This window comes from Malus sylvestris, chromosome 2, assembly GCF_916048215.2.
Source record: "Malus sylvestris chromosome 2, drMalSylv7.2, whole genome shotgun sequence".
Classification (NCBI taxonomy): domain Eukaryota; kingdom Viridiplantae; phylum Streptophyta; class Magnoliopsida; order Rosales; family Rosaceae; genus Malus; species Malus sylvestris.
The window spans coordinates 6,473,751-6,534,698 of NC_062261.1; the positions used below are offsets into that span (position 1 = coordinate 6,473,751).

The following is a 60,948-nucleotide window of genomic DNA, read 5'->3' on the forward strand; positions in this document are numbered from 1 at the left end:
TGCACTCAAGTAATTTGGTTTTTGATTATTCGTATAATTCTTATCATTATTGCTTCCGCACTGTGCACATGGCTACGTCACTCTCACATGACGGCCAGCATGCCTTGATCTCAGTCGGGGCGTGTCACCTTAGTACTACAGTTTAGTAGTATTTCTCTTAGTAGAAGATCTCTCACTTATAAGTGAGAGTTCTTAAGTTCAACTCTTATGGATGGTAAATTCAATACTAAATGATTATGACATATTCATTGTGGCTTATTCCAAACTCTCCACCTTCTTAGTTAAATACATCGTAGTATTAAAAAAATTTTGATGTAAGAATTATTTACTATTACCAATGAAACCACATCATTTTAACTTGTAACAAATTTTGTGGTACTAAAGGGGTTTGGCTACAATGTTACGTCCCATTTAGTGAACAATATTTATACAAGATCTAAAATTTGTAAAGATTCATTAAATCTTTATATGTAAAATCTAACTTTTCATTTTCCAAATCACTTAATAACATATCATGAAAGAAAATTGATAATGCATTTCTAGAAGTTGATACAAATGTGTCTATCAATGTGGAGCCAAGCCAACTATCATTACATGACTGTCGTTTAATTTCCATCATCTGGGACATTTACCATATCAAAAACTTGAAGAGGTATTTTAAGTAAAGATGAGATATAATATCATGGGCCCTAGAAAAAAGTATATATGAGGACATTATCTTTTTGCATTTCGACGTTTCTTTGGACGACAAAAGTGAATCGGGATATCTGCAATGAGTTTGGAAGTTCGGTGGTAATTATTGGATCCAGAAAGCAAAATGGCTGAAAGCTTTGTGAAAATATTTTTGAAATTAATTTTTAGTAAAAATATAGTAAATATTAGAAAAATAGTTAAAGTGTTTCTTATAATAAGCACATATCTGGTATTTTTTGCATGTAATATTTTAAATGCTTTTAAAACTCAAAAACACTTCCTCTAAAATCATTTTCAATCGCGTAATGTTATTCATACCATGTTTTTATACCACATTTATATACTACCTTAGGTGGCATCTGATGTGAACTGTCACATCATTTGAAAAATTTGTAAAACCTAAGGAAATGAAAGAGAAAGAGTTCTCGTATACCACAATAATCATTTAATTAACTAATTTTTCTTAATTATTAGTTTATTAAATAATAAATTAAATTTAAAAATCTGATTAATTCAAATGATGTGCTTGTCTACATCAAATACCACCTAAGGTGATATAAAAATATGGTACAAAAACATAGTATGAATAGCATTACTCTTTTCAATCATGTTAATTTCTCAGCAAGTGGTAGAATAGTCAGGCCTCGTTTGGCAGCTCGTACTGTACTGACTATTTCAGTCGGATAGGATAAATAGTCACCGGATAGTACTGACTAAATTAGTCGGGCGTTTGGTGTAATATCGGACTAAAGACCGACTATTTAATACTGTGTTTAGTATTATACCGGATAAATTGTATTGTTATTATTTTTATGAAAAACAATTTCCATCAGTACTGAACCCATCACAGCTGACAAGCGAAAGAGCTTTGAACCCACCAGAACAAACACCCAACATCTCCAGGCTCTCATCCTCTTCAGCCGGAGCTCCTCCAGCAACGGGTACTCGGCTGTTCTTCCACCATGCCCTTGCACACCAGCGACACCGAGCTCCGGTCCTTTCTCGACTCCACCATGCCCAGAACCCGCTCCAGAACCTCTGTTACCGGAGCCTATTTCACTTGGGTTTCTTCTGCCAAAGCATTATGAAATCTTTCCTTCAACCCTTTAACAAAGCATTATGACAACAAATGGTTAACAAAAACTATGCTAATGTAAATTTCCCAAATTACTTTGACAAAAAATCCCCAAATTACAAATCGCAGAACAAAAGTTCTACAACCAAAAAATTCCCAGGACCGGCGACATGCGAACTTGTGCGGGTACCACGACGAGGAACTGAAGAGGAGGGCAAAGGCAGTGGAGTGAAAGAGGAACAGGAAGATACAACATCTTGATTTTCTTTCTAACCAAGTCGACTTGAGATTCTTTGAGAGAGACCCTGTTGAGAATTAGTTCTTTTTTCAGCCATGGCTTTGGAAGTGGGTCTGAGGAGAGAGAGAAGACGAAGGAGAAGAAAATAAGGAAGAAAAATCCGGGATTGGCGATGGCAACGGCAGCAACCTAGTAGAACGATCTGAGAGAGTGAGCGATGGAGCAAGACTGGATGGAACCGACTAATTATACGAAGGTTTTTGGAAGGATAAATAAACGGGCATACACCAGATAAATGTGTGGGCCCATTATAAGTAATACGGGTACTATTTAGTACAGAATTGCACCAAACACCAGGAACCGTATTAACTATCCTATCCGATCTCTTATACGGGCTACCAAACGAGACCTCAGTGTCCTAATTCATTGTTTATGCCATATTATTTTCTCAGCAAGTGGTAGAAATAGTGTAAGTAACATGGGGGGAATTAATAGGTGTTGTTGTTCAAGGCCATGGAAAACAATGCATGGCTTTGGATTTGGTAAAATACCAACTACAGAATTTATTACTCCAATTTACCTACTACTCCTTTGACAATGGACATCAAGGGATTTCTCATTTCCTTACTACTTGGGGGATGTCCACTGATAAGTCAAAATTATGTTATATATTGTACCCTATTCTTAATATAATTTAGTAATTATTTTGGTAGAATTTTGATATTTTACTTTATATTTTTAATGTAAAACATTTGATTTCCTCTGGAGCAAAATGTGACCAAACGGATGAATTTTGGAGTGATTCAAATTGGAGGACATTCGTGTGTCTTTTAGCTTGTTAGTGCCAAAATTTGGGATTTTTCTACTAAACGGTTATTTTCTGACAATTAAATAAAGAGCAGTAGGCGTTGCTGGAAAGTGACGTTTCTGGGCTTAAATGCAAGTTTTGGAGCCTAATATGACCTTAGATGGGTTCGTGGTCTTTTGGAGAAGTGTTCATAATAGTTCAATATGATCTTAGATGGGTTCGTGGTCTTTTGGAGCTGATTTGGGTCCAAAATGTGGCTGTGTAGATTTCTAGGCGAATTTACCAAGTCAATTTATGATTATGTTTCCTATTTTATTTCAATTTATTTGGTTTCCTAGTCTTATTCTAAGACCTTTTACTAGGAGGATTTTATTTAGAGTAATATAAATAAGCCTTTTTGGCCAGCCTTAGGGTTTTAACGTACGCAAGATTGAGAAAAGAATTTGGCTAAAGTTTAGAGATTTTCAGACTTTATTTTACAAGGTGTTTTCATTCTTTTTATAGTTTAATACAATTCTTTTTATTTTAATTATGAATATGCACAACTAATCCTTTTTACTAGGGTGAGGCCAAGATCCTTAGTGAGAATATGTAGTCTCCTTTTAATTTTCTTATGAATTTATGCATGCAAGTTTGGATTGTTAATCATCAGTTTAAACTATCTATTTGTCTTAATGATTCGCGACCATTAGGATATTTAGAAAAGTAATTTGATGCAATTTTGGTGGAGGGTTGTCCCTAAAATTGACTAAGGCTTCTTGTGGTTAACATGTGTAGCTACTAAGGATAAACAACACGTCTTAAGAGTTATATGGTTTTTCAAAAGGTTTTCACAAAACTTAATGAGTCTTACATGTTCACATTCGATCTGGACGTCACAGACGGATTGCACGTTAAATATATGTTCTATGTTGGAGGTTCCAAGTAGTATATATTTTAGGAAAACCTAACCTTCAAAATATGCATGTGTAATTCGTAAGAAATTAGAAGAACTACATAGAATTGTTAGAGCACTTCCACCGGGGTGCGATAGGCCAGCACACAGCAAAAAAAATGGCCCGACACCTAGGGAAGTCTCTCCAGCCCAGCAAATTACCTGGCACCCAACCTAAGCTGGTATCCAGGCCAGCCCAAAATTGACAAACATTGGGACCAGCCCATCTGACGCCAGCGTGGCGTTAAAGGGTAAAGAGACACGAAAGGAAGGAATCACAGAGGGAGAAAGAGGGATAAAGGCTCGTCGCTGCATCGATCTTTCGTACAGCGGGAAGCTCATGATGCAGAGCGACTTGGACATGCTTTCTGCAAGACTCGATATTCACGCAAGAAACCTATCGGAGGTTTACAACGTCAACATTTTGACACAGCGGTTCACAATCGTCGTTTCAAGGCCCAGCAACAGAGCTTGCGGAGACGACATGAGGTTGTCTGCAAAGATTATTTCTGTTATTTGTGGGTTTCGTTCATACAAGGTTGTTCTGATCGGAGCCAAGATTATCACGCCGTTAATTCAAGTTTTGGAGTGTGGGAGTGAAGTTGGGAAAGAAGAAGCTGCAAAGAGCTTACAGAGATTAAAGTCATAAATTAAAAATAAAATTATTATTTTTATTATTTTATAATAAATAATAATAATAATATTTTAATAAAATTGACTAGGTTATTTTTTGTTAAGGATGGAGATGCTTTGGCCTATTATTGTTCATTAGGGTCTATCACTGTTCACTGAGTGGATAAATGGGTTAGGTGCTGACGCATTTTTTTTAGGGGTGGAATTACTCTTAGGTGGACGGCGGAACCCTAGTGCTTTTCCAAATTTATTTCTCAAAACTTTTTCTCTTTGATTTGTTTTCTTCTTAATTGGTTATTAGTTGTTTTTCCTAAATTACTTTTATTAAATTTCGTTTTTATTATTTTTAAATTCAAATTCAACCTTTTTCAATTTTTGTTTTTAAATAATTAACTAGGATTAGTTGTTTTTCATAAATTGTTTTAAATAATGCATGCGGAAACCGACCTTACTTAAGCCATTTATACTACAACAACCTTGTTCTCTTGCAAGTATTTTGTGTGATTTTAACCTCTTTGCGCAGGTACCTAAAAGCCTTATCATCCACCTTTAGGAATTTATATTCAAGAAATCAAAGTCACGTCCCATTCAAACCTAAATTCAACTAGGAGCTTGAATCTCACGCTACAGAAACAAAAATTACTATAAAATTTTAAGTTTTTTTTTCATTATATTAGAACATGTGACTCAAATATTGAGGCCAAACGATCCATGTGCACATCACTCGTAAAACTTGTGTGGGACTTAATTTGTTACTAAATTTTATTGAGTGACACTCCACCACCATTCAAAACTTGTCATGTGTTAAACCAAATTACTACATAAACTAAATTAAAAAAAATGTAAAAGATTTATTATCTCAAGCTCACCTCCTCCCTCTCTCTCTCTCCATCCTTCCTGTCCCCGCCAACCCAACTCCTTCATTTAGTACATTGTTCAATGATGCCCAGAAATACATATTTCTTGATTCATCAAACCTTTCTTGTTTTCCTCTAATCATCAAACTCTTTTTTACAAAGTGAGAATTGTTAAGAAAGAAATGGGAGAGTTTTATTTGGCCGGGGTTTGAATGTCACTGCTCTCTGTAAATTTTCAAAGCCTTCCTTTACCCAGAAACCCTATTATGATCAGACCAGTAAAAGTCATTCTAAATAATGAAGGGAAAACATTAATGAATGGGGGGAGACCAAGCAAGGTCAGTTGTAGAGGGGATAAGAAGAAAAATTCACTAATGCAACTGATCTTTCATTGAGGGATTCTGATGAACTGAGAGGGGGTGGATAGTAAGTGTGCCGATGGAGATGAAACCCCCGGGGGGGGGGAGTGTTGTTTGTCTATTTTTATTTGCTTTTTATTATTATAATTTTTATCTTCTAGTTATTTTTACTAATCTTTTTAGTTTTATATACCTAAATATTTTAAAATTTTAAAATAGAAATTATATTAATGTTTAACAAATGGTAAGTTTTGAGTGGACGATAGTGCCACTGAGGAAAGTCCAATGACATGCTGAGTTCCACACAAGTTTTTCTCCATTAGAACCTCTAATTAACATCCTTAAACCTATAGGAATTTATTCAAGAAAGCAAAGTTACTTTCTATTTCCAAAGCTAATCTCAATCTTATCCATAATTGGCAGTAGCCAACTTGTAGGAGAGCATTGCCCACTCGATGTGCTAGAAAAAGCAGTAGTTACCATAAAAAGTGCTTAAAACAAATACAATGGAAGGCTTCAATCATGAACAAAAACAGAATACTTTTTAGAAATTATAATGAGATTCCAAACTCTGCCAGTTTTTAGAAGATCATAACTTGCTTATGAATCATTTGTATAGCATGTAAAACAAGTTGTAGAAATTAGAAAGCATTTTAGCTATATATATAAGTTAGGATCCAATGACACCCATTTTTGACATACATTTTAATACATGTTTTTGTATGGCCCATTTCATAATGTAACAATCTGAACAAATATTTATTTTAGAATCGTATTCATCCATTTTCTTTATTACAAATAAATGTCTTAATGCTTTTGATGATTCATAAATGATGTACTAAAATATAAATATTTTGGATCTTGCAATACATTACGAAGTGGACCCTACAAAATGAGCATTAGAATGTATATGCTTTCAAATTTTATACAATTGCATTACTTTGTGCAAACTATGTATATGTATATGGCTGAACACAATGGCGAAGCCACGTGAGGGCGAGGAGTGGCAGCCGCCACTCCCCTCCCGGAAAACCCAGTCACTCCAGCTCCATGTCTGTTCTTCTACCTCCAGTGAACTGGTTCTACTGCAGATTGGGTTTCTTTTAAAAAAAAATCCAGGCCAAAACGATATCGTTTTAATCCTGGTAAAAAAAAATTAAAAAAATTACACCAAAACGGCATCGTTTCATATGTTTGAAAGAAAAAAAAAATATATATATATATATATAGTGGGGGTGTGGTGGGGGGGGGGACCGCATGTCCCCCATTCATCCTTTCTTCCTTTACTCTCTCTCTCAGCACCCTCAAAACCAATCAGAGACCAGAGAGCAGCAAAGCTACCTCCCAAAATCCCAGCAGATAGCAGCAACGGAACGGAACAGAGGAATTTGAAATTCCTGTTTGGGTTTGGCTGGCTGATTCCCAGCTGTTTCCTCTATCAGTCTCTCTCACTCCAACAGCCACTGAGCCGCTGGCTTCCAAGCCATCCTTCAAACTTCAAAGGTAAATTTATAATCCCTACCTAACCCTAAATAATTATTTAATACGAATTTTATTTAATTGGTATAGAAATAGAATCATATTCGTATGGTAATGCATTAAGTTGGTTATTGGTTGTTGATTATTGATATGAAATTAATTTTTAGGGTGAAAATTAAAATTTGAATTCGTGATTATTGATTAATTAATTGAATTATTACATAATGTGTACAATTATTCATATGATTAGTTGAATTGAATTTTTATTTATTGAATAATTTGTATGCTAATTGGTATTGATTAATTGAATTGTTGGTTGAATTAGTTCTTATGCATATTAGTATAGTTAATTGAATTGTGAAAACACCATTGCGTAACAAAATGGGAGATCAATAGTTGAGTGATAGCATGATTGTTTACATTGAGAGAGATGTATTTGCTTTTATTGATAATAAGTCTATTATGCGACGTTTTCATGACATGAAATCTCGCCGGCAACAATTGTAATTTGTTTGTATCGATTAATTATGGAAGACATTACTATATAAAAAGATGTTGCCATTTTTCTTTAACCTTGCACTCTTTTAAGTTCGCCTCTCCTCCCGAGAAATCCTGGCTTTGTCACTGGCTAAACATACTAGATGATTAAACAAACAAACAAAAAGAAACAATGAAGTGATGGATCTAGAAGGTTTGATCATATATATTTGACCAACTAAAAGAAAGAAGGTATTGAAAAACACATGCACTGACCATTTCACTGTCTCTACATGCATGGAAGCCAATAATTCATCTTGTGTGACCCATGTATCATATATGAACGATCGAAAATATATAGTGAATCGAATCTCTCTATCACAAATTTAATCAGAGGACCCTGTAATGTTTATATGTACGGTGCATAATTAAAAGAAAAGGAAACTGCCTGCAATATATTGATGTATGATGGAGACATGGACGATTCGAATCGATCGATGCCGGGAGACCTCATGAGAGTGATGAGTCTTATTCAAACATTTTCCAGTGGCTTCCAAGATGTTAACACTCTTGGAAACCTCTCACATACGCAATATTACATACTTTTTTATAGACAGAGCGAGAGAAGAGAAGAGGGAGGGGGGGTGGGCGCTGTCCCTAACAAACTTTCAAGGGTTTTTTGGAACTCGAATATTAGGGCTTTTTGGAATTTGAATGGTGTGGTGGGCGCTGTCCCTAACAAACTTTCAAGGATTTTTGGGAACTCGAATATTAGGGCTTTTTGGAATTTGAATGTTAGTTTGAGAGTAAGGAAACAAATAAGGCAGACTCAAAGTCGACAACAACTAAATATTACAAGGAAAATTTTATTTGAACTCATTTAACCTCTTTCTACGCTCAAGTTACTTTTTTCACCCATATTGTTTTTTTATTAAAGAATTAATATCTCTTTAAACTCAAATTTATTACTTAAACTACCCTCTCAAACCCAATTCAAAATGTAAAGTTATTTTTATACCCATTCCTTTTATAAAATAGCATCTTTAATTGAATGTTTTTTTCTTAAAAGAGGCATCCTTTGCCCCTGTATAATTGCATATGACTAGCATTTCCATGGATGTTTTTTTTTCTTTATGCTACCAAACCCATCCATAGACTTAGGATCCAAGAGATCCTTCCATAGATTTGAATTTGCTAGAGAATGCAATGCAAGCTCCAATTCAGTCCATCACTTTACCGGAAACATTTGACCTTGATGCTTTGGATTTGGATGGAGACATGTCACCTGCTAGTTATAGTGGTCAAGGTTTATGAGGTTGGGCAATCTTTATTTGCACCAAGAATCAAGTTATATGTCTTTGCACTACTAATCAAAAGTCCTTACAATGGTGTTTTGGGGCGCAGATAGACAGCAGAGAAAAGGAAATACAATATAATATAATAAGTACAAAATTTAATCCAAAGAAGAAGCAAACAAACAAAATATTCATAAATCGAGTCATACCTTAGTTGGAGAATTCAAAACTTCAAAATCACTATCTATCAATAGAAAAGTTTGTTTTTCTTTATCAGAACTATTAGGGCTTTAGCAAGAATGGACGTAGGATAAACAAAAGGTGATGCTAGGGTTTAATTATAGTGTTTGGGTTTATTGAGAAATTTGAGTTTTATTATTAATTTCATTTTGTACTTCATAGTAATTATGCAATAGGGTAAAATAGACAATTAACATTTAAAATTTAAGTTGGGTGTAGGTTACATGGGTTTAAATAAAATTTCCCATAGTCAATAATATGAGCATACAAAATTCTTTACAGTATTTTTTGATCGGCTAATGAAAAAAAAAACATTAGTTTGAGAGTAATTAAGAAGCACTTTTCTACATATATGACTCGTTTGGATGTGCTTTTAAAATGACTGAAAGCGTTTTTAGAAAAAAAAAATCTTTTTTGGTTCCAAAAGCACCTGAAGTGCTTTCTGCAAGAAGCACCAATTATGTGCTTCCTCCATGAAGCACTTTAAGTGCTTTTTCAGGATTTACTTGCATTTTTATTAATGAGTGGTTCTAAAAACATTTTCACCAAAACCGCTTTCAATCATTTTAAAAACACATCCAAACGAGCTCATACACTTTGTACTTTACAGAAGTATTATCCTACTTATTTTTTTCTTCTTCCAAATATGTGTGTGTGTGTGTTTTTTTTTACCAAACGATATTATCTACTCTAAGTGAGAATGGATGAGCTTGACCTCACAATGGATTAGCAATAATGTGGTTCAAATTCACCTTTGGCGAGAATCGTACCTTAGATCTCTTCCTTACAAGTGAAGAGGAATATCATTGGACCGTAGTACTAAGTGGCCCAAATGTGTGTTAATACTTAATCCTACATATTTAATTAAATTAGAGAACTATTATTGACACTTAAAAATCTAATTATGCACTCTTATTTTTCTTTCTAAATGTAAAAAAATTTGGAATACACAATTAAATTTTTAGAGAGTTAATAGCAATTCTCATTTAATTACTGATTTATAAGTTGTGGAAGATTCTTCTGTCCTGGCCTCATTATCACAAAATCTACGCAAACAACCATATGTAAATAATCCACCTAACTCTGCTAATAAATACAAAATAATAATGCGAGAATTATTATTGACGCTTTAAAGATCTTGTTTTGCATTTTTTACAAGTATATTTTTCTTTTTAAATATAAAACATTTGGAGAGTATAATGAGAATTTTAAAATACTAATAACAATGTCTAATTTTGTTGATAAGAATAATTAATAATTTTGTCAGTGTTCAGTGATGAAAGAATGTGCATCAAATAAAAATTTAAACTATGAAAAAAAAGTTAGTAAATAAGAGTCCACATGTTTTCTGCAATATTTGATTTTTATGGTATATCCAAAGATTTCAAACACTAAATCTAATCTGATTATGCCGATCATTTTATTTAAGGAAAACTAATGAAAATGACTTGAAAATTTTGAGTTTTAACCAAAAAGACAAAAAGGTGTTGTAAGTAAATAGTAACAAGGGTGACTTTTTAGAGTAAAAATGTCATTTTCATTAAAAATGAACAGTACTTAGAATTTTCATTAAAAGTGAACAGTACCGAGAGTGTTTCATTAAAACTCCCTTTTATTTACTCTCACCACTAGACTAAGGTCTGGTTTGGTATTGTTGTGCTTTGAATAAAAACTGTTTCTGCTGTGCTGTGAGAATAAGCAGCTGTGAAATAAAGTGGCTAAGTGTTCGGTAAACTTTTTTGTAAAAGTGCTTTTGGAAAGAAAGAAAAAGCAATATAATAGTGTTTGGTAAACTTTTATGTAAAACAGTTGTGACTGTGTGAAATGATAAAAAAATGTATAATACTATATGTGCCATTAATTTAATTTTCTTAACAAATAAAGGTGAATAACTAAATATACTTTATTTTTAAAAGAAAAATATTTATAAACCTTATTTTAAATATTAATTAGTATGAGAAAGTTATCCCTTTGTTTGTAGTTATTTCAACATTTAAAAATTTAATGAGTTATGAAAATGTATTTGTTGATATGCCCAAAGTTATCCCTTTCTCAAACTCTTCTCTCTTAGAACAGTTCCAGCGTGGTGAAGGCCCCCTAGGGCTATCCATTATGCTATCCACTCAGTGAACATTAATTGTCTTTAATGAACAGTAATTGTCATTTGCATCTTCACCCCTACATTAAATAGCCCTGTCAATTGGCTATAAAATAATAGTATTTATTTATTTATAAAATAATACAAAATAATTTTATTTGTTATTATCTCTCTCACTAACTCTCCCTTCTCTCTCTCCCCTAACCTCTGTAACTCTCCCATCTCTGTTTTGCACAGAAACCCCGAAGGCACACTACTATCACATCTCGCCAAATCCGGCCAGTTTCTGAGCTGCCATCTCTCTCTTCCACTCTCTCTACTTCCCTCACCTCTCTCTCGATCAACAGCACATGGACAAAAAACACAGACGACGCCCCGCTACTGTTTTCTGTCGAAACCTGAGCCACCCAAACATCCACATTTCTTCCTCTCGCCCCTCCTCGAGTCCTAGAATCGCAGACAATGGACTCAAACAGAGATTGACATGCCATGAAATTCGGTGCAAACTCGAGGGAAAACTCCGGTGAAATTCTACCGTTCACGGCCAAGGTAAGTCTCGGGGATACCTTTTTTCTCTTCCTTCTGGTGACCTGATGTGATTCCTGAGTCTGCATGCATGATTTGGTAGAGTTTTGGTGCAAATGCAACTAGGGAAACATTTCCCCAGTTTTTCTGCGAGGGGACTCGTGATCTTCTAGGCAGATTTTAGGCATCATTATCCAAAAAGGCGTTTGACATCAGATCCATCCTAACCTCTCAGACCAGCACGAATTCACGACCCTGGCGCTCGGGCTCCCTCACCAGCCAACGCTGGCCTTGCTCCATCGGGCGATCCGACCCTGTTCCACCCACGGTCCCTCTAGTAATTCATCCCGCTGGAGTTGCTCTCATGAACCCAAAATCAAGCAGCTTTGGCGGTCAAGAAAAAGGAAGTGCAGGCTTTAGGTTATAGCGTTGGCTTCTTCAACGAGCTTCAATCCCACTCCGCCATCCTTCCCCTTCAACCTCTTTTTACCCGACAAAAACCTGACCTACAATCCCTCAAGTTCCAATCCATAAACCTTTCTGCCCCATCATATTAGATACCAAAAGACGCCTTTCTAAAACCCAAATCCAAATTCAAACGAACTCCAAATCTTTCGAACAAGAAGTTGTGGGTTCATGCATCGGATGATAGAGACAGATCCATCGGGTCGCGTAGGAGAGAGAGAGAAATCAATTTGAAGCAAAGAATGGGTTGGGTTCAAGGGACGATGGAAATTGACGAAGCTGTTTTTGGTTTAGTGATTAGAAAATGTAGCAGAGCCGTTTCAATTTGAAGCATGCTTCCAGACGATGGAGATGAATGCTTCAAAAATGGTTTCTCAAAAAGATTGAATCTTTTTCTTATTTGTGTACTTGGAGGATCTGGAAGGAGAATAGGGATGAATGTTGGTGCAGTGGTGTTGGTTAGTGTTGAGCGGGAGTGGACGGGATAGCTACAGTCCTACTCTGATGCAAGGGGATGAACGAGTGAGAGAGATTCCAGTTTGAGTAGTAAGGACAAGGCCTGTCATTTTGTAAAAATGATGAGGGTGTTATTGGACTTTAGAAAGTTTCATTAAAGATGCACTGTAGCTCTACGTGCTTTGAAAAAAAAGCAAGTTTTCTGATGATTTCAGCTACTAATCACCACAGCTTCCAAAATAATCCGTTTTTTTTTTTTTAGTTTACCAAACACCTTCGACATAAAAACTTAAAAAATAAGCAGCTTTTTTTAAGCACCTCAATGTTAAACCAGGGCAAACTCTAGTGACTTATATAATATTTGCTTTCAGTTGTGCAATACCAATCAATACATACCTTATTATGATGTTCCCAAATTCAAAATAGAAATGAAGATCTGAAAACCAATACATTTGTTATTATGATGTTCCCAATACCAACCAATACATATCTTATCATGATGTTACCAATACATATCTTATTATCAGGTTTTAGGTCAACTCGTTAACGAGTTGATCATTATTAGATCACCTGTTAAGAATCAATTAATGAATCAGGTTATTATCAAGTCACCCGTTAAGAATCTGTTAAGATAACGGGCATGACAAGTAAACAACACAAACACAACCCGTTTACCAGTATAGACATTATGCATGACAATTGTTTGCACCCAATAACCCTACACGACTCGTTAACAAGTCGGGCATTATCCGGTCACATGTAAGGACTCGTTAAGATAATGGGTTTGAAACGATCAAATCCAACAAGATAATGAATATACCATAAAAAAGACACAAATACGTCCTGTTTATCAGATCTATCAACTCTACATAGTAGATGAGAAGACCTGGTCTGTAATTTGAGCGGTTGGACATTTTAGTATGAGGATTGAAAAAATAGACATCAAATTTAAGCTACTTTAGTCACCGTTGTCATTTATCCATTTAACTCTCACATGTGCAATTCATTTTTTTAGTAAGTGGGATTAATTCTCCCTTTGGAGCTGTGGTAAATGAGAAGATCTGCTCTTAATCTGAACAGTTGGACCTTTTAACAAGACGTATGAAAGAACGGACGTTAAATCATGGCATGATGTAGAAAAAACGTTAAACCAATATAATAATACTTATAAACATAAGTATAATCATGGCATGATGTAGAAAACACATTAAACAAAGCATTAGTGGAAACTATAAATATATACAACACTTTAAACCAAAACTCACTCATTGGTACGTAGTACTGGTTTGGTATTGAAGTGAATTTATAAAAAGTGGGTATCAAAAAAAGCTGAGCTCAAAAAGATGTTTGGTAAACACTTAAAAACAGCTTATTTTCACAGTTTTGGGTGGAAAAAAAAACTGAAAACATAACAATGAGCTTATTCTCACAGCATAGCATAAACAATTTTTTTTTAAAGCACAGCAATACAAAACCAACCCTTAGCCCTGGTTTGGTACTGAGGTGATTTTAAAAAAGTGAGAATAAAAAAAAGTTGGGAGAGTTTTTTGTGTTTGGTAAACACCCCAAACCAACTTTTTTTCAAAGTTTAGGATGAAAAAAAAAGCCAAAAACCAGCTTATTTGAAAAACACGGGTGAATAGTAAATTCATTAATGAATTTTTCAATTTGCCAACATTGCCATCATTTCTCCTGCATGCCTCACACTTTCACTCTTGCAAGTCCCTCCACTCCAGGCAACCTCATAGGTTCTCATCTACTGCACCAACTCCTACAAGTGCCTCTGCTCCTTTATCAACAAAGTCGCCAAGAAGCTCGAGACCATGAAGACCGACTCATCCTCCGCTGCCAAAATTACCAAAAAGTCCAAGAACAAGAAGATCAATTGCGTCAAGAGCAGCCTCAAGGAATCTAGCCACGATTTGTTACTCTTCAAGTTCAAGTCTAGCGCCCTTATCGCCCTCGTCCTCTTCGTTGTCTTCAGACTGCTCAACTCGCTGTTCGAGGGGAAGGCAGTAGCGAAATTACCCTTCAAGCCCATTTAGGTTGGTGATAAAGATGAGCCACAGAGGGCTGCAAGGGGAGGATGCGACAGACTGTTCAATGGCGTTTTTGTACTTTATGTGCTCGATCAGTACTTAGACCAATTTGCAGAAGTTCTTGGGCTTTTCTCCGCCGAGAAGCACTAGTTCCGGGTTGTTCCCCATACCGGACCCGAAAACTAATTGACGGGTTCACTACTCAGGACTCCACTCACTGCCTATTGGGTTTGTTCTAAATTTTAGTTATTTTCTTTTTAAATTATTGTTTGGTTGTGATTTGTTATTGTTGTTCTTTAATTAGTGTTCTAATTCTCTAATGACAATTAAGATTTGCTTTTATAATCATCGTTGGGTCTTCAAAAAGGGACAAATTTTACTCTTTGTTATCAATTTTATAAATAAAGTATATTTAGTAATTCATCTTTATTGGTTAAGAAAGTTAAATTAATGGCACATCTAGTATTATACACTTTTTGGTCATTTCACACAGTCATAACTATTTTACATAAAAGTTTACCAAACACTATAATATTGCTTTTTTTTTTTTCCAAAAACACTTTTACAAAAAAATTTACCAAACACTCTGCTATTTTATTTCAAAGCTACTTATTCTCACAATATAGTAAAAATAGTTTTTTTTTTTTTTTCAAAGCATAACAACACCAAATCAGCCCAAGTCTTTATATGGATGACTTCATCCCACCTAATTTGAGCGGGGTTGTGTGATGACAGATTGAAATGACAGATGAAAATTTTGGGAGACGTGTGGTAAGGACCAAAAATCAAGGAACCATTCCTGTATGTACTTATCAACTTCCCTTCGACCGGCATTGGAGTTTTCATGGAACTTATCAACGATTTTACCCCACAAATCCTTTCTATTTTGATTGGTGCCGATGACACCATCTTCACTAACAGAAATTCATGCCAAACATAAAGCAATATCTTCATCAAATGTCCAATTACGACCTCTAACATGCTCTTTTGACATCTTGAAAATTTTGGAAATGAGAATAAATGGTAGAAAGAAAAATTGGAATAATTGTAGGAGAAAAGTGAGTTTTGTGTGGATATTTGAACAAATACATAGGTATTTATCGTGTTTTTGGTTGAATTTTAAGTTAAATAATTTTTTTAAATCATTTTAGCCATTGGATTTAAATTTGGACAGTTAGATCTTTTTTTTTACCGTTAGATTTGATTATATTCGATCTAAGCCGTTATATTCAATAAATATATAAATATAAATAAAAAATTTGAACGTGGACCGTTGGATTAACCAACGGTCCAATTAAATTGGCCTTTGGATGAACACAAGTAGCCGTTAGGCTACAGCAATGCTGACAACCCACTTTCCCAACCCACGTAGGTGGGCCTTCAGCAGGAAACAAAAGGGCGCGTGAGGCGCATGGGGCAAGTTGGGTTTTGGGGTGTGGGCTTCACAGCCCCTGTTTCAATCTCATTTGGTGGAGCCCAGTTTGCTTTGTGACCTAAAATGGGGCTGGTATTTGGCCTCAGAATAAGTTTTAGGTCATGGGTTGGAGTGGGTTTTTTGGGGGGGGGGGTGGGGGAAAGGGAATTTTAGGTTATAAGCCATGGTTGGAGTTGGTCTTAGACCATCTCCAACCCTGACCTAAAACCTAAAAATATTTAGCCCAGAAAATTTAGCTTTTAGCCCAAAAACATTTTTTCTACTTCAACCCTTTTGGCCTAAAATATGAGCCCCAGATTATCAAAAAATGAATTAAGGCTAATTTTTTTTAAATTAACTTTAAAAAAAAATTATGTAGACTATCCTAAATTAATTTTATGAACATTTTAACCTAAAAATATTTAAATTCCGATAAATTTTGAAAAATCACTAAATCAATACATGAAAATCATGATAAACCACATAAACTTAAAAAAAAAAAAAAAAAGACAATTAATAAACCACATAAACTTTAAAAAAAAAAAACAATTAATAAACCACATAAACTTAATACAATCGAAAACTCATAAACTACATAAACCTAATAATGATATCCATCATCTTGACTTGGTGGTGGACTTGGGTGATAGTCTTGAGATGAATCATCATCTTGAAATATACTTCTTGTGGCATTCCTTCGTAAAATTTCTTTTTGCTTACCACGTAAGTATCTCTTCCTCTCTGGAGTGTATTTGTCGAGGTCCTCCATAATCAAATTAGTTTCGTACCTTTCTTGCTCCATATCCCCTTCTTGCTTCATAGCCAAAAACATTTGGGCCGATTCTTCTTGCTGACGACACTGATTTTCGTTCATTCTTGCCATTTCGCTAACAAATTGTGCACGTATCGGATCTTGGGACTTCCCTTTTCTCTTTGCTTCCTTTTGCTTATCTCTACCTGTGGGCATTGGCAAAGAAGAAGTTGGGCTCATTTGGTCGATACCTTCATTGTCGGCAAAATTCACACGTTCATTGACATCATTTGGGGGTGGGGCTTCATTATGAAATAATCTTCCACATTGTTGATTTGCATCGGTTCTCCACCTCGGACAATCCTTGAGGATGTTCCAAGCATGATGCAACTTAAAAGCTTGATTTTTTGGTGTAGTTCTTGTCTCGTAAATTGTCATTGCTTTGTCACCCTATGCAACAAATATATAAAAATAATTAGTTGCAAAATACTATTATGTACATGACAAGTAAAATATCAACAAAGAAACTCACAATTTCTGAGGCGCCCCTTCCACTAGGCATGTCAACCATGGCTCTCTCTAAGCTTCCCTTCCACAAAGTGCACGCTTTGTTGATAATCTTCCACCGATCATAAACACCACCAACTTCCCTTCGACCGGCGTTGAAGTTTTCATGGAACTTATCAACGATTTTACCCCACAAATCCTTTCTATTTTGATTGGTGCCGACGGCACCATCTTCACTAACAGAAATCCATGTCAAACATAAAGCAATATCTTCATCAAAGGTCCAATTACGACCTCTAACATGCTCTTTTGCCATCTTGAAAATTTTGGAAATGAGAAGAAATGGTAGAAAGAAAAATTGGAAGAATTGTAGGAGAAAAGTGAGTTTTGTGTGGATGTTTGAACAAATACATAGGTATTTATAGAGTTTTTAGTGAATTTTAAGTTAAATAATTTTTTTTAAATTATTTTAGCCGTTGGATTTAAATTTGGACCGTTAGATCTTTTTTTTTACCGTTAGATTTGATTATATTCGATCTAAGTCGTTGGATTCAATAAATATATAAATATAAAACTAAAAAAATTAAAATTTGAACGTGGACCGTTGGATTAACCAACGGCCCATTTAAATATGGTCGTTCGATCGAAAAAAGTAGCCGTTAGGCTACTGATGCCTTCTGACAGCAGGGGACACCCCACGTGGGGTGGGGTCCCGTGGGAATCCGGCTCACGCGTTGATGCGCGTTGGGCGATTGGCTCAAGTATCTGGGCTTCACAGCCCGTGTTTCACTCGCAACAGGTAGGGCCTATAATGACTTTTGGCCTAAAAACGGGCCGGTATTTGGCATTCTTTTGAGTTTTAAGTTTTAGGTTTTGTTTAGCACATGGGTTGGAGTGGGTTTTGGGGGGGGAGGAATGGAAATTTTAGGTTTTAAGTCAGGGTTGGAGATGGTCCTATGAAGGCATATGATGGTTAAATTCATAAAATTAATGGAAATTGGATCTAAGGGATCATTCGGGGATTTAAAACGATGAATGGTCGTAGTGCGTCATAATCTTACGAAAAATAATAGAATAATAATAAAGGCAAACTGGTCCACCAGTTGACTTTGTGACCAGAGGAAGCCCTGCTAATATTCTATATATTGTGAAATTCTCATCGTCTGCTCGTGCATACAAATTTATTGGTTCATCCTTTTGCTCTCAATTTTATTTGTTTATATCTTGTTCTTTTTACACCTCACCTTCAATTATGGTTTTTTTTTTTTTAGGTATCGATCAACACATTTCAATTTAGATGTTCACTTAAACATTTGGGTCATTTCGAGTATCCATCTAGATTATCCGAGTTAAATGTGTCATGAGTTAAACAAAAATAATAAATCAAAATGTGTAGATTATAAATTCAAATATTTAATTATAAGAGACATTGAATAAAATACACATTAAATATTCAAACAAAAACAATACATAAATTTGAATTAACGTACACATTAAATGATGAAATTAAATCAATATGATCACATATTCAAATCAAAATGCTACCAAAAGATGTAGGAAGTAAACAGTTAAGCGGATTATACATGTGCTATAAGTTTTTATTTGTAATTATGATAAAAAAAAAAGTTTTTATTTATAATTTATATTTCGCACTTAACTCAACATAAATATCATTCAGCCTGGCACGTGACACAATAGTTTTCCTTCAAGTTCTTTTCCATCCTATGTGGTGTTCTAAGAGTGACGTTCTTCAGATCGAGGAAATGGTTAGCATTTTCCATTGAATTAAAGTGAGATGGGCCTCGCTAAATCTAAGACCACAAGTAACGTGTAATAAAAAAAATGTCTTTATAATATAAACATAGTATAGGGTGATGAAAATGTGCAAATATATATATATATATATAAGAAAAACTAATAAAAATAGTTTAAAAACTTTGAGTTTTAACGGGACAAAATAAAGGGTCAAGTGAAGAGTACAAGGATTGACTTTTTAGTATAAAAATGTGATTTTTTGTTAAAATGAACAATACCATAAGCTTTTCGTTAAAGTTACCATATATATATATAAGTATCCGACTCCAAGGCCACAAGAGACCAAATCAACTAAGCATAAGTCTTGGCGAAAAACCAGAGGCTGGAGAGGGAAACAAGTTTCAGAGTGAAAATATATAGTTTTCTGGTGTGACCAAGCACCTAAACAATAATGGGGAGAAGCCCTTGTTGTGCAAAGGAGGGCATGAACAGAGGTGCTTGGACTGCCCATGAAGACAAAGTTCTCACTGAATACATCAAGCTCCATGGAGAAGGCAGATGGAGAAACCTTCCCAAAAATGCAGGTAACAGTTAAATCAAAATGCTAACTTAGAATCAATAGTAGCTTACCCTTTTTTCCGGTTACATTGAAGGGCTTCGAACTTGAACCTAGACTACTCTTACCAACTTTCACCGCTGGGCTAACCACAATGGCTTAATAGCAGCTTACTTTAGAGCAAGCCCATTGCTGGTTTTCTAAATTGTGCATGAAAATCATATAAATGTCTAATTAATTAGTACTTAATTATATAAGCAGGTTTAAACAGATGTGGGAAGAGCTGCAGGCTTAGGTGGTTGAATTATCTGAGGCCAGACATTAAGAGAGGTAACATATCTCCAGATGAAGAAGAGCTTATCATTAGGCTTCACAAGCTTTTGGGGAACCGGTAATTTTCTTTTGATTTTTTTTTATTTATGAAATTCTAGTAATTGGGTTCTTTATTTTGATTGATTTTTTTTTTTTTTTAATTTCAGATGGTCTCTAATAGCTGGTAGGCTTCCAGGGCGAACAGACAATGAAATAAAGAACTACTGGAACACAAATTTAGGTAAAAAAGTTCATGACCACCAACAACAAGGATCTGCTTCAGATCTCAAGCACCACAAAAATGGTGAACCAAATTCCAAGAAAGCAAAAATGATGGACATGGCAACACCATCATCCCATGTTGTCCGTACCAAAGCTGCTAAGTGTACCAAAGTTTTTATCAACCCACACCCACACAAAGTCCCACTTGGTCATAATCATCAACATTACACTGAGGAAACAAATGCAGGGGGACTAATGTTTGATGACAAGCCAGCAGCTATGGATGATGACCACATTAATAGGACACGGTCATTTTCTTCATTCTCTAATATCAATGCTGATCAAGAGAATTCAACCTCGGATTTTTTGGTGGATTTTGACATGGATGAGATTAGCTTAGCCAATCTTCTGAACTCGGATTTTCCGGAGATTAACCACGACGACTTGAATCATATTAGCAGTGACAATGTTATGTCACGTTGTGTAGATGAAACTGCTCAATTTTTTTCAGAAGGAATGCTGCAACATTGGAAGAATGGTGATAGCGACAATGGTGATGATCGAGTTCAAGTTCAGCCAAATTTTATTCTCAATTTCCATTCCTTCAATTCTTTTCTGGGTTCTGATCATCAAGGGGAAGAATGCCTTGGAGTTGGAAAGAGTAGTTGAATAATTTTTCCTAGTTATTGTATATTGTAATATTTTTTATGGTGTCATCTTGTCTCCATGCTGGTCATGTTGGATATTTACCATAATTATCAGTGGCAGTCCTACTTTTCCTTGATTTATATGATCAGAGAAATCGCTTTTGAGATGTGTTATTTTTCGATGGAATATGGCCTCATGTGTGGTGTGTTTCATATGTTGTCCTGCAGTGGAGCGAGAACCTTTTGATTTCTAAGTTGAACTTTAGGTATATGCTATGAAAAAGAGAAAGAAATGCACTGCTTCCCCTGGAGAAAATAGCAAGCTTGCTTAAAGTACATACAAATAAATTGACACAAATCTGGATTTTTATGATTTTTTATTTTGTTTCCGTCAATTATCACAGATTCTTCAGTGTAAGTTTTTTAATGAAAAAAATTTGAAGGAAAACAATTTAAAAAAATAAACAAAGAGTGGAATTTCATACAGAGTTCGTCCTTTCTTGTAAGTTTAATACTCTCAAAAGTAGGGGACCCAGCCCCTTATGATTGATAAGAGTCATCCACGTTAACATTTATTTATGTGGACCAACTTTGTGTAATTATGGAAGAGAAATACTATGGATATTCTTTTAAAAGTGAGATTTTCTATTAACTTTCTGCTCCCTCATTTGTTTTGCATAAAGTTTTTATAATATTGACATGATAACTAACGATCAATTGTGAGACGACAGAGAGTTCATAAAAAATCTCACTTTCAAAAGTCGCCTTGGTATTTCCCATTATAGACATGATAATGCCCAGATCGATGAAACTCATGTTCAAGAAGTCAATTAATTGAAAAGATTAAAAAGTAGGATGAATTGTCAATTTATCCTTAAATTATTACCTAAGTGAAAATTAAGTCCTTAAATTATTTTTTCGAAATAATCAGTCATCAAACTAATAAAATCTGCCAATTACATCCATAATATTAAATTCAAAGCTATACTATTTAATTTTTCGTCAATTTAAGTCGCGTGACTAGCATGTGATACACTTTAGAGAGTAGATTGGTAGATTTTCATAGTTTAAGGACTTGTTTTTTTTCAAAGAAATAGTGTACAGAGTTAACTTTAAAGGGTAAATTAGACATTTGATTCGCAACTTATATGCAACATTGAGAGCATGTAGGCAAGAAAATGGCGGCAAGAGTCTCTAAAATATGTTATGTGATTACACTGACAAACAATTAGATAAAATAATTTTGAGTATAATATTAAGGATGAAATTAGCAATTTTTAATGAATTCTATGACTTATTTTATCAAAAAAATAATTTAGAGACCTAATTTCACTGAGATGATGATTTAGAGACTAAATCGACAGTTCACCCTAAAAAGTATGTGTGTGGCACAACATTCTTCATATCTTAAGTTTCAATTAATTTGACTTTTTCACTCCAATTAGCTTACGGGCATGCCCTATAAAAATCTATTAAGTTCTTGATTTCAAATTTTCAAGAGAAACGAGATTGTATTAGTCAAAAGAATTGGCAATAGCAATCTTAGAGGAACTAATTAAAAAGTGTATTTTCAAGCCTTTACAATCATAGAGGAGCTAAAAAGTGCTTCTTGTGCTTCCATTTAATTGAACCCAATTGTGAATATGGTTTTTTTGTTCTATATTAGTCATGTACAGTTAACCTAACCACGAGCTGGTAATCTAGTGGTAAAGAACGGATTGCGAGGCTTCCTTCAAATTAAAAATTGGAGGTCTCAGGTTCAAAACCTGCTGCTGGTGTGGAAGCTAAACTTGTGGCCAGGAGAAGGTTGAAATATTTTTGTAAGTCTTTTCAGCCCCTCAGAAGTAATGGATAAACGTGGCTTGCCACCCGTTGTTCCCTTTTTAGAAGTTTAAAAAGTCATGTACCATTAGAAATAAAGAGAGAAAGTTGAAATGTCTCTGTAAGTCTTCCCAACCTCCCAGAATAGATGGATAACTGTGGCTTGCCATCCATTATTCCCTTTTTTAAAAGTTTAAAAAGTCATGTACCGTTAGAAATAAAGAGAGAAGTGTATATGTTCATGAAAAAAAAATGAAAAAAAAAAAAGAGAAGAGAGGTGTAACAACAAATGACTGGTAAGTTTTTCTCTTCAGTTACCTACGTCTTGCATCAGTGTGCAAGGTTTAAAAATAGGTATACCATCCCTGTGAGCTATTTCTCTAATAGAGGAAAAAACTTTCTTTGTCGCAAAATATAAATTATTACATATCTATTTATTATCACGTGACTTGTTAGAGCATTTTTAAAAAAAATGTCAAATTTTAAACATTAAAATGATAATTGATAGCCTATGTGGCAATTTGACATTTTGTACAATATTTTGCTCCACCCAATATGTTAAATAATAATGTCATTTAATAAATTTTTTATCTTTTTGTGAAGCTCAATGATTAAGGCAATCAATCAAATATTTCAAAAACATAACAACATTTATTATATATTATATTAATCTATTAAAAAATCATTTAATGAATTTGACATCTGCTGTCAAATTTGACAGCAAAAGGTTTTGACTTCAAATGATTCAGCGCCACGTAAGAAATTGAAGGTTAAGTTGAAGAGAGTTTGCTATTATTTTTTACTGTTGTATGTCTACATGATAATTTTAACATTTTCTTTGAAGATGCTCTTTCGTTATAACTAACTAACATATCGTACCAAATGATTGAACATAACATTTCTCAAATCTAGCTTCTGTCTCTCTCTCTCAATAGTAAACACGTGTCTCGGTCAAATGATCTGCTATCAAGCGAGGCTGCTGGCCACAAATGATCGTTCAAATGGTCCCAATCCAACGAAGCCTCCCCACACTACTCCATCTGTAGCAGTAGTAGGCGAAGGTCCAACGTGTCAGCCCTTAAGGTGCTGCAAAGTGCTCATTGCCTTTAGGGTGGATTGGGGGGCCTATCGTGCCTCTACGTTGGGAATGTGCACAGAAGGGGTGATGTGACAATAATAAAGTGCTTATGATATATTAACCCAACGAGGGCATGCAAGCAGTGGTAGCCAGAAGGTTACGAAGGTCTAAACTATAAGCTTCATTTATTTGGGGTCGAAAGGCAATTTACTTCATTAGGCCAACATCTAACACTCTTTGTCAATGAAACAAAATGGGTTATTATACAAAATAGTGTTAATCTGAATAGCCCTTAAGATTTGCATGATCAATAAAAATGGTCTCTGATATTGAAAATCAATAGAAATTGTTCTGAGATTGTCCATCATCCATGATTTTGGTCATTCCGTTAAAAACTCTTTGAGCAATTTTCAAAGCTTTGTAGCTCAATCGTTTATTAACCAAAATCAACCCATAATATATTAAAATGAAGATAGGAAATATCTATTTGGAAGCTCAATGATTGCCGGAGATGGCCGGAAAATAGCCTGAAATGTGACTAATTCGCGGGAAAACTGGAAAACTTGTTGGAAACTGGGTAAACTTTAAACGTTCATAAGTTCTTCAATACTCAACGAAATCAAGTGATTCAAAAACGAAAATCATACTTCTTGACGCGACAAAGAGAATGTTACCTTTTTTGAAGGCTAACTCACAGTGGTTTGGTCGGAAAAAGGCTCGAAAGTGGCTAACCATTTTCGAGCAGTTTTCCAGCCAAACCATGATGCGTTAGCGTAAAAAAGATGTCATTCTCTTCGTCTCGTCGAGAAGTATGATTTTTGTTTTTGAATCACTCGATTTCGTTGAGTATTGAAGAAGTTATGAATGTTTAAAGTTTACCCAATTTCTGGCGAGTTTTCCAGTTGTCCCGCATACCAGTCACCTTTCAGGCTATTTTCTAGCCATCTCCAACAATCATTGGGCTTCCAAATAGGTATAATCTTGTTCTACACTTCTTATCTTCATTTTGATATATTATGGGTTGAATTTGGTTAAGAATCGATTGAGTTACGAAGTTTTGAAAATTGCCCAAAGAGTTTTTAACTGAATGATCAAAATCATGGATGGTGAACAATATCAGGGACCATTTCTATTGATTTTCAATCTCATGGACCATTTCTATTGATTTTCAATCTCAAGAACCATTTCTATTAATTATGCAAATCTCAGGAACTATTTGTATAATAAGCCAAACAAAATCAATAAAACTGTTTGGGAGGTAGATGATATAAGCACTTTAGCTAGCGTACCACATCCATCCACTGGCGAAGGCAAATTAGGACTAGAGTAGTCCTAGGCCTACCCTCACTTGTAAAAATAATTACACCTTACTTTGCAACCCTTCTCAACACGTGAAACAAATCCAATCATTGTCTATTTTTAATCTAACAAATTCCATCCCAAAATTAAGTATAATATTTTGAATCGTCATTTATCACAAATCAATAACATTCAAATTAAACTCATCATTCACTTTTAATTAACAAAAATTGTTTTTCACTTATGCACTGTCAGAGCTATTTCCCTATTTCCCTATTCTTCTTGAATTTCATATATTTAACCATTTCAAATTCCAAATTTATTGAATAAAGAACAATAAGGTTTGTAAAACTCTATTATCCTCTATAAAACATTTGTTTCTATTCTATCCTACCTCTTACTTTGAGTTTTAGGGTTTGCAAATTTTTAGTAATTCTCTCTATTGAGTTTAATAATTCTTTCAATAGTATAGATGACATCATGCGCAATGGTCTCAAAATATGAAATTTATATTATCTATGGATATGTTAATTTTGACTATTTAATTATTTGGATATATATTATGATGTTTTGCATTTGTAATTTTATAATCACTCATTTTTTCTTCTTCTGTACTTGTGTGAGGCCCCTCCTCACAAGAAATCCTAACTCCGCCACTGCATCCATCCATGCACTAACAAGTTGGAGCACAAGAAAAGTCTAAATTTCATTATTGTTATATGATTGATGTACCATTAACCATTATTGTGTATTGTCATATTAGTATCATCTAATGGTAGAAGATAGAAAATCAAATGTGGATCATGTGACAATAATAAATACTAGTAGAATTTAAACACGACGTATACTTTATAATATTTATTCAATTGAAATTATCTTTAAGATCTCTCCAGGATTAGTCTGGACAAAAAATTATTCTTAAACCCAAATTACAAACATCATACTTATGAAAAGTGATGGAAGTTATTGAGAGAGAGAGAGAGAGAGAGAGAGAGAGAGAGAGAAATGCGAGAATGAGTACTGTGAACTGGTTTGAAGCAAGCTGGTGATTAAATTAGCATGCATATTATTTTTATTTCATATAATACATTAAAGTTCAAAATTGCTGAATGAGATAAAAATATAATAATTGACAAATTAGCAGAATTCGAGACCACAATTACGGGAGAAATGCTAGTCCTAACATATCTTGCTGTCCCCTCGATCACACAGATTTGGTGTTCTATGGCATTAGGTAGTAGGTACGTGTTTTCTCTCCATGAGAGAGAGAGAGAGACTTCCAAGTTCCATCCATAGAGAAATTTTTAGTTGTGACGGAAACACGGATGATACATCACGTGTTTTTATATAAATGATGAAAAATTTTAATTTTTAAGTTATTAATCTTTTAACACATATAACTCATCATTTATATAAAAATAAGTAATGTATTATCTCGTGTGATGATCACACTAAAAAATCTCTCTCATCGATGAATCATTTCTTGATCTTTCACACCTAAATTATATGGCATTAAAGTCGCCAGCCATGAGCCATGCTTCTTTCGTGGTTTACTTCTTTATCTCATACAGCTCTTTTATTTTTATTTTTCATCACCAGAGACTTTTAGCACAAAGATTTCGACAGATACTAATATAATATTTTAAGTATAAAGGACGAAATTTTCTCCATTATTTCCAGGACATTGCTTTTGGACTTCACTATAGTCTGTGAGATTTATATAGCACATAATTTTGGTTTCTAAAATTTAAAATCAATAGAAGTGGTTTCTGAGATTGTCCACCATCTATTATTTTGGTCATTCCATTAAAAAACTCCATTATGTTGAGGGTATAACACATAACTTTGATCCATGAGATTTGCAAAACACATAATTTTGATCCATGAGTTTTGCATAACACATAACTTTGGTTTCAGAGATTGTCCACCATCCATCATTTTGGTCATTCTGTTAAAAAACTTAGTGATCACTTAATGGAGTTTTTTTAATGGAATGACCAAAATTATGGATGGTGGACAATCTCAGGAACCACTTCTATTGATTGTAAATCTCAATGACTAAAATTATGTGTTATGCAAATCTCAGAAACCATTTTGGCTAAAAAGCCTTGATTATATTCAACACGATGTACGTTAAGTTTTTTGCTAATCTCAACCACTTAATCTAAAAACAATATCGGATATGATCGTTAGTTTAATTTTATACAACTTCCTTATATTTTAAGCTTCAGTGTGCTACCTACTCCACTAAGTTCCATGCTAATTAACATTTCTGTCTAATATTCTTTGTAGCATGCACAATGTTTGTATGTTCTCTTCTATAGTTTTCTGTTGCCAGTTTATGTGTTTGAAAGTTTGTGGATTGAATTAATTCTCAAAGAACAATATTTTGGACAATGTTTGTATGTTCCCTTCTTTTAATATATATATAATTTATATTTGAGAATCTTACTGAATCCGATCTGATGTAAAGTTGTCAGCTCGTGTTATTTTCTTCAATTGAAGCAATTTGATCTTCATGATGACAAGCAACAAAAACTTAACTAATATATTTTTTTGGTCTTACTGATTAATATATAGTAGCGAGATATAGCACTGTATGCAGGGTAAATTTTAATATATCACATCACATAGGCACCTCAATCTTTTTTGTTCATGTTGTTTGTTTGTCAATTTGTAGCGTAAGCTTGTACAAAGGATAATACATTACTCATTTTTTTAAAAGGAGGAAACTCCTCTTTTCCCATTAAACATTCAATATTCAATTGATTTGGAGATCATTTTGCCATCTTTACGATGATGAGCTGTCAATTTATTTGATTTATATGGATGACTAAACAATTTTTAAACCAAATGAATATTTCTAGAAATGATTTGTAAATGATACTAAAGAGAATGGATTGTTCTGATTACCCTTATTGTACGGTTAAATAATGTCACAGTCACAGTAGTAGGGAATAAGGATTTCCTCCTCCAAGAAAATAAGGAAAGCATTGTCCTTGTACAAATATATCATTCCTCATTTACCCACTTTCATACGGTAAGTGAACTGCTCAAGTCTATGCTCCAAGTCCAAACGCACCAAGCCAAAAAAATGACCTATATATGGAGGAGCTATGGTTTTTACTGAAAATTAATAGACAGTGAAGAAAGTACTGATCGACATCCATTTTCTTTTACCAATTCTGGAGGAATATTATTGATTGATTATGCGTGTTCAGATCTCTCACCATTCTCAAACATTCCCTTCAGTTGATTTATATATCTGTCTGTGGAGGAGACTTTTCAAGCACGCCAGAAACCCTAGAATGCTATTTCTAGCCAGTATCAAGTTTTAATGGATCAGCGAAAGGGAAATAACGATAACCAAGCGGAACAAAATATGAAACCAGGGTAAATATTCCATGACTTTTCAACAGCTTTAAGACAAAAAGAAAGGATGTGGCGAAATAGGAATATATAGGGTATAGGAGGGGAGGGCTACCTTACAATAATTTGACTAGAAGGCATAATCTTACTTACTTAGTGCAAGTATTAAGACTTTTCGGTTTCGATTAAATTTTGGTATACCTACTGCCAACTAATGGCATGTTCGAGAGTGATTATAGGATGCTTTTGACAATGTTTGAATGAAAAAAATTAAATGCGGTCATGACCAAAGTGCTTGCGAGCTGAACTGCTTCATACAAAAGCACTCCCTAACACTCCCAAAAAACTATTGAAGTCAGATTGGGTATTCAACTCAATCAATTTGCACAAATTACACCCGTAATTTCATTTCACTTTAAACCCCAATAAGTCACTTTATAAATTTTTCCAGCTAGAATACATTTTTGTTAGTGATGGATTGACTTGGTGGTTAGGGCTTTCTTTTTCAACCTATTGCGTTCTAGGTTTGATCTCTCCCTCCTCTCTAAATACAAGTGATCGAAAGTGTTAATGTTTTTGCATGTGATCCAATATCCTAGTGAATAGGGTGTTGGATTTTCACTGATGTATCTCAAGTTTGAAACTCCATCTTCTCCTAAATTAAATTGTAATATTTTCGAACCCTCCACACTTAATAATAATAGAATATAAAAAATGGAATGGTACAACCGTTATTAAGAAAAGAAGAGTTTGGACAATGATATTAGTAGTGTCAAAAACGCTTTAATGGGGCAAGGCCTGGGTCCAGATTTTGTTATGCATTTTACAAGCCCTGATAAATTAAAGCCCAATTAATTTTTTCACTTGTTATTGTTTTGGACATCCAAACAAGGGGCCGGGCAATTAGGTTTGGTGTTTCTTGGATTGGTTCAAGAAGTCTAAACAGTTCAGGTTTATCTTTTCCACCAAGAACAAGTAATCCCAGTCCGTGTTGTTTGAGTTTAAAACTGATTAGATCTCTATATAAAGGCCTTTCATGGGGCATTCTACCTTCTAAATTGAAATGCAGTACAGTTTTCCGGTGGCTTCAATCCTAAACTTTCAGAAATCTGAAGTTGTTATCTTCATCAGCAACATCTATTTCTCAGGCGAACTCGAAACCAACATTAAGCTAGAAGCTCGACGAGGAGAGAAAAAAAACTACCCCTCTACTTCTTTCATGATCGGTTGCTCGAAGCAATATCAGGTTCTTGTTATTGTTGGGGAACCTGGATGTGGAAAAACTACAGAAATCCCTCAATACCTACATGAGGCCGGGTACACAATGGATGGAAAGAAAAAGATTGGAATCTCACTGCCACGTGGAATCGCTCATGTCATGCCAGATGTTGCCGCCAAAGTTGCTGAGGAGATGGGAGTCCAGCTTGGACATGAGGTAGGCTATTCCAACCCTAATAATTTGGGTCATACTAATGTTTTGATCAAATTAAATACATGACGGATGGGATTTTAGTGCGTCAAATATTTGAGAGGGAAGCAAATTTGGAGAGCTACAGTGTGGCGATGGTGGATGAGGCACAAGAGAGAACGCTCTCAACTGATATTTACTTAGAATACTTAGAAATATTACTCGACTAAAATCGTCTGCTTTTAAGCTATTAATCAAGTGTCATAGATGCTCAAAAAAATTGTGACTTTTTCGATTCTAACCCGATTTTCCAAATTCCCCGACGAAGGGGGCGTAATAAGATAGAATACATGCATACCCTGGAAGATGGCTATGAATTGGTGGATTTAGTAGTTACACAAACCCTGGTACTTCATGTGATGGAAGCACCTGGTGACATATTGGTATTTTTGCCTGGTCAACAAGAAATCGAAACCTTTGACCATTCGTTGAAGCAAATAATTATTGCTCATGGTCATACCCAGTTGATTACATGCCCCATTAGTGCAGAAGTTTTGGAGCCAACACCTCAAGGGGTTAGGAAGGTTGTACTTGCAACAAGCCCGGCTGAAATTTCATGGCTAATGTTGAACAGTATTCAGTATTTCATTGACTCTGGTCTTTGCAAGATGAAGTCTTATGATCTGATGGCCGGGAAGGAGTTGGATCGAATGAGTCCCGTCTCGAAGGCGGAGGCAACGCAGAGGGCAGAGCTAGGGCTAGCGGGATCTACGTGCTACAGGTTGTACACTAATAATTTTTACGAGGGTTTACAAGAGAACACCACACCAGAAGTACTAAGGAGAAACCTTGTAAATGTTGTTCTTGTGCTTAATTAAGAGACTAGGGTTTGGTGATGTATTTAGATATGGGTTTGTGGATCCTCCAGCTCCTGAAGCATTGGCACAAGCTCTGCAGCAGTTGATTAGGAGGGGAGTTTTAGATAATGATCTGGGTGAGTTGACTCAAGTTGGTAACCAGATGGCAGACACAGTTTCATTATCCATGTGATGGAAAATAGAAAAACATGTTGATTCATAAATATTAATAGTTATGAAGCTTTGCTTTTCAATTTTCAATTTTATTCTTGTAGAATCTATCTTTAATTTACTTAGCCCAACTACTTATATGCACATGATTGTAGAATCCATCTTTAATTTGCTTAGCCTAACTACTTATATGCACATATAGGGTGTGGTAAATGTCTAACACGTGGACAACACAAATCGGGTGTGGCCGTTCGGCTTCAAACATTTGACAATGCTCTGATATCATGAAGAAAGTTGAGATTCCACCATAAAACCAAGTGACAGTATGGGGAATACCCCAATTACTTTTTAACACATGCAAAGTTCCTTCTTTCCCAAATGTAGGATTAATACTCTCAACCACTTAACTAAAGAGTTTGTGTTATATAAATTTGTAGGCTAAATTGCACAACTCAATGTTGCTCTTGTGGTGAAAAACTTGATAGTAATATGTTTTTGGTTGTGTTTCTTAGCTGTCTCAGTCCAAATCGAACATTCCATCCAAAATCCTTCCAAGTCACACAAATACATGCATCGCTTTGCAAATTTGATTCAAGTGTAAAGCATGTTTCAATCAACCAATTCCTTAAAAAACCTTTTCACCATTGTATATGACGCATACATGACAAAGTTAAACATTTTAGATAAAAAGTTCGAATTAAACTGAGATTGATAATAGACTTATCAAATATATATTATTAAGAATTTTTTCACCACATAAGTAGCATTGATGTAACACACCACATATATAGATGATTTGTCCAAATTGGCGTAATAATTTCTTATTTCTTATTTATTTTATGGGTCGAAGGCTTGATCCTCACGAAAAGGCACATTTGATCCTCCCAACCAGAGCTTGGTCTTCAAGCAAACTACAACAGTTGGGCCTCAAGTAAACACAGAACATTCCAAGAGGTACAAAATAAAAAGTCATATCTGATATCTCAGAAAGCATGAACAAAAGTTGACTAATCAGATGGTGTATTGTCCACGTATCAAGAATAACTAGATAAATGACTTAATTTAAAGTAATGAAACATCATTAGTCAACAAAAATGTCGAATTAACATTGTAAAGCAACATTAGATTTGACAGATTATTTCCTTTTTTACAAGATAGAACATCATTAATCAACAAAAATGTCTAATTAACATTATCAAAGAACATCAGATTTGACAGATTATTTCCTTTGTTACAAGATAAGCATTTGACTGGGAGCTCCAAAATCTCTATTATATATTGCTCAAGTTTGAGTTTGTGAATCATCATACATCAAACATTCAAACAATCTCAGTTTTATTTAGTATGGAAGAATATGTACTGCTATTATGTTCTCTTGCATTTGTTCTGCTGCTCTATGGTGCTGCTAGGGTTTCCTACTCCATTTTTTGGAAACCCAAGTGGCTTGAGAGGCAGCTGAAGCGACAAGGGATTAGAGGCACCCCTTACAGGCCACTCATTCGAGACATGAAGGAGTTTGTTAGGCTGATCAAGGAAGCATGGTCCAAGCCTATGAGCTTAACTCACCAGATTGCCTCACGTGTCGACCCGTTCACCTCAACTATCATGCAGAAATATGGTAACACACCTTGTGAATTATGTTACTTTTCATAATGCCAATAAGAGTTATTTATATTTTCTAGGTCAATATTGTGCCTATGAACTTTAATTTGGTTTTGGTTTCCTTGATGTTCTAACTTTTAAAACGTGTCAAGTTACTCCTAAAATCAAAATATGTCAATTTTACATTAAATTGAAGGTTATTTTTATCCATTCACTTGAAAATTTTGACATGTTTTAAAAGATTATGGGATACTTAAAATCAAATTAAAAGTCGAGAAGGCAAGTCAGAAGAAGGTTATAAGTTAATTGGGCATTTCAAAATTTCTCCCCTTCTTGAATACAGGCAAAATATCAATGTATTGGGTTGGGACAACACCAAGATTGATCATCATGGACACAGAGCTGATGAAAGAAATTTTGTTGAACAAGCAAGGCCATTTCGGTAAGCCGCCATTGAATCCATTGATTCTCATCCTGACGAGAGGACTTGCAAGTCTAGAGGGTGAGAAATGGACCAAACACAGAAGAATTATCAATCCTGCTTCCACTTAGAACGACTCAAGGTTTGTATTTCCAGAAAATTTTGTTCTGCTTTTAGAGACTCCTTTTTTTTTTTTTTTTTTTTCTTTTCAGAATGATTCATTCCTTCTTTTTTTACATGTAGGAAATGAAATCGGTTTTCGCAGTCAGTTGTGACGAAATGATAGAGCAGTGGAAAAGGGTGGTTCCCCTTGGAGGAGGAGGAGGTTTTGAAATGGATATCTGGCCTGAGATCCAAAAGCTTAGTGCAGAAGTTATTTCTCGAGCAGCGTTTGGAAGCACGTACAAAGAAGGGAAGAAGGTTTTCGAGCTTCAGAAAGAGCTTCTAGTGCTGACATTTGAAGCAATGACTACTTTATACGTTCCTGGTTTCAGGTGCATTTCCAATTTCCATTGTCTAAAACCCTAGCTTTCATGCTTTCATATTTGTTAGCGATAAAAATTAACATTTTGACTGTTTGAGTACTGATTTGTTCCAACAAAAAAGAACCAAAGGAGAAAGAAATTGGCCAAAGACATCACGTCAATGCTACGAAAGATAATTGAGAAGAAAATGAATGCGATGAGGGCTGGGGAATCAAGGGTTGATGACTTGCTAGGAGTGCTGTTGCAGTCTAATAACCAGAAGGATTCATCAGAAAATCCAAGCAACGTGAAAACCAATGAGACGTTGACAATCGAAGAGGTGATAGAGGAGTGCAAGCAGTTTTATCTTGCCGGCCAAGAAACCACCTCAAGCTGGATAACATGGACCCTGATTGGACTGGCAAGAGAAGGCAAGGCACGAAGTCCTTCGAGTTTGTGGGAAAAAGGAACCCGATTTTGAAGCTATAAGCCACCTCAAAATTGTGAGCATTTCTCTCTGCATGACCACTCTTTACAATCACAAAAATCTTTGCAGCTTCTTCTAAACACTTTGTAATTCTTTTGCAGGTAACCATGATACTTAATGAAGTTTTAAGGCTGTACCCGCCAGCGATTGCAGGGTACCAACACACGTACAAAGAAACGAAAATAGGAGATATCATTGTTCCGGCAGGAGTTGACATTACTCTCCCAACCCTACTGATTCACCATGATCCCAGCCTGTGGGGTGATGATGCAGGGGAATTCAAACCAGAGAGATTCTCAGAAGGAGTGTCCAAGGCAACGAAGGACCACCAGCAAGCGTTCTTTCCATTCGGATGGGGCCCGAGGACCTGCATCGGCCAGAACTTTGCAATAATGGAAGCAAAGGTTGCTCTAGCTATGCTTCTGCAACACTTCTCGTTCGAGCTCTCGTCTTCCTATACTCATGCTCCATATACGGTTACCATTCTTCAACCACAACATGGAGCTCTAATCACATTGCACCAAATCTAGGGAGGGTTATCTAAATTTCGGTTTCAATAATGTGATTTGAAATGACAAACCGTGTGGCCTTTACATTTAAACAGTGTTCTTCATAGTGAAGAAGTCAAGATGTAGGGTTTACTTATTAAGTTCAGTGTCTTCTTAGAGTCCCAATAAACATATCACCACCACCATTAGGACTGTTTGTCCCAGTAATTATGTATTAAGAAAATGCATTCAGATTATGAGAATCGACCCACGAGAGAGTGAGAAGCCGATATGATCTTTGACTGCCGTGTCTTGGATTCAGATGGCCGACAAGAGCCCGATTTACAAGAGCAGTAGATTTAAGAATCCTATCTGTCTAATGTCTAATGGAGAAGCGAATGTGTAATGTTATTTGCAAACAGAGAACGTAGAAACTTCGCAAGCACACAAAGAATATGGATTTATTTCAATACCATCAGAACAGAGAGGGTTAGTTGCAATACGTTCGCTTGGAACACTCCGCTCTTCTGCATATTATCAAGGTATTTAGTCTTACCTATTGGAACTTGTCATCTATTTTCTCGGATAATGTCGAATGAAGAAAGTGCCGCAATTTTTCACTCTCACAAACCAAAACTGTATTCGTAAATGGGCAAAAAAAGCTAGAATAAACCATCTACACTTTCCAAAATGGAGTCAATATCTGGGGTTGCAATGGCTCGCTTGTTCAGCTCGCCGATAGTACCAAATCCCTTCTCGTTCTCATTAGTAACCACAAGATCCTGGGCAAAACCACACTTCATTCCTGAGGAGACCTGCAGAAAATTGACAAGATTTTATACAAGAACGTAGTTAACTGGAGTTTGCTAACACATACAGAAATCTACGATCTCCTTTAAAGGCATTTTCAGCACGAACAGTTAAGGCGAAAGTGAGGAAGACAAGAGAAGATATTCGATTTAGCATCTTCATTACGAAATGTACTCACATCGAAAAGGGTATCTCCTAGCTTCAGCTTGATAGCACCGCTTCTGTACACCAGCATCTTACCCATGTGGCCAGGTGGTAAATCAGACAAAGCACAAAACTTCTGCATGTTGTGTGCGCTTCCTGGTGGCCGTGTTGTTGCCTCAGGGCCATCTGCTGTAGCTGATCGTTTCATCGTAGGCAGATACTGTGGTAACTGAAGAAAGAACATACTTGTTGCTTTATTTTCCTCCTGCCAACAAACTATCAAATGTAAATAATAGGATACAAGCATGCACTGTTTGAGATTTAACTTTCGAAATACCAACCAATAGATCAAGATCATTTGCCGGTTTTGTTGAGTTTTCATCATAAGTTGACTCCTCTGAACCGTCTCCAAATTCTTCCTGATTACGAATTTCTGCAAGTGGTATAGGTAGAACATTTGGTGCATTATTCAAACACAGGTTGAGATTAACCTTGACAGCAGATGAAACAGATATGATCAGATGGAAAACGAAACCTGTTGGATGTGGATCCTATAACGAAAAAGCAATGCCTAGACAACTATATAACAGCTACAACGTGTCGTGTTGTTGAAAATTTGACAGTCCTATTGCTTCTCTCATGCGACATAATATTTCTTTTCTAAGATGCATTCCACAACTTACCAGGATCACCGGAATATGGCGGTCTGAGAGGAAGAGTTACAGGGTAATAACTGTACTGATTCTGCAACAACATCCACATTTACACACACATATAAAATTCAGAAAAATAGGGATAGTGAAGAAATCAATAACTATGCATATCTGAGTCATAATGTAAACTACCCATGGCGAACCGTATTCTTTCTCCACTTTCATGCCCGAGGCAGCAGCTGCAAAAACACGATCGAGGGTGAGGTACTAGAAGGAAGCATCTCATTAGCAGATAAACGAAAAGACTACATCGAAGGATACCATACCATCAGTGGCTGAAGTACTCCCACCTTTCTGAGCACCATACACTTTAACGGATGTGGATGCAGCACCACCAAATGCAATTTGTGCAGGCGCCACTGCAAATTTAAATAACAAATGAAAAACTATTCTAATCCCCAAAAAATTGTAGGGCAGTATTATCTTCTTGAGAAAATGAAACTTCCCTCTACTTAAGCAAAACTCAACGAAACTCCAAAAACATCGAAAGGATACGAATTTTGTAGCATTATCGCAATTGGACTACCACAATGATATCTGGCCTATTTAAATCCGAATTCAAGAGTCACAACGCAGAGTTGGAAGAGCCTTACATTTCTTTTCATCTTTCGGCCTTGCGTGTATTGATCTTTCCTACAATATCAGATGACCCAATACGAAAATAAACAAAAAATAACTGAGATATTGGAATAAAAACTGAAATTAAGTACATTTGCTCAACACAGTTACATACACTGAATCGTTTCAGCAGTTCCCTAGCCTTTTCAGCATCAGACTCCTCCGTCACATGGTCCGCTTCGCTGAAGAACAAGAGATTAAGAACAACACAAGTTAAAAATCAAATTAAACCATCAAAGGGCATATTGGCATTGCCATCGAGTTTGAACTTTTAACCATAAGTGAAACATACATTTTGATTTCAGGTTTTGGAACCCGGCGCGGGGCAGCTTTCGGTATGAATCTCCTCTGCAGCGAGCAAAACCATATCAGAAAAAACACGATCAGTGAAACCTTTTAACGACTGAAAAAAACAAAAAACAAAAGAGAACCGAATAACTGCAGAATATATATATATGTGTGTGTGTGTGTGTATCAAACAAACCTTTCTGGGAGCTGGTTCTGGCTCCATTGGAGATTAAACGAGAATCTTCAGAGAAAGAATGAATAAAATTAGAGAAAAAAATTGGTAACCCATGATTGTAAACAAGAAACCCAAATAAAAAACATGTATAACCTAGGCAGAACGATGATATGATATGAGGGGAGAGAGAGAGAGAGGAGAGAGAGTGGTGGCTGAAGAACACAAAGCCCTCTCTTCCTCTTCTGTTCAACAAGCGGAGGTTTTATAGGGGCGGTAAGGGCCTCCGCAGTGCTAGCGTTCGGCTTCACGTGGATTTGCGGCCCTTTTGTTCCCACTCGCACCAGTTTTTCTCTCTCTCTTAATTTACACAGTACGTGCAAAAAGCATAAAATTTTATTCTTTGCGGATTCGCATGGGTTATAGTACTTCAGTTCAACAAGGGCTCTACAGTGCAGCCTATCCGAAACACATGGAAAAGGCCCAGGTTGAAAATACTTGTGGATTGACTTGGTTAGTCACGTGACTTTTTACGATAGAGTGGGTTGGTTTGGTATTGCTGTGCTTTGAAAAAAAGCTACTGTGAGAATAAGCGGCTGTGCTGTGAGAATAAGCGGCTGTGAAATAAATCAGCAGAGTGTTTGGTAAACTTTTTTGTAAAAGTGCTTTTGAAAAAAAAAGCAGTCTGATAGTGGATCTTTTCATTAAAGGAGCACTGTAGTTCTATGTGCTTTGAAAAAAAACCAGTTTTCCAAAGCTACAAATTGCAGCTTCAGCTTTTTCCTTTGATTTCAGATTATTCTCACAGTAGCTTCCAAAATAAGCCATTTTTTTTAAGTTTATCAAACACCAAAAACACTCCCAGCTTTTTTTCATATGAGTTTTTTTTAAAATCACCTCAACCCCAAACTGGGGCAAATCTCCTAAATGGTTACCACATGCACAGAATTACAAACGGCTTCTGCCATGCCACGTGTTAAAAGAGAGAGAGAGAACGGTTTTACCTAAGATTTTTCCCTTCACTACACCCAGGATGCTAGGATGCTACTGGACAACAAAATGCGGCTTTCTCATGTGTTATATTGTATCATTGGTTTAAAACGCAACAATGAGATCCCAGGTGTAGAAAAGTTTGTCTCAATACTTGGGAATGATTTTGGTCTTTTTGATAAACTTTTCCCTATATTCTAATTTCATCATATTTTCATGGAGAATGACTTGCACGTTACAAGTTTACTGCCAAGTAACGTCACATCCCAATAATATAAGAACACATTTTAGCTTTTTTCCACACGTTCTTATGTTATCGACATAGAACACCATTGTGACGAACAAACCTATGGCAATACAAGTTGTTCTCATTTTCAAGAGGTTTATCATTTTGGGGGGAACTCCTAAACATTGTTTTGCTTTTGTATGTATATATGTACTACGTTATTTCACGAGGTTTATCAAAACAACAAATCTTTTTTTCCGGAAAAAAATGGTTCCTTCTCTTGGCGATTCCTCTGCAAATATGTTCATCGTATGTCAGAGAAACAAGAATGAAGTTCTGGACATTGGGGATGTGGAATATGATCATGTCAAAATTATCACAGAAAATAAACGCAGAATCGGCTTTACTCCAAACCATAATTAACAAGGTGAGGGAAAAGGGTTCTCAAGAAATTACTTCTTTTCAATTTCAAACATCCTATCGTTTGCTTTCTATTCTTCCATGGACAATCAAACCAACATACAGAACTTCATTCCTCCCCGTTTTCTTCAATCCACACAGCGGGAGAGTCAGCGCTAAGAAGATATGGAATGGAATCATCCATTCCTCAAACCAGTTGATGAGTGACACACATCAAATTCTTTTTCTTCGTTTCCTAATTTCTTGCTGATTGCTGCACTGCTCTGCTTGCACAGTCGCAATGAGTTGAGCCATAATGGCAGCATACTGGACAGCAGTATGTTGTGAGCAAGGCCATACTCGGAAAAGTTTGGTTCCACCTGCATGAAGTGCCCCGGTAATGATCTTTTCGACAAAGCCTGCTGCCATATATCCATGAACTCTTCCATCACTTGCCTCGCTTTTTCCATCGAAGAAATGTGAAAGTACTTCAGCTGCAGAACACAGAGTTAACATGAAACTATTTCTCAGAACCAGAATAACATGGAGATTAAGAAATCCAACATTACTTATTTGAGTCACTAATCTATAAAGTGAAAGCTTAATTAGAACGAACAATCGTCAAAAATCCAACTTTCATATATTAGCCAGAGGCTTGGTAATCACATTGCTCGGCAAAGAGTACTTCACCCTGTATTCCAAACTCGTGCACAAGTGTAATCAAGGTGCCTAAACAAGTAAACTACTTTCACCATGCATTTCTATCAGCATTAAACGTTCCATCAGAGAGCTCCGTAAGAACCAAGGAAAATACTCACATAAAACCAAAAGGCACCTTTTCAATGGCAAGCTTTGTCAAACTTCACAGCTATTTCAAAATGCACATCTAACTTCTAAAACTCGTAAAAAACGAAATATTCAAATCCCAACCAAATTTCAAGCTTATAGCAACGTCCATACCTCCATACCTCCATACCTCAATTGTAGGTAACCACAAAGAATCAAGTAAAACCGTTTTCTCGATTTCCACCTCCAAAATTCAGTACATCAAACCTTCCAACTACACCAATTGGAGGGGGAAAGCTCAAAATAAAGCGAGACCCTCGATTTGTACGACTGTAACTTCTCCATAATCGCTTGAATCGAAGAATCCGCCTCGAGAATTATCCGCTGCAACCGCATTACCAGGTAGTACTTATTGGGTTGCTCCGGCAGCGCAATCCCCAGAAAATCACGCGGGGGTTCCCCGGTTAAAGATGGCTCTGATGATGCACACACAATGTACCATATCAAAATCCAATCTTTCAAACAATTAACTAAAACCCACAAACAACATCCAAAAACAAAACAAATTAAGACTTGAAAGACAAGAAATTTGGTAATCTACCTCGAAGGATGGATTTGTAGAAGGTGATGGTGGCTTTCCACCTTCCTTCCTTGACGCCATTGATGCTCTCGACGCACTGCGTGACTTCGTTTATGATCTGACTTTTGACCGTCGTCCCTGCGTTGGGCTGCCACTGCAAAACCCTAAAATTGCAGCACCACAAAAATCAAGCACAAAACTTTATTTTACATAACTGTCCGAGTCTGTGATTAGGGTTTGAGAAATTTTATTTCAATCCATATAACTATTTTTATGCCCAATTTACTTTTTATATCAATATTAATTTTAATTAAATCATCAATATCTCTTTAAATCCACATTTACTATCTAAATTATCCTTACAAACTCAATTCAATATGTAAGTTTATCTTTACTTTACACTCATTGATAAAATAAAAATACAAAATCAGTTTTCTACAACTCATTCAAACTTAAAAACAACAGTATATCTTATATATTTGTCTCGTATTTAATCCTACTTTTGTTGCATATTTCGCATTGCTCGTTTTCTTCACCTAACCAACCCAAGCGTTGAGGTATTAAAAATATTTTTTTAGTTTGCAGAAATTTAGCATTTTCCAATCGTACAAAGTGTAGTGATTCAGAAATTGAATTAGTGGAGAACTGTGAGAAAATTGGATTGAGTAATCGTGTGGTTTTCTTTCGCACGTGATACTCTGAGCAAGTTTGTTTCAATGAGATTTACCAAGTATAATTACCCAATTCAATTATTTGACTTTACCATGGTCTGCCATATATTTATCACTACCACTAAAACTTGTCTCCAAGGTGATCCTTGGTAAAGATGATTAGCCATATATATGGATCTTTGAAAAAACTAGAACATGTGGTGGCAGAGAAACAAAATACCAGAAAATACATCATCCACCTTTATTATCCTTTGATTTCAAGCCTATTTGCAGGAAGTATAAAACTGCTACTAAAGCCTCAAAATAAAGAATTGAAATCAAATAAAAAATTAATATAAATTGATGCATACTTTATATAGAGGATCTAAAACTTCAAAATTATCATCCATCCATAAAAGAAAAGTTTATTTTTTTCTTTGACAACGTCTTAGGGTTTTAATCAAAACAGAACGTAAACTAAAACTTCAAAATTATCATCCATCCGTAAAAAAAATGTTTATTTTTCTCTTTGACAACGTCTTAGGGTTTTAACCAAAACAGAACGTAAAAGAATCATAGCGTGATTGTAAGAGTGTGAGTATTGAATGTGGGTTTATTGGTAAATTTTGATTTTTATGTTTATTTCATCTTGTATTTAATGGTAATTACACAATAAGGCAAAAAAGACAATTCACAATTAAGATTTAAATTAGATGTAAAGTGAGATTGTATGGGTTTCAATGGTTACCGTTTGAGTGGCATTGCCTCGGATATCGGCGGTTTCTGATTAGAGTTTAGCAGCGATATAGGACACTGATGGAATTCGTAGATTTTAAAGGACTAAATTGAGGGAAATTGAAAGTTCGGAGTGCAAAAAGGGACATATTTTTAGCACGAGGCGGTTTAAAGAAAATAAGAAGAAAAAAATAGGTTTGGTTTTTATATTTTAAAAAGTTAAAAGTAAATGATGAGAAACACAGAAACAAGAGAGTGACCGTGTGAGCGTCTTCCGTTTTCTCTCAATCCCCAACCCCAAAATTCCGACTTCAAACGCGAAGAAAAGTTGCGTTCTTTGCGCCCAATTTGCGGCCGCCGGTCGCATTCTCCGGCCAATTCAGAGGAGGAAGAGCTGGGTGTATAGGAGGAGCTAGGGTTTAGTTTTTTTTTTTTCCTTAATTTTCTGGGTGATTTGGGGAATCAATGGCGTGCGTGTATATACCGGTGCAGAATTCGGAGGAGGAGGTGATGGTGGTTCTGGATCAGCTCCCTAAGGAAGCTACAGATATCATCGACATCCTCAAGGCCGAGCAAGCATCTCTCGATCTCTGGCTCATTATCGCGGTTCGTAATTTTCAGTGTAAATTGATTATTTATTTGAATTGATGGTGTGATTGTTTGAGCTTCTGAGCAATAGGGTTTCGATTTTTTTCCAGTGCACGAAGTTTCGATATGTTGGTGTATTAATTTTGAATCGGTAATGCTGCAGAGAGAGTATTTCAAACAAGGAAAGCTTGACCAGTTCCGCCAGATTTTGGAGGAAGGCTCCGGTGCTGGTAATCATTGTTTTCCCACTCGTTCCATATCCGAAAAGTTTATTACTTTTTAGTTATGTTTATTGTACTTGTTATAGGTGATCAATGTGGAATAATGTTGGTGGTTATTATGTTCTTTGGTGCAGAAATTGATGAATATTATTCTGATGTTCGTTATGAAAGGATTGCCATCTTGAATGCTTTAGGGGCCTACTACACCTACCTTGGAAAAATTGAGACAAAACAGAGAGAAAAGGAGGAGCATTTTATTTTAGCAACACAATTCTACAACAAAGCGTCGAGAATCGACATTCACGAGCCTTCTACTTGGGTTGGGAAAGGTGTGGATACCACAGAGCCTCTTTACCGTTTTATATATCTGAGTAAATATTTGATTGCAACCTACTTCAAATTTTCTGATTGTTCGTAATGAGAAATAGGTCGTCCAAAGACATCGTCTTTTCGCTGGATTTTGCATTTAGGATGTGTTTAGACAAGCTTAATAGTTGATCCATAGTTTGTCATCCTAGAAACTGCTTGGTTTGTCATCTTAGACTTTGTAATAACTGGCCCTGTTTGATTTGGCATCCTAGAAACTGTCTGCTTACTTGTACTGCTATCTGTCTTGCATTCTCAATGATTGCCACAAGAATATCTATGTTGGCGAGATAATATAGAAGCAACTTTTTCTGTTCGAAGCTGAGCCATATTTATATCATGTATTCGAAGATGCTTCAAATTTTGTTACCTGTCTTACAGGTCAGCTTTTACTGGCTAAAGGTGAAGTAGATCAGGCATTTTCTGCATTCAAGATTGTATTAGATGGAGACCGAGATAATGTTCCTGCCCTTTTGGGTCAGGTATATTCATTTAATTTCTCTGCCTAACAATGCAATTATGCCTGCCCTTTTCAACGATTACATGCATGAAGATGTGATGAAAATTTCAGTAGAAAAGGAATATAGAAGACATTCTTAGCTTTTTACTATTGCTCTTCCCTGTCTAGGCTTTATCTGTACATCAAATCTTCAACGCTCTCTTTTACTTACAGTAAATTTTTTTATAGTCTTTTGATTATGGGAGCAATAATTTTGATGGGTGTCCACCATGCGATGTACCTGGCTATCCAGGAATCCATGATTTATGAGCATGATGCTCTGGCTAGCAAAAATATTTTGAGATAGGAAAATTGGCAAAGGTACACAGGAGTGGATATTTAAATGACAGATATCAGCTAGGGAAATAAAATATACATTGAGACTCAAGGGGGTACTAATATAATAGACCTGGTTGCCCCAGTGAGAACAAGAGAGACCAAATTGGGACTCGCTTGATTAGTGTAGAAACACTTCGTATTTTTTTGTGATTTGTCAACAATTTGCCCCCCTGATATCTGCAGGCATGCGTTGAATTCAATCGTGGGCACTATTCAGATTCATTGGAGCTCTACAAGGTTTGTATTTTCATCCCACTTTTTGCTAATGGAAAGAACACAAGAATGCATATGTTCTCAACCTCTAGAATTTGTTATTTGTATTTGAATTGCTTGCGATTATGGCTCTTACCTATCAGAAATTTGGTATTTTTTGTGAAGATACGGTTATAAACACTAATTACTGGTCTAATTTGTAATTTGTGAATTTGATAAAGAGGGCCCTGCAAGTACATCCTGATTGTCCTGCCGCTGTAAGGCTTGGCATAGGTCTCTGTCGTTACAAAATGGGTCAATTTGATAAAGCTCGGCAGGCCTTTGAACGGGTTCTACAGGCAAGTGATATCAGCCGATTAATGATGCATTAAAAGCAGGTGAAGGTGCTATTTGCATGCAATGGTTTTTACCAAAATGAATTTATAATTGCAGTTAGATCCAGAAAATGTTGAGGCTCTTGTTGCACTTGCAATTCTGGATTTGCATGCAAATACAGGTACGACTTTGCAAGTCAGCATTTTTAGAGTTTTCTTAACTCATTACTGTTTGTTTACTTTGATTGTTATCATGAGCATGCTTCTCTGTTTCAACGAGCAGTCTAACATTCAGGCTATATTATACTTGATAGCTGCTGGAATAAGAAGAGGAATGGAAAAAATGCAAAGAGCTTTTGAGATTTACCCTTATTGTGCAATGGCCTTGAACTATTTGGCAAACCATTTTTTCTACACTGGTCAGCACTTTCTGGTTGAGCAATTAACGGAAACTGCACTGGCTGTGACCAACCATGGACCGACAAAGTCACATTCCTACTACAACTTGGCGCGATCTTACCATAGCAAGGTTAGGAAAAAATTATGCCTTTCCTTTTTAAACGAAAAGGTCTTCTTTTTAAACGAAAATGTCTTCTTTTTTAAACGAAAAGGTCTTCTTTTTAAACGAAAAGGTCTTTCTGTTTCTTAGTATTATTATGTTGGTGGGGTTCTTTACATTTTCTATATTGTGTCGGTTAAACATTTTGAGGCAGAAAAAGGTTTTTGCTGTACAATGTCAATGCTTTTTTGGCGGCTTCTCTGTGTGTCTCTGTAGATGTGGTTGATTGTCCATTGGTTAATTTAGGCCACATTTAATTCCACATGCTACTCTGCCTTCAAATGTGGTTTCTAGCTAAACAAATTTCTAAGGTGGGCTATGATGAAATTGTCAGTAATTTTCATTACTTGCTGCTGGAAATGAACGCTTTCAAACAAGTGAAAATAAATTATTAGAAAATCTTGTGGTCTCATCTGATTTAATGCAATCAAGGCCATTAATTTTGGCCATGTACTTTGGATTTTAAATGTTACCAATTTTTGTTGTTGCTGGATTGCAGGGTGACTATGATAAGGCTGGAGTGTACTACATGGCATCTGTTAAGGAAATCAGTAAACCCCATGAGTTCGTATTTCCTTATTATGGTCAGTAGCCATCAACCATTAACAATCTTCTGTGCTTATAATTTTCTTGAGAGTGATGTGTTGGCATAGTATTAGTAATGATTATGATGTATTTAACGTATCTTCTGCAAGACTTCAACATAATTTCTCTCTTTTTTTTTGCGGTCCACATCCTTTGTTGTCATTATTTGCATTGGCATGCATTATTTCAACCTGGCCCATGTCATTTTCAACATATGCCAAAATCTGATTGTTGAAGCATGATTAATGTTAGTGCAACGTTGTTCGCTTTCACTTAGATCTTTCATATATTTGGGCTCTTTGTGACAGGTTTGGGACAAGTACAACTGAAGATGGGAGATCTTAGAAGTGCACTGTCGAACTTTGAAAAGGTTTTGGAGGTTTATCCTGATAATAGTGACACATTGAAGGTGAGTTAATACCTGAAATGAAATATGTAAAATGATCCATCTGTTTTTATTTTTTGTACTTTTACCAATTTCCCCTTCTTGTAGGTCCTTGGGCACATATATGTTCAGCTTGGGCAGACTGAGAAGGCCTTGGAATTTATGAGGAAGGCCACAAAAGTGGACCCAAATGATTCCCAGGTAACCAATCCTCTCTATTAGTCTCTGATGTGTTCTGTCCTTGTGGATTGTTTTCGTTAGTAAGAATTGGTGTGTGTGAATCTGCTAACATAACAACTAATCCATAGTTCACTTGTCTGATACTTTCTTTTCTGTTTATTATTGTGTTCCACTCTTACAGAAGTGTGTTTCCGTTTGCTAAAAAGTGTTGTATGCCAATTGGTTAGGGGTTTTCCTTGTATACACTACTTACATCATTGCTTTAGTCTTTGTTGTTCTTCACACAGTAAGACTAAAGACAGTACATGATCAGTATAATGCTCTCTGGAACCCTCATGTAAAGTGTGTCCTCATGCTGTTCTGTGGTCCTTCATCCTGTGCTCATACAAAAACAGGATAACCAAGATGTTAATAGTTGATATTTTATGTTTGTGACTTGAGTTGTTGTCTGGTGATTTTGAAGATGGCTTGAACTTCTACTATGTATGGCAAGCCATATCCTACCTTGAACTTATATTTTCACTATGTATGGCAATGCAGGCATTTCTTGACCTGGGGGAACTGTTGATTTCATCTGATGCTGGAGCTGCTCTGGATTGCCTAAAAACTGTATGTTAATTTGTCCTATATAGCAAAAATTTTCATCGCAAAAAATTTCATCCTTATATTGAATAGAGCTCTTTAGTCCTTGGTTTCTGGAATCTAGAAATTTCCTTTAAAAAATAATAAAGCTGTGAATTATTACAGGCACATAATCTTTTGAAAAAGGAAGGTCAAGAAGTACCAATTGAAGTTCTTAACAATCTTGGGGTTCTCCATTTTGAGAGGGGAGAATTTGAGGTTTGTGCGCTCCAAGGATATGTTTGATGCAATTAAAATTATGTAGTATGGCAGAGACTATATATGAGCATCCAAATTTTGCATTTTCATAAAATGTTGTATGTGTATGAAAGTTGTTTTTGTAAAGAAAACTAGCTTGATAACTATGCATGTTTTTCTATCTATCAGCTTGCTCAACAAACTTTCAGGGAGGCACTAGGTGATGGAATATGGCTGGCCTTCATAGATGGTAAAGAAAACCCCCCATCTATTGATGCGAATGCGACTATTTCACAGTACAAGGACATGGGTATATTTCATCATCTTGAGAAAGAAGGTCACTTAGTCGAATTACCTTGGGATAAAGTCACAGCACTATTTAACCTGGCCAGATTACTCGAGCAGTTACATATCACTGAAACTGCAAGCATACTTTACCGTCTCATTTTGTTTAAGGTACATTTTTTTTCTATTTGTGCACATGCATGAATGTGCTTGTTTTCTTATGTGTAATACCACCATGGTGGCGAGAACGTTCTGTATATAAGAAAGAAAAAAACATCTACACTGACGAAGCTGACCTTTTGATGTATCATGGTTCTAATTTTTTTGGGTTGGTTATAAACTTTTTCTTCTTTTGCAGTATCCAGACTATGTAGATGCTTATCTGAGACTCGCTGCCCTGGCCAAAGCTCGAAATAACTTTCAACTAAGCATTGAACTGGTTGTTATTATACCTATAACTCTCTTTTTCCAAAAACTCTCTCTATCTCTCTATGCATTTTATTCAAACTATAACGAGCTCCTTTCTATAGGTTAATGATGCTCTGAAGGTGAATAACAAGTGCCCAAATGCATTATTAATGCTTGGTGACTTGGAATTGAAAAATGATGACTGGGTTAAGGCAAAAGAAACCTTGCGGGCTGCTAGTGAAGCAACTGAAGGGAAGGATTCCTATGCCACCCTATCTCTGGTGTGTTTATTATTATTTTTACAATTTTATCTGCTTTTCAATGGGAAACACATTTGGAACTGTAGTTGTTACTTTAATACTATTTACATCTCATACACTTTTTTGAAACTCTTAAGGGCAACTGGAACTACTTCGCGGCAATTCGCAATGAGAAGAGAAATCCCAAGTTGGAAGCTACACATCTGGAAAAATCCAAAGAACTCTACACTAAAGTATAACTTTTTTCTCCTCTCTTTTTAGTTCATGTAGCATGTTTTATCAGTCAAAAAACCAGATGGTTATTTTCGTACTGATTTTTACATTCTTATAGGTCCTATCTCAACATTCTGCTAATTTGTATGCTGCCAATGGTGCCGGAGTGGTCTTTGCAGAGAAAGGTCACTTTGATGTTTCAAAAGACATTTTTACGCAGGTAGGTTGGACAATTGGTTTATTGCAACTGTATGCTACCCCATGTATAGTACATGAGTGGTTTCCTGTCTGCATTTGTGTAGGTTCAAGAAGCTGCCAGTGGAAACATTTTTGTTCAGATGCCAGACGTGTGGATAAATTTGGCACATGTTTATTTTGCTCAAGGCAATTTTGCATTGGCTGTGAAAATGGTGAGTTCTCGCTTCTCTATACTATGCATCTTCCTTTTCCTTGGACAGATTCTTTTGATGAATGCATACATGTGCTGATGACTTATGATGTATTGCAGTATCAAAACTGCTTGAGAAAGTTCTTTAATAACACGGACTCTCAGATTCTACTCTATTTGGCTCGTACCCATTATGAAGCTGAGCAGTGGCAAGACTGCAAAAAGAGTCTACTGAGAGCCATTCATTTGGCACCTTCAAATTACACGCTGAGGTTTGATGCAGGCGTTGTAATGCAAAAGTTCTCAGCTTCAACGTTACAAAAGCCAAAGAAATCTGTTGATGAGGTTTGATGAAAACCTTCTCAAGTTTTTCTTTCCTTCATTTGTTTGCATACCATTTCATCAAAATTTGTATCAATATTTCAGGTGCGATCAACAGTTTCAGAGCTAGAAAATGCTGTTCGTTTATTTAGACAGTTGTCTGCTGCTTCCAGCCTTCACATCCATGGATTTGATGAGAAAAAAATCGATACCCATGTTGAGTATTGTAGTCACTTGCTTGATGCTGCGAGAGTTCACTTCAAAGCAGCTGAGCATGAGGAGCAGAAGATCAAGCACAAACAAGAAGTTGCTCGTCAAATGGCATTGGCTGAGGAGGCCCGTCGTAAGGCTGAAGAACAGAGGAAATTCCAGGTTTGGCATTCGAAAGTTGCTTCATTCTGTGTACCTCTGGTTATAAATGTATACATTTGTATGAGTTTACATCATAGTCATATATTCACTCATGCTTTCATGTAACAGTTGGAGAGGAGAATGCAAGAGGATGAACTAAAGCGAGTGAGACAACAGGAGGAACAATTTGAACGCGTAAAGGTAAAGATTGATAACTGCAGTGCCTAAACTGATTCTTCCTTTTTTGTATCCATTAATGTTAGAGCCTGTCTATGTCTTCCTCAATGTACAGTAAATCGTAATTCTATTAACAGTAACTCAGAACCGCTCTACATCTTACTCGATTTACAGTAAATGGTAATTCTACTAACAGTAACAAACTCTTTTACAATGACAACTGTTTCCTTACAAGACCCTCCTGTTTATAGTAACAGTCACAAACTTAGCTAGTAAGCAGACTTAACAACATTTAGCTACAATTCTAACTACTCAAAGAGACACCTGTCACGATAATATGATGCCACTTAGCATCATATCAATTAATTGGAGTACTCCTGGTTCCCCAAACTTTAAGAATTTCAACATGCTAATTGTCTGAACTTTTTGCATCTTCAGGAGCAATGGAAGAGCAGTACACCTGGTTCCAAGCGAAGGGAAAGGTCAGAAATGGATGATGAGGAGGGTGGGCATAGTGAAAAGAGACGGAGAAAGGGTGGAAAGAGGAGAAAGAAGGACAAGCACTCAAGATCACGCTATGAAACGGAGGGAGCAGAAGCTGAGATGATGGATGATCAGGAAGAACCGGAATATGAAGATGCCAACATGAATTACAGGGAGCCCATGGGTCAGATGAATGAGCAGGATGAAGAAGAGAATGTTCAAGATCATCTTGCAGCAGCTGGGCTTGAAGATTCTGATGCTGACGAGGAGGTAGTAAATTCTCTCTATAAATCCAAGGATACTAACATATCTTGTCACCACATGACATGGACTGAAAATATTTAGACCGGATGTCATGATGCCTCGTCATCAATTAAATTTTAATGGAATATTTATTGAAATTAACCTGCCCAGTAAAAAATTCCTTGCTGCTGGCCATAACATATTCACCTTTATGTTCTAGGCTGCACTATCCACGGCTCGACGAAGGCGGGCATTTTCAGAATCTGATGATGATGAGCAACCAGAGCACCAACCTGAGTCCAGCCCTGTAAGAGAAAATTCTGCCGAGTTACAGAGTGACGGGGAAGGAAGAGAAGGTGGCGGTGATAAACTGGATGGAGACGCCGCTCTTGACGATGAGGATTAAGATCCATTCATTATCTTGAGCTCTACAGGATCAGCAGTAAATATGTCTTACAATTTTGAACAAATAATTATCTTTAATTTCTTGTTGTGATCCCCATTAGTTTTCCCCATTAGTTTTGACAATTCTGTGCATTAGTGTTTTGTACTCCAGAAAAATTTCTAATAGAAGCTTCACCTCATCATTCGTCGTGCTTGGCTCTCCAACACCTTCATTTCGTATCCATTGCTGTGAATGTCGATTCCTAGTGTTTTATTCTGCAAGTTGAAAAGTGGAGCTGGGAGTATATATATGCACCCTGAATGGCGTAACATCATCTCATTGTCGGTGCTTTGATTTTCTGTTGGTTGTTGGTGATTGTCAATCGTTGATAGAGAGATGCATGACGGTTCAGCAGGACCGCCATGCATTTGAGATGGGTTGATTTCTCCTTACGTTGAAACGACAATGCATTTTTGGTTCTTTTCGAAACTGTGAGGTACTTAGGGGTGTTTGTTTGCCCTCGCTAAAATTCACTGGACTGGACTGGATTAACTCTTGGTCTTTCCTGGAAGGCTTAGGTTTAATGAGATTAGCTCTCACTCGCTTCGACCCCCCAAAAAACCATGAGATTGCTAATCCCATCTCCAAAAACGATTGCACGATGCAAATTTATAAACGCTGCAAGTCCGCAATCCCGTAAGCATGCTTCTGGGCAACTCCATTTCCCAGATTTGAAACCCAGCCTCACCGCTACCTAAATCTCAACACCAAAATTCGAAAAAAAAAATTGCAAAACGATAGCAACAATCCTAATAGAAAAATTCTTCCTTATTCTCGAAAATTCAAAGAAAATTTTCCTTTTTCCCAGAAAATTTCGGAGAGAAATAGATAGAGAAGGGGAGAAAGTAGCTTTAGGACAAAGAGCAATGGAGAGACGGAGACGGAGGAGAGAGTAGTTTTGAGGACGAATTTGCACAGGAAAAACGATTTTGAAGGTTGTGGTTTTGCAAGACAAATGATGGAGAAAAGGAGTGTTATGGGGGACGAAACTAGGAAGTAAAGAAAGAACTCTCCAGAGAGAGTCTAGAGAGAGGTTGGATAAAAAATGAAAATACTGTTGAATTAATAAGGGGACAGAACGAAAGCGTGTTCTAGACACATAAAAAAAGGGCAAAAGTTTGAATAAAATATATTAAATTAATAATAAAATATTATTGAATGTGTATTAAATAATATAATATTATAGTTGTTAATTATCTTTTTTTTCGTCTGTCACTACATCAAACGCTTCACTAAGTCAGTCCAGCTTAATCTAGTCTAAGTCAATCCAGCTTGCTTCCAGAAGCTAAGCCAATCCAGCTTGACTAAGTCAGTCCAGCTTAATCTAATCTAAGCCAATCCAGCTTGGTCCCATAAACTAATCCAATCCGAGATTCCCTCGCAACAAACACCACCTTAATGGACAAAATGAAACCACTCAGATTCTGTGATATGTGACGATTGAGACATGAGAGTGCACATGCACATCTATCTGAAAAGCACTTCTCTGAAAGTGCTGTAATCTGAAAGCACTTCTCTGAAAGTGCTGTAATCTGAAAGCACTTCCATCTAAAAAGCACTTATATCTCCAACCACAGACCCACTCCCTCAACAAAGGCTACTGTACCATGCCTCGTTTCTATGATTAGACGACTTTCACGCCCATGCATTCTTTTTTCTGCTTCTGCAGATTTAACTTTTTACAACTCAGTAACTTCAAATCCAAGAGAACATTAGAATACTTAAGGGTCCTTTTCCAACTTTTTATACTTTTTCCCCACTATTTCTTTTTCGTGGCCAATGATTTTCACGATCCTTTTTTATTTTTATTTTGTAAATTATTTATTTAGGAGTGCAGACGGCCCAAATTGCTACATCTTTGTTCACAGAGTGAAGATGATTTTCTGCAAGTGCCAAATTTGTGCGGAGGACACATCAACAGCCAAGAAAATAAGTGAAATGTGAAATTCTTGAGTAGTTTACTTCTCTTTGTTCTTACTCCCAATACTTCATCACCTGCGACAGTAGAGACGGATACAGGTGCTTGCTTACTTGATTGGCTCAAAACCTTACTGCCTGAAAATTGATTTTTCGTATGAGAATCCACCTGTAGACTCTATTTGGGATGTAAAAAATGGGATCCTATCAACTTGTTCCGACCTAGGATAATAAGCTCATGAGTTTAGTCTTATTTCACAAAAACAAAAGACGTAATTGTAAATTATTAAGATTTAAATGCTTGGGATCCAACATAAATATTCTATTTAATACCTGAGGAATTGGCAGCTAGCTCTGTTTTTTCTTTTTTTTTTATTTAAAAAAAAAAACTGAATTTTGCAACCAAGATATTGTATCTCTGTAAATGTAGTGTTTGTCATATTGTATGGGGTTTTTTTTAACTTTAATCATTCAAGAAGATTGAAATTTCAAATAAACATGGTGTTAGATTACATATTGTTTATAATTCTTTGATGTGTCCTTAATTTAAAATAATTAATGTGTATTTTATTTAATGTCTCCCATTAAATATTTAAATTTATTAACATACAAAATTTGGTTTTATTTTTTGACCAAAAAAGAGTTTTGTAATTTATTAATTTTATTTAACATTCTTCAAACTTGAAAGACTCAATTAATGTATCTAAATGTTAGTACCGAAATGTATTATATTGAACTAATGTATTTAAATGTTAGTACCGAAATGTATTATATTAAATTAATGTTCCTAAATGTGTGTACCGAAATGTATGCTCCGAAATGTTAGTACCGAAATGTATTATATTGAATTAATGTACCTAAATATTTGTATAGAAATGTATGTACCAAAATGTGTGTATACCTAAAATGTATGTACCAAAATGTATTATAATGAATTTCATGTTTACAACAAAATATATTACGATAAATGAAATGAAAATTATAATGAAAATTATAATGAAATAAAATTAATACATTAAAAATTAGGAAGAAAAAGAGAAAAAATTAAAAAATAATTAATAAATGTGGTTATTAATGTATCAAGTGATTAAAATTATATTTTGATTTTAATCATAGTTTTAATGTCACATCCCGACCCGGGGTCCACCACATCTCGGGCCCGCTCCACCATCGTAGCATGATATTGTCCGCTTTGGGCCGACCACGCCCTCAAGGTTTTGTTTTTGGGAACTCACATGAGAACTTCCCAATAGGTCACCCATCATAGGAGTGCTCTCATGCGCTACTCGCTTAACTTCGAAGTTCCAATGGAACCCAAAACCAGTAAGCTCCCAAAATGCCTCGTGCTAGGTAGGGATGAAAATATACATTTAAGGATCACTCCTTTGGGCGATGTGGGATGTTACAATCCAGCCCTCTTAAGGGCCCGATGTCCTCGTCGGCACACTACGACCAGGGTTAGGCTCTGATACCAATTGTCACATCCCGACCCGGGGTCCACTCACGGTTTTGTTTTTGGGAACTCACACGAGAACTTCCCAGTAGGTCACCCATCATGGGAGTGCTCTCGTGCGCTACTCGTTTAACTTCGGAGTTCCAATGGAACCCGAAGCCAGTGAGCTCCCAAAAGGCCTCGTGCTAGGTAGGGATGGAAATATACATTTAAGGATCACTTCTCTGGGCGATGTGGGATGTTACATTTAATCTAAAAGTTATTTTTACCAAGGATTAATTAAAATAAATTTTTTTACATATTTTATACTTTTTAAATATAAAATGTATTACCAGTGCACGTGTATCTCTTTCTTTTCCTTTTCCACTTACTTTGTCGTTTTCTTTTTTTTCTGGTTTCTTTTACCCATAAATATCTGAGTATATATGGAAATACAAAAGGTTAAAAAAGGTAAAACAGAGCTAACTTAAATGTAAAGTATCGTTTTCTTAGATCTGCAAATCTCAGTGTTGCACGCGTGGAAGTGTAAACTCATTGCACAATGTCAAATTGTAATTTATTTGTAACAAGTAATCGCGAAGCCAAATGTTTTTTCAGACCCTCGCAAGAAATGAGAACTTGTGAATGGACACTCGAACCATGTCATTAGTAGGTCAACTTTCCACAAAAGCATGGAACATTGTGTATTTTAGTCATGTTGGTCACACCAGGTGCGACCGTGCTCTAGTCAAACAACTCTAATAAAGTTTCCCAATGAAAGAGGAGGCACATCCATGGTAGAGGAAAATGTACTAGCTCTCAAGAAAGGTGAAAAGTTTTGTGTAGATGCATCCAGACCGCGTCATTTGTAAGGCAACTCGTATCATAGTATAAGACCCCATGTATCTTGATTTAAGTTGATTCCATCTCCACATTGATCGCCCTATTGTGAAAACTTCCTGATTACACAGTCCACTCGAAGTTCTGCCACGAGAAAAGAGGGCAAAGCCATTGTGATGGAGTCAAATTCTCTTCCATGTTCTCTCTCTCCCCTCACGTGCCCTACTTTTACTTTTAGCCGTCCAAAAACATTTCTAAGGGTGCTAAAAACGAAAGTAGGGCACACAGGAGGGATACACCAAGAGAGAGCATGAGAGATGACTCCATTGTGATGAGGAGTCATTTTCCAAGTATAGTAGCTGGTGGATGTTAAGGGTGATGAATGCTTGTAGCCTTTGGTTTAAAGATTTACAAGGAAAGATTGGAGTTCACTCTTTTGCCAACATAACCAGGGTGGGGAAGCTCAAGATTCACCACTGACAAAGTATTTTTTTAGCCAAAATCTTGGGTCCATTTGGGTCCCCTCCTCAATTATGTCTTCAAACAACACAAAACATCAAAAAAAATTGTACCCAAAAAACAAAGAAACCAGATATTTGGCAGACCCATTTAAAACACAAGTTTGCCAGAGAGACACTTAGGATCCTTCATTTAAAACACAATAATCTGATTCAACCACATTCAGACATGATTAAATAAAATATAAAAAATAAAATAAAATAGTGACACCAAGTACATTTTTGGCCTTTGGTTCAGAAAACCAGTACTGGAAAACTCAGTCATCTGCGAAAAAACAAATGGAAATAATTAGACAAAGATCTCAACTGGATCTGAATAATCATGAACAATGTATTGGCTAATTAACCGACGTGAGCGTAGCCACATAAGCTAAAGCAGATGCACCCGATCTTCTTGCGGAGTTTAAGTTAATTTAAGGGATTAGAGTAAAGATTGCTTATATCATAAACAAATTAAAAAATAAATGCATTTGGAAGTCAGCTTACTATTATGATGTCTTGAGGTGAAGATGGGGAAGTCATGAGCAGAAGTAGGGATGGAGATTGAGAGCCTGGTTGTAGAAACCGATCCGCTGTTTGATGATTTATTATCCAAATCGAGCCATGAATCTTTATCTTTCGGGGGCCATTCGTCGAAGAATCGATGAATGGTCTTCTGGGATCCTTCGTTTCTGTCCAAAGCATAGTAATGCTGCTGCTGCTGATGATGATCTTGCTTTTGATGTTTGATGCTCTGAAGCTGCTGATCACTTTGAAAAGCAGAGCAGCTTCTCTGTTTCGAAGACGAAGAAGTACTAATTGTGAGCGGTGTGAACTGCCAGGAATCGTCCATGGATGAAGAGCCAGAGAAGCCTCTCACTGTGCCTGAAGGCTCTGAGAAGAATGCATGTTCATCCACCTCCTCTTTCATCCCATAAGCATACCTGTTTCTTCTCGATCCGTAACAAAAAAAAAATCACAACTACCATCAGTAAGTTTTTCTTGACCTGACGATATTTTAACTACTCTAATTTACAAAGAGGGCAAACAAGCTCAAGAGTCAAGACCAAACACGTTGCTGTGACCAACCAATGTAAACCCAAAAAGCGGCATAAACTCAAGGACGGTCACATTGTTCTGATCAACTGGCCTAAACTCACGAGCAATAAATAAAGACGTACACACTGACGTGACCAACTGACTTAAACCTAAGGCGCACATTACTCTAGCCAACCGGCCTAAAGGACGGGCAAACAGTAAGGACAAACACACCGCCCTTACCAACTGGCCTAAAATGCTTAAACAGATACAGAAAAATAAGTACCATAATTTTGTTTTTGGGACAAACCTGTAATCTGAGCTGGGTTGGGGATAAGAACCAGAGTCCAAAAACAAGGAAGTAGTGCTTCTCTCTTGATGTGGGAATCCGATTCCAGTAGGCCTTGGAGAAGGTGAGTTATGATGATAGAGGAAAGGGTAAGCGTGGGAATCAGAGGAGAGAGAAGAGAGTGATGATGAAAGGGAATGAAAAGCTGCAGGACTTGGAGAAGCAGAAGAAGTGTTGATTCTGGTGGTAATTGTTGAAGTGTCTGATGAGTTTGTTGTTGAAATTTGTGATGTTTTCAGAACTTCCACAGGCTTTCTTGAACGGTTTTTCCCTCTGTGCATGTGCTTCTCGCAGTATTTCGAATCCGGAAACGCCTCTTTTGAGCACCTCCATTTTTTCCCGTCTGTTCTTCTGCACCTTCCTGGCTCTGGGTCTATTTTTCTCCCTAATCCCATCTGGAAACAGTTCCATCCAACTGCAAGAAAATCCCACAAAAACCCAAAATTATTATCCGCTCAAAACTTCAGAGTTCAATTCTTTTCAGAAAACCCACAAATATTATGCACTCAACTTCACAAAACTTCGAAGTTCCATTCTTTTCACAAATCCCGGAAATATTATCCAATCAAAACTTCGAAGTTCCATTTTTCTTACAAAACCCAAAAATATTATGCACTCAAAATTTCAAAGTTCCATTTCTTTTACAAAACCCAGAAATAATATGCAGTCAAAAGTATAAAGTTCCCTTCATTTTAGAGAGAGAGAGGAGCTTACTGTGAGGAGGGTGGTGAGAGAAGAGCTTTGGAGGGAGAGGGGAGTCCAAGTTGTAGGTGCTTCTTTTGAGGGAGAAGAGGAGATCAGGAGGGATGGAGATTCCAGAAACCATGTACTTGTAGATAAGAGCTTGGTGCTCAAGCTCTTGCCACTGAGTTGGAGTGAAAGGAAACCGGCTGTTTCTTCCAGTGCTATTCATATTTTTTTAATTATTTCCCAAATCAAAAGGAGCTTGGTTTTTCAAAGAAACCAAAGACGAAGGGAGAAAGAAAAGATGAAACCAGAGACTGGTTTGTTTCCGATTTTAGAGTGCGGAAACAAAAGAGAGAAGGGTTAGAGAGAGAGAGAGAGAGAGAGTAGAGTAGGTGATAGGTATATTTATTTTCAGGGACCATAGAGCTGCAGAATTTTCTGTACATGGATAAAACTAATGGTTCTGATTACAGTGCTGCCGCTGCCTCTGCTGCATGCCATTGCCATTGCCACTTGCCACCTCTCTCTCTCTCCAAACTCTCTCTCTAACTCTGCAAATTTTATGACTGCACCTCTGTTGCTTCTGACTCTTCAGCTAAGCTGCTGCCTCTGTGTCAGCTCTTGTCTCTGACAACTCTACAGAAATCCATAAAGCCAAGTGAATATATAAACAAATCAATTGTGAAGACTTTAAATAAATAAAAAGGAAGGGAAAAATTCATTATCATTAGTAGAAATGATGTTTTTCACAACTTATTTTCCTTTTTTTACACCTCTGGTTATTTTTGTTTCTCTGAGTGTTTTTACTTATTCAGTTCAAAAGCAAAAATTAGTAAGTAGCAATGGAGAAAACAAGTGAAAGGGAAATAATGTTTCTTATTTATTGATATATTGATTGATTTACTGAGAAACGAATCAATTCTTATTACAAACGATATTCTACGTTAATTTATATTAAGAAGAGGTAATAATATTTGAATTCAAAACACAATAAGTTAAAAAAAATACCATAACTACGAAGATAATCAACCATTCCGCATAGAAACGAACTTCATTTATGTATATTGCAATTTACACATACCAAAAATAATTCACTACAAACACAAAGAAAAAATCTCAACACACATTAAACTGTGATTTGCAAAAACCCAAGAATGCTTACTGTACAAGAAGTCGAGTACTTTCCTTAATATTATTATGTCTAGAGAGAGAGACACTATAGAGTTGGTGTGTGCGTCTGGGTAGGTCTGAGCAGTGATTGTACGGTGTTGGGGGTTTTACTCAGCTACTAACTCTTTTTACTGTTCTTTTCTTTTCTGCTCCTTTACCTCAGAAGGGTCAGAGACCCCACTTACAATCTGGCCTTTTTCTCTTTCGGAAATTTAGAAAAACCTCAGTGATTCAGCTTTCAGAGCACCAGGTCCGCTTTTGGCTTCTGCTTTCTCTGATCAAATACACCAGCAACTCACCCTCACTTTACTTCCTACCCCCTCCATCTTTCCTTTTTTCTTTATCTTTTTCTTGAACTTTATTGTGATATTTTTATGGTTTCATCGCTTTTGCTTTGCTTAAAATGTTCAGATTTTACACTGTTCGTTGGCTTGTCTTCTTCTTCATTCAACTTTTTTCTGCCTAAGCGTGCAGACCATAATCCTTGATTTGATCTTTATGACCAGAGCGGTTCGACGCTCTTCTTTTAATCAAATTAAACAGGTGTTAATAGTAACTTGTTATAAATTTAATGAATTGATTTGTCATCTCCAACACGCGTAGCGGTTTTGACCCTCTTCTTGAAACCATATGCACTTAAGTTGATTATTTTTCAATATCTGTAGCACCTCACAGAAGTGCACCATGCTAAAGAGAGAGTGCTAACATCATTAATTTTCCAAAATGATTCACACTCCTTTGTTCATTTGCACATTTGCCTTTGTTTTTAATCTCAGTTTATTCTCGTTTAATTTATTAAATTCAAAGCTGAAAATAAATAGGAATATAAATGAGAGAAGAAAATGATGTTCGGGAATCACTTTCCTTAATATGGTTAAGTATCATTATTACTAATTCAAATGAAAAGTTTTGTTGTTGTTTTGTGGTTTCTCATTGGATTAATTTCTTACGGAAATAACTACAATTATTTTTTAAAACAATAAATTATAAGAAACTCTTTGCTTGAATTTTTTTTTTCTGGCTGAAATATTAAGTTTTCAATAAATGGGGTAGCAGGAGGACATTGTATACAGGTTAAGTATGAACATATGTATATTATTTTATTTTAGCAAGAAAATATGAAATGAAACTCATTTTTCTAAAAAATAAATCTGAACTCCGAATTGGTCCCTCCATATAAGGTACCGTCCAACTCATGGAGAGTTTTTTCAATGTGCCGCAATACGGTCCGGCAAACCAAACGTTGTTGTAAGTGGTTGAATTTTTTTTTTTTTAAGTATCAACTACTTGTATTATGATACTTAATGTATTAGAATCGTATTTCCAACACATTGAAAAATATCTCCAACCAAGGTAACCGTAGAGCATGCAAGTTACTAGATGATGAAATTTCAACAGTAGACGACGGTTCTCTGATTTAGATAACATCACCCACAGACCCAAAGTTTGTAAACAAATTAGTGAAAGTCTTTCCTTTTTTGTTCTTATAGTTATTTGTTATAGTTTTACTTGGGGTTTCAAAAGGCTTATTATATTAACACCCCACAAATTGTTGAATAAACCTTACATACTTAATATATCTCATATTTGCTTTTTCAATTAAAAATTATCTTAATACACTCCACATTACTTCCCCGTAATACCCTCACACCCCACATTCTTAATATACACCTTACATTTTCTACATGCACCCCATATTTTATGTACACCCCATATTTCTCAAATCTTATAAAGCTTTTAATTTGGCCAAAAAATGCCGATTGGAATTTTGACAAAAGATGCCGCCTGAGATTTAAGGCATATGTTGGTTGTTTTCAATTCCACCATTAAATCCATGTTGTCTGGTTTTAATATTTGGTGGTTATTTTAGTGTTTAATAATCCATGTAATCCCTAAAAGATGAATACGAATATAGAAGCTTGAAAAACACATCAAAAGCAAAATTAAATAATTATCAATGTCGTCAAAATCACTAAAACAATAAAAAATATGAAGTCTTACCTCATGTGAAGTTTATGAAACATCGATTTCGTGTTTCATTCGTCAAAAATAAATTTTCTCAATCAACATGTTTGTAGTTTCATTGGTTAGGGTTTTATTCAATAATGGAGGGTCGGATGGGTTTTGATAGTTGAAGAAGATAAATAATACGTTAACAGTGATTTGGGGTATATATATAATTTTTTTTTAACCTAATAAGGTCAAAATTGTCATTACATTGTAGGGTAAATAAGTCATTTAATATTAAATTTTAATATAGGGTGCTTCAACATTTTATGGGTTGCTAATATAAATAACATCTCAAAACCATATATTGAGTTTTGAAACAAAAGGAAATGATTTTCAAACTCCCATTTTTTTACCTTCCGTACGTCTCCTTAGTTTATGTTGTTTTCCTTCCCTCAATTTTATTCGATCTAAGGCCATGTCCAGTTATGAAGGCCTAAACGTAGCTTTTCCATATATTTTAGCTTCTTAAAAATTGTTATTTTATAGAATATTTGTAAGAATGAATTTTTCAATCTCGAACTTTGCACTGCTAATTCTTTCCAAATTGGCTTTTGCCCCTTGGCTGGATACATGTTACATATAAATTCGGGCAAAATGTGGTATATAGCTCTCGAATGAAGATGGCCTAACAGCTAAAACAGAGGAGTGCAGAAGGAAAAACACAAGGGCGGAAATCATGTCTCTTGAAACAAATCTTGTTTCAAAAATAGTAGTTATCAAGTGAGTGTGGTAAGAAGATGGACTTACCTACTCTTGTGATTTTCATGTCGCAATATCTTAAGTCAATAACGCACTGTTACGAGCATATCTATTTCACATGATAGTCGTTAACATTTTTAGACAACGCCGCACTGACATCCCGAGTATTAAGTCCCCAAGCTTGGGGTTAAAGTTAGAGTTAAAAAAAAAAAAAAAAAAAAAAAAAAGCCAACGTATTAAAGAGAGTTTGCTATAG

General features: G+C 35.9%; 6 protein-coding genes and 2 pseudogenes across 8 annotated transcripts; 5 read left to right on the forward strand and 3 right to left on the reverse strand.

The window, feature by feature from the left end:
• Positions 1-11,675: 11,675 nt before the first annotated feature.
• On the forward strand, positions 11,676-15,016 carry LOC126588335 (uncharacterized; annotated as a pseudogene).
• A 4,417-nt stretch (positions 15,017-19,433) lies between these two features.
• LOC126606643 (transcription factor MYB1-like) lies at positions 19,434-21,002 on the forward strand. Its single transcript, XM_050274028.1, has 3 exons — positions 19,434-19,682; positions 19,916-20,045; positions 20,134-21,002. Exons 1-3 carry the CDS (start codon positions 19,550-19,552, stop codon positions 20,855-20,857), a joined length of 987 nt encoding a protein of 328 aa, XP_050129985.1. The 5' UTR covers positions 19,434-19,549; the 3' UTR covers positions 20,858-21,002.
• Positions 21,003-29,476: 8,474 nt separating this feature from the next.
• Positions 29,477-30,995, forward strand: LOC126606653 (probable pre-mRNA-splicing factor ATP-dependent RNA helicase DEAH6). Its single transcript, XM_050274039.1, has 2 exons — positions 29,477-29,837; positions 30,139-30,995. The coding sequence occupies exons 1-2, from the start codon at positions 29,710-29,712 to the stop codon at positions 30,686-30,688; spliced, it is 678 nt and encodes a 225-aa protein (XP_050129996.1). The 5' UTR covers positions 29,477-29,709; the 3' UTR covers positions 30,689-30,995.
• A 1,187-nt stretch (positions 30,996-32,182) lies between these two features.
• Positions 32,183-34,736, forward strand: LOC126588396 (cytochrome P450 72A397-like; annotated as a pseudogene).
• A 5-nt stretch (positions 34,737-34,741) lies between these two features.
• Positions 34,742-37,376, reverse strand: LOC126606663 (uncharacterized). The gene is made up of 11 exons (XM_050274043.1): positions 37,202-37,376; positions 37,070-37,114; positions 36,878-36,933; positions 36,701-36,767; positions 36,561-36,600; positions 36,234-36,326; positions 36,100-36,146; positions 35,938-35,998; positions 35,596-35,687; positions 35,289-35,519; positions 34,742-35,115 (listed from the first exon to the last, which is right to left on the reverse strand). Exons 2-11 carry the CDS (start codon positions 37,094-37,096, stop codon positions 34,963-34,965), a joined length of 867 nt encoding a protein of 288 aa, XP_050130000.1. The 5' UTR covers positions 37,097-37,114; positions 37,202-37,376; the 3' UTR covers positions 34,742-34,962.
• Positions 37,377-38,611: 1,235 nt separating this feature from the next.
• LOC126606674 (mediator of RNA polymerase II transcription subunit 20a) lies at positions 38,612-40,276 on the reverse strand. Its single transcript, XM_050274051.1, is given in 4 exon segments — positions 38,612-39,007; positions 39,010-39,154; positions 39,621-39,922; positions 40,048-40,276. Coding segments are annotated over 3 exon segments (264 nt in total). The 5' UTR covers positions 39,627-39,922; positions 40,048-40,276; the 3' UTR covers positions 38,612-38,894.
• Positions 40,277-41,634: 1,358 nt separating this feature from the next.
• On the forward strand, positions 41,635-50,195 carry LOC126606685 (protein CTR9 homolog). 2 transcript variants are annotated; one of them, XM_050274059.1, is made up of 24 exons: positions 41,635-42,017; positions 42,163-42,229; positions 42,355-42,549; positions 42,968-43,068; positions 43,608-43,661; positions 43,859-43,979; positions 44,074-44,133; positions 44,266-44,480; positions 45,010-45,094; positions 45,404-45,504; positions 45,589-45,681; positions 46,201-46,269; positions 46,408-46,500; positions 46,669-46,935; positions 47,123-47,203; positions 47,295-47,453; positions 47,570-47,665; positions 47,764-47,865; positions 47,948-48,055; positions 48,154-48,378; positions 48,460-48,726; positions 48,835-48,906; positions 49,321-49,635; positions 49,829-50,195. In XM_050274059.1, exons 1-24 carry the CDS (start codon positions 41,877-41,879, stop codon positions 50,012-50,014), a joined length of 3,273 nt encoding a protein of 1,090 aa, XP_050130016.1. In that variant the 5' UTR covers positions 41,635-41,876; the 3' UTR covers positions 50,015-50,195. The 2 variants fall into 2 exon arrangements, with proteins under 2 accessions (XP_050130016.1, XP_050130027.1); XM_050274070.1 differs by having other exon boundaries at positions 41,871-42,017; positions 42,110-42,229.
• A 4,655-nt stretch (positions 50,196-54,850) lies between these two features.
• Positions 54,851-57,474, reverse strand: LOC126606694 (growth-regulating factor 1-like). 2 transcript variants are annotated; one of them, XM_050274090.1, is made up of 4 exons: positions 56,841-57,474; positions 56,088-56,541; positions 55,247-55,683; positions 54,851-55,025 (listed from the first exon to the last, which is right to left on the reverse strand). In XM_050274090.1, the coding sequence occupies exons 1-4, from the start codon at positions 57,037-57,039 to the stop codon at positions 55,018-55,020; spliced, it is 1,098 nt and encodes a 365-aa protein (XP_050130047.1). In that variant the 5' UTR covers positions 57,040-57,474; the 3' UTR covers positions 54,851-55,017. The 2 variants fall into 2 exon arrangements, with proteins under 2 accessions (XP_050130047.1, XP_050130039.1); XM_050274082.1 differs by having other exon boundaries at positions 55,247-55,689; positions 56,841-57,470.
• Between the last annotated feature and the right edge of the window lie 3,474 nt (positions 57,475-60,948).

What these genes read in the sequence shown, in the direction of transcription:
- LOC126606694 (XM_050274082.1), bottom strand. Translation starts at nt 57,039, where the DNA reads ATGAATAGCACTGGAAGAAACAGCCGGTTTCCTTTCACTCCAACTCAG. An exon ending in CTCTCACCACCCTCCTCACA is followed by an intron (nt 56,542 to 56,840) that starts GTAAGCTCCTCT and finishes ATTTTCTTGCAG; the next exon opens with TTGGATGGAACTGTTTCCAG. An exon ending in CAACCCAGCTCAGATTACAG is followed by an intron (nt 55,690 to 56,087) that starts GTTTGTCCCAAA and finishes CGGATCGAGAAG; the next exon opens with AAACAGGTATGCTTATGGGA.
- LOC126606653 (XM_050274039.1), top strand. Translation starts at nt 29,710, where the DNA reads ATGAGGCCGGGTACACAATGGATGGAAAGAAAAAGATTGGAATCTCAC. An exon ending in GAGTCCAGCTTGGACATGAG is followed by an intron (nt 29,838 to 30,138) that starts GTAGGCTATTCC and finishes TCCCCGACGAAG; the next exon opens with GGGGCGTAATAAGATAGAAT.
- LOC126606643 (XM_050274028.1), top strand. Translation starts at nt 19,550, where the DNA reads ATGGGGAGAAGCCCTTGTTGTGCAAAGGAGGGCATGAACAGAGGTGCT. An exon ending in AAACCTTCCCAAAAATGCAG is followed by an intron (nt 19,683 to 19,915) that starts GTAACAGTTAAA and finishes TTATATAAGCAG; the next exon opens with GTTTAAACAGATGTGGGAAG. An exon ending in CACAAGCTTTTGGGGAACCG is followed by an intron (nt 20,046 to 20,133) that starts GTAATTTTCTTT and finishes TTTTAATTTCAG; the next exon opens with ATGGTCTCTAATAGCTGGTA.
- LOC126606685 (XM_050274059.1), top strand. Translation starts at nt 41,877, where the DNA reads ATGGCGTGCGTGTATATACCGGTGCAGAATTCGGAGGAGGAGGTGATG. An exon ending in TTCCTGCCCTTTTGGGTCAG is followed by an intron (nt 43,069 to 43,607) that starts GTATATTCATTT and finishes TGATATCTGCAG; the next exon opens with GCATGCGTTGAATTCAATCG. An exon ending in ATTCTGATGCTGACGAGGAG is followed by an intron (nt 49,636 to 49,828) that starts GTAGTAAATTCT and finishes TTTATGTTCTAG; the next exon opens with GCTGCACTATCCACGGCTCG.
- LOC126606663 (XM_050274043.1), bottom strand. Translation starts at nt 37,096, where the DNA reads ATGGAGCCAGAACCAGCTCCCAGAAAG. An exon ending in GAGTACTTCAGCCACTGATG is followed by an intron (nt 36,147 to 36,233) that starts GTATGGTATCCT and finishes GTGTTTTTGCAG; the next exon opens with CTGCTGCCTCGGGCATGAAA. An exon ending in CAAATGATCTTGATCTATTG is followed by an intron (nt 35,520 to 35,595) that starts GTTGGTATTTCG and finishes GTTTGTTGGCAG; the next exon opens with GAGGAAAATAAAGCAACAAG.